The 60948-nt window shown below is 41.7% G+C and overlaps 1 non-coding gene and 1 pseudogene across 1 annotated transcript; one reads left to right on the top strand and one right to left on the bottom strand.

Moving 5' to 3' along the window:
• On the bottom strand, window positions 7148–53868 carry LOC102186755 (annotated as a pseudogene).
• Window positions 22463–22534, top strand: TRNAC-GCA. Its single transcript has one exon. It is a non-coding gene; the product is annotated as a tRNA-Cys (tRNA).

Genomic DNA, 60948 nt, shown 5'->3' on the forward strand with positions numbered 1-60948 from the left:
AGTTTGCTTGAAGGACAGAGACCCCCAGGGTGTCATACATGTCCATGCACGTATCCTTGGAGCTGTCTGGACTGTTTTCTGGCCTTTAGGGTTCAGACCTTTTCAAAAGCATTTGAAATAAAGCAGCACTGTAAGAGAAGGTCAAAATTATTTCAGCTGAGTCAAGAATTCCTAGTTTAAGCAAGTCAGTCAGGGGTCCTCAATTGGATATCAGTAAGGGAACTTCCCTGGTGATTCAGACCATAAGGTATCTGCCTGCAATGCAGGAGACCTGGGTTTGATCCCTGGGTCAGGAAAATTCCCCTGGAGAAGGGAATGGCAACCCACTCCAATATTCTTGCCTGGAGAACCCCATGGACAGAGGAGCCTGACGGGTTATAGTCCATGGGGTCGCAGAGAGTCAGACAAGACTGAGTGACTAACGGTGCACGACTGCTACTAAGGTGAATTCAGTCAGTGATTAGCTTGGTTTGCAGGGTGATTTAAAAATACATATATTGCAAGCCCTGCACAAAGAAGTAATAATTCCTGCTGAAGTTCAGGATTTCTGTGGAGGCCCACAAGGGGTTCTTGGAGGAAACACATGATGGAGCAGGCTTTCTGGTAGCCTTCTAAGCCTTGTGGCCTTGGAATAAGCTGCAGAACCAAATAGCAATGGGCCCCACCTTTGGAGTGTTTGAGCCTCTCCCCTCCTGACTGTGGCTCAGAGCAAGATTAAGAAAGTCTCCTGTTGGCAGCAGATAAAGGGATCAATGGAGGCAGGAGCAGCTGAGGCCTCACGAAAATTTACATAAGCCTGCTAGAAGTGGGGGCTCAGAGGCCCAGAAGGGAACCAGACCAAAAGAAAACATCTGTAATGAGCTGTGAGGGCAAGTGAGCTGCAGAGGTTGGAGCAGGCGCCTCCCCACCTACAGAACAATCAGGCAGCTGCCAAAGCAAACCTTTCTCCAGTTGGGATTTCTTTTATTGTCAGGCCTCCCTTCCCAGGGCTGCCAGCCTTTGAAGTAGTCCTCAGTGTGAAAAACTAAGGGGGGTGCACACATAAGAGGGCCTTTGAAAAAGGCTTGGGGAAGTAGCTGAGCTTGGCAGAGAGCAATTGCAAGGTGAGGAGGATAAGGAAGACTTGGAGGGAGACCAGATTGGGTTGGATGGCTGAACAACTTAGAGGTGGCGAGGCTTATTAAAGCAACAAGCCCTACAGCTCCACCAGGGCGGCCACAGAGAGCACCGTGCACATGCGTCCTACTTCAGTGTGGCCTGGGGACCTCGATCCTATGCCTGCCACAATGAAAGAATAGTTAAAATGACATCAATGACTGCACTCCGAACCACTAAGGATCGTTTTCCTTTCGAAAAAAAATCCTTTGTTGATCTATGTTCATGAGTAAAAAGTAATTATTTGAACATTTAACAGTGCTACTTACTGACTAGCAAAGTCTAGTGAGTAAGGTATAGGTGGCAGAATAATAATGAGAAATTCATTCCTGGACTACTCTCCTATCTGACTCAGAAACGTGGGGCTTGTCCTGGCTCCTCTGGAGACTTGCAAGAAACAGAGTAGAGAGGCAAAGAGAAAAGCAACTTTACCCTTTTAGGGCAAACTGGGAGGACTCTGGTGTACGCCTGGAAAGGCTTACCAAGAGGGTATAAGTAAAGCAGGTACCTCATCAGCCCTGCCACTAACCCTGATAAACAGCTCTGAGCCTAAGAGAGGCAGAAGGGTTCACAGTTGAGGAGAAGTATAAAATGTAGCATAAAGTCCTTGTGCGCGAGTGCCAACTTGCTCAGTCATGTTGGGCTCTTTGCGACCCCAGGGACTGTAGCCCACCAGGCTCCTCTGTCCATGGATTTCTCCAGGCAAGAATACTGGAGTGAGTTGCCGTGCCCTCCTTCAGGGCATCTTCTCAACCTAGGGACTGAATCCATGTCGCCCCTGGCTTCTGAGATACAGGTGGATTCTTCACCGCTGAGCCTTCAAGGAAGACCATGCCCCTATATGGTGAAATGAGCCCTGTGAGGAGGATGATGTGACCAAATGTTTCCTGATGATTGAGGGATCCAAGACTAGAGACAACTCCTGCCCTGTTTTGAGGTGTGTGTGGGGAAGGCCAGCAGGACAATGGCATGGAAGAGCTAAGTGGGAGGAGACTAGAGACCCCATCTGACGTGGGGATGGAAGGGGATCCAGAAGATTTTTCAGGTAAGGAAGTTAATTCAGAAGAAAGAGAAGGAGCAGGTCTGCTCCAGTCCAAGGGAAGGACCAGGCAGCAGGAGGGGGTGGTAGGCCCCTGCCCGTGAAGGGAGGAGGTCACTGCTGCAGTCTTAGAGGCATCACCAGCCCCACGTGCTGAGCGGCAGCAGGATACAAACCCATATGTAGGGGGGCTTTTAGCGTTTCCAGAAGTGAGACCCATGGGTAGTGTACCAAGAACTAAACTAACTCAGGTTGCCTAGCGTGGGGCTGCTATAGAAAGATCCCAGAGAGGACCTACTTTCCTCCCCTAAGGATCCCACTCAGTATTTTATATAACCCCTGGGAGTTTAGGAGAGCCACATTGGAGAAGGAAATGGCAACCCACTCCAGTGTTCTTGTCTGGAGAATCCCAGGGATGGGCGAGGCTGGTGGGCTGCCATCTATGGGGTCGTACAGAGTCAGACACGACTGAAGCAACTTAGCAGCAGCAGCAGCAGCATCCTGAGGAAGGGGGAACTCCAGAATAGACCTAAATTGCAAGTTAGAAGATACTGGCCAGGGTTGAGAAGAGCCAGAGTAGCACTCAGAATGTGGCAGAGAGCTGGTTCAGCTTTAGGAACTAACACTCTTCAGGGCCTGAGGGCAAATGGAGGAAGTGCTTAAGTAAGAGAAAAGACAATTGAGCTTGTCAGTCTTCCTGTCAGATAGCGCTAATACAATAAATAGATCCTTGCAGAGTGAGGAATCATTTAGTAGTGATGGCAAGTGCCCATTTTTTTTGCTTCTCTTTAGATTCCAATTTACGGAGGGAGAGGTGTTCACCTCTTAGATGATTCACCTTACTCTTAAATTTATACTATGTAGTTATAGATCAGTGGTTCTGGGGACCCCCGAAGTCCCAGACACCTTTTCAGGGTCTAGAGATCATGTTATTTTTTTCTTAATACTGCTACCGCTACTGCTAAGTCACTTGAGTTGTGTCCGACTCTGTGTGACCCCATAGACGGCAGCCCACCAGGCTCCCCCGTCCCTGGGCTTCTCCAGGCAAGAATACTGGAGTGGGTTGCCATTTCCTTCTCCATGCATGAAAGTGAAAAGTGAAAGTGAAGTCGCTCAGTCGTGTCCGACCCTCAGCGACCCCATGGACTGCAGCCTACTAGGCTCCTCCGTCCATGGGATTTTCCAGGCAAGAGCACTGGAGTGGGTTGCCATTGCCTTCTCCATTTGTCAATACTACTAAGACTTTATTTGCCCTTTTCATTCTCATGCTTTCTAGAGTATATAGTGGAGTTTTCTAGAGGTTGCAAGACATGTAATGTCATCTGTGCTCTGGGAGCTAATGGAATTTGTGCTTATATATTCTTGTGTTTTACAAACTTCCTAGTGTTAATTCTAACAAAAAGGCTTTTTGGAGTCCTCAACAACTTTCAGTAGCTTAAGGAGTCTTAAGACCAAAAATTTAAGAACCTGAGGTCTAGGTATAACATGAATGAAAGTAAGATATTAATTCTTACATTGGAAACTTGATGTACATTTAGTGTTAGAACTGCAAATGGCTTTATTTTTATAAAAAGTATTAAATGTGACTGAATTAATTTATAAAATATTTTTCAAAATCCAGATATATTTAAATGCTTTTTAAAAATTGTTAGCTATTTGTTATAATTTGTATCTCCCTTTCAATTTAATATCTGCTTTTAAGTATCTTAGAAGAAAAGCAATTTTTAAAAATATAAATAAACGTTCAGTTCAGTTCAGTCGCTCAGTCATGTCTGAATGTTTGTGGACCCCATGAGGCACGGCAGGCCTCCCTGTCCATCACCAACTCCCAGAGTTCACTCAGACTCACATCCATCGAGTCAGTGATGCCATCCAGCCATCTCATCCTCTTTCGTCCCCTTCTCCTCCTGCCCCCAATCCCTCCCAGCATCAGAGTCTTTTCCAATGAGTCAACTCTTCGCATGAGGTGGCCAAAGTACTGGAGTTTCAGCTTTAGCATCATTCCTTCCAAAGAAATCCCAGGCCTGATCTCCTTCAGAATGGACTGGTTGGATCTCCTTGCAGTCCAAGGGACTCTCAAGAGTCTTCTCCAGCACCATAGTTCAAAAGCATCAATTCTTCGGTGCTCAGCCTTCTTCACAGTCCAACTCTCACATCCATACATGACTACTGGAAAAACCATAGCCTTGACTAGACGGACCTTAGTCGGCAAAGTAATGTCTCTGCTTTTGAATATGCAGTCTAGGTTGGTCATAACTTTTCTTCCAAGGAGTAAGCGTCTTTTAATTTCATGGCTGGAGTCACCATCTGCAGTGATTTTGGAGCCCAAAAAAATAAAGTCTGACACTGTTTCCACTGTTTCCCCATAAATAAAAGTACATAAGAAATTTTTTTATTTCCACTAATGTACTTTTAAAATGAAAAATGTATACAAATTGTGCACCCTTTGAATGAAATTACATTTTAATTTTAATACATCAAGTATTTGCTGTCAATAGAATTCAAGTTAAGTAAGAATCTTCATTATAACAACAGATGAGGTGGTCACCATTGTAGAAATAAGCATGAAACAAAGGCAAGAAAAATACATTTTATGGAATAATGTATAATTAATTAAAGGCAACCCCTTACCCATGGGCCTTTCAGGTCTGTGCCTCTCTTGCCTTCTGAAGTGGCCTACACTCTGTCTGTGGAGTGTGTTTCTCCCTGAATAAACCTTTTTTCACTTTATCGTGGCTTGCTCTTGAATTCTTTCCTGCACAGAGACAAGAACCCACACTTGGCGGCTGTCCCAGGGACTTGGACGTGACCTGGGATGTGACCATCCTCTTGCACCCCACTCTCTGTCCCGCAGCAACACTCGAACTGCTTCCGACCTTGTCCCCTCAAACCCTTACCAGCTCTGAGCATTCTTTTTCTCTTTAATCTTTGTCAATTTCACAGACCACTATGAGATCTCAGGATTATTTTAATATATATCTTTGATTACTAGTGAAATTAAACATATTTTATTATGTCTGTTGGCCATTTTTATACCCTTTATGAACTGTTTTTTATAGTACTGTCCTTTGCCTATTTTTCAATTGGGATAACTGGCTTTTTAAAATTGATTTTTAAGAGTATTTCTTTTTTAGAGTTATACTTTAGCCTTTAGCCTGCTTTAAAGTTTTAGCATTCCTTGGAAAAGATTTTTTTTTCTGATGAACAGATTAGAAGTGTGTGTTTATCATAGAAAAATTAAAACCCAGAAGATACAGAGAAAGAGTAAAAATGATCCATTGTTCTACCATGTTTTCTTCTTTTTTAAAATGTACAAATTGAAAATTCTCCCATTTCTCCCCCTATAACTCTGTCAACCTTCAGAATGCATTCTTTTAGCAGAACACTTATTTGCATATTAAACATATGATTTTAATTCTTTTTTCATCTTTATCATTGTCATCATCATTATGATCATGAAGAACCTTTGTAATCATTTCTATTAATTTTTTTTTCTATTATGTTCTCTAGCTTGTCTAAGAAAGGCCACTTGCACTCCCAAGGATATATACATAACCAACTCTATATTCTTTAGAAAATGGCTTCATTAAAAAAAAATTAACTCTTTAATTCATCTGGAATTTATTCTGGCATATGATGTAAAGTAAACATTTAACTTTATATTGGTTACATGGTTATTCACATCCTATATTGAACTGTCTATCCCTTTTGAACTGATTTCAAAAGTCAGATTCATCATTTAATGTTTTTTTATATGCTTTTGGACTTTGCATTTTGGCCCCAGTTTTGCACATTTAAAGATCTGGCAAGACAGATATAATTGATTAATCATGTTTTTGGAAGTTTTCTGGCTATTCTTACTAGTTCACTTTTCAGATGAATTAGTATTGGTAATTATGTTAAGCATCCATAGGTTGATTTGGGGTTCAGTTCAGTCGCTCAGTTGTGTCAGACTCTTTGCAACCCCATGGACTGCAGCATGCCAGGCTTTCCTGCCCATCACCAACTCCCAGAGATTGCTCAAACTCGTGTCCGTTGAGTCGAAGATGCCATCCAACTATCACATCCTCTGTTGTCCCCTTCTCCTCCCACCTTCAATCTTTCCCAGTATAAGGATCTTTTCCAATTAGTCAGTTCTTTGCATCAGGTGGCCAAAGTATTAGAGCTTCAGCTTCAGCATCAGTCCTTCCAATGAATATTCAGGACTGATTTCCTTTAGGATGGACTGGTTGGATCTCCTTGCAGTCCAAGGAACTCTCAAGAGTCTTCTCCAACATCACAGTTCAAAATCATCAATTATTCATGGCTCACTGAGCAACTTTACTTTGACTTTTCACTTTCAGGCATTGGAGAAGGAAATGGCAACCCACTCCAGTATTCTTGCCTGGAGGATCCCAGGGACAGAGGAGCCTAGTGGGCTGCCGTCCATGGGGTCGCACAGAGTTGGACACTACTGAAGCGACTTAGCAGCAGCACCACCACCAGCTTGCTTTATAGTCCAACTCTCACATCCATACATGACTACTGGAAAACCATAGCTTTGATTAGACAGACTTTTGTTGGCAAAGTAATGTTTCTGCTTTTTTTTTTTTTTTAACATATTCAGTGTTTTTATTTAATATTTTTAGCAGACAATTTACATACCTCCCCACCCCTTCCTTTAAGTTAGTGTTGACAATGTTCCATAATAAACTACTTAAAGAGAAGCTTTGGCCCAGAGTGGAATGAAATTGCAAAACAAAACAAAACAACCCCCAAAACAAAACCAAAATCACTGTTGCTTTTAAAAAACCAACACTTTCACCAATTATATTCAAACAAAACACACGACGAGGTTTGCACCATGTGCTTCTTCAGTGTTTCCTGGCGGCTGGCTCCACTCCCATGCAAATGGCGGAGCTTCTCCGCTGCTGCCTGTCCGTCCTCATGCTGGGTCTGGAGGCTCGTTCAGCTTCACATCATTTGAAAACCCTGGATGGAAGATTCTAAGGTCTTAAAATCCCGAATGGTCATGGCTCCGTCGATGCCGGTAGTGCAAAATTTGCGACAGTCTTGCTTGTCTACCTCATAAATAGACACTTGAGTAATGCTGTTCTGGTGCAGCGTCTCCAGGGCCGTGTTGCAGTCCTCTGTCGTGGCCCGCCTGTCCATATTGCGGAAGCGCTCCACGGCCAACACGTTGTGCTGGATGCTCTGTTTGGGAATGTCCAGCTTGAGATGAAGGTTAAGCAGCCCCGGTCATCGTAGTTAAGCATGGGCAGCAATTGTGGCCAGCAGCCACGACACTGTTCTCTAAGATGAACGACACATTCAGGAGGGGCAGGAACTCCGTCTTCAGAGCTGAGACCTGCACGCTTTTTGAGGCGTCAGCAACGGACACCGTGCTGTCGTGGCTGACTCAGACCACGCGGCTGCTGCTTGCGGAGAAGCTGACCCTCTGCACCCAGCCGCCTGTGCCACTGCCACTGAACGCTGACATCAGCTGACCGAAAGGCATCTTGCTGCTCCAGGGCGTGCTGGTTGGCTTCTCATCCACTTCTTTAATGTAGGCAGAAAACACTCTGCATTTGAAGTCACAGGATCCTGCTGCCAGCAAGACGTTGTTGGGATGCCAACCTAAGCTGAGGGCCGTGGAGCGGATGGGCTTTTTAATGTGCTTGCTCACCCACCAGGCATTTTCAGACTCAAAGTAATAAATGGAGATGAGCTGTGCTCCGCCACCCACAGCAAATTTGTTCTCTAGAGGGGACCACTTGAGGAAAGTGGCCACCCGGTTAATTCTCAGGATCACCAGGGTTGGCTTTGAGACACCATCCTTCTGACTCCAGACGTAGGTGTTTCGGTTGGCCCCACAAGTGACAATGCGGTCACTCTTCGGAGCCCAGTACATACCTGTGATGTGTCTGTTGTGTTCCTTGAGTTCATGAGCTTTCACCCACTGGCCCCCATTCTTCTTACAGATGTGGACCTCATGATCACTGGGGCTAAGTGCGATCTGGGTATGATCCCTGTTCCAGGCAGGACAGGTGATTGGCTCCAGTAAAAACTGATACAGGGACGTTATTCTTAGTGTTTTCAAAGGATAGAAAGCTGGAATCAGGGCAGTTCAGATGGCTCAGAGCGTTGAATTTGCAGACTCTGGTCAGTCAGTGCAAACAGACCCCAGTGGGCATGGTCAGAGAACAGAGGCTCAGCTGTCTCTGCTTTTGAATATGCTGTCTAAGTTAGTCATAGCTTTTCTTCCAAGGAGCAAGCGTCATACTTTCATAGCTGCAGTCACCATCTGCAATGGTTTTGGAGTTCCCCCCCGCCCTGCCCAATAAAGTCTATCAATGTTTCCATTGTTTCCCCATCTATTTGCCATGAAGTGATGGGACCAAATGCCATGATCTTAGTTTTCTGAATGTTGAGTTTTAAGCCAACTTTTTCACTCTCCTCTTTCACTTTCATCAAAAGACTCTTTAGTTCTTTTTTGCTTTCTGCCATTAGGGTGGTGTCATCTTACTTTTTTGGTGATCCAAGGGATGTTGGATGTCATGTATGGATGTGAGAGTTGGACTGTGAAGAAGGCTGAGCGCTGAAGAATTGACGCTTTTGAACTGTGGTGTTGGAGAAGACTCTTGAGAGGCCCTTGGACTGCAAGAAGATCCAACTGGTCCATCCTAAAGGAGATCAGTCCTGGGTGTTCACTGGAAGGACTGATGCTGAAGCTGAAGATCCAATACTTTGGCCACCTCATACAAAGAGTTGACTCATTGGAAAAGACCCTGATCCTGGGAGGGATTGGGGGCAGGAGGAGAAGGGGATGACAGAGGATGAGATGGCTGGATGGCATCACCAACTCGATGGACATGAGTTTGGGTAGACTCTGGGAGTTGGTGATGGACAGGGAGGCCTGGCGTGCTGTGATTCATGGGATCGCAGAGAGTTGGACACAACTGAGCAACTGAACTGAACTGAAGGGATGTTGGCAATTTGATCTCTGCTTCCTCTGCCTTTTCTACTTTTGTAAATCCAACTTAAACATCTGGAAGTTCACAGTTCAGGTACTGTTAAAGCCTGGCTTAGAGAATTTTGAGCATTACTTTGCAAGCATGTGAGATGAGTGCAATTGTGCCATAGTGTGAGTATTCTTTGGCATTGCCTTTCTTTGGGATGGGAATGGAAACTGACCTTTTCCAGTCCCGTGGCCACTGCTGAGTTTTCCAAATTTGCTGGCATCTTGAGTGCAGCACTTTCACAGCATCATCTTTCAGGATTTGAAATAGCTCAGCTGGGATTCCATCACCTCCACTGGCTTTGTTTTAGTGATACTTCCTAAGGTCCGCTTGACCTCACATTCCAGGATGTCTGGCTCTAGGTGAGTGATCACAGCATTGTGGTTATCTAAGTCATGAAGATCTGTTTTATATAGTTCTTCTGTGTATTCTTGTTACCTCTTCTTAATATCTTCTTCTGTTAGGTCCATACCATTTCTGTCCTTTATTGTGCCCATCTTTGCATGAAATGTTCCCTTGGTATCATTAATTTTCTTGAAGAGATCTCTAGTCTTTCCCATTCTACTGTTTTCCTCTATTTCTTTGCATTGATCACTGAGGAAGGCTTACTTATCTCTCCTTGCTATTCTTTGGAACTCTTTTGGGGTTAACTGATGTTTTGGGGTTAACTGATTTGGGGTTGCCTGATGTTTTTTTTAATAATGACTGTCCTCATACAGAAACACAGTATTTCTCTCTAATAAATAAAATCTTGTATATGCCTCAGTAAAGTACATCTGGATGTTTCTTGCTAAATCTGTCCCTGAGAATTTTGTCATTTTTATTATTTAGGCCTTTTATTTTCCTGTCAAGATATCTAACTGATAATTGTTGGAAAGAGATGGAAAGTGTTTTAGAAGAGTGAATTCAGGGATGTTAGTCAAAGGAAGTGAAACCAAGCCAGGGCACTGTCACAAGTGAATGCAAACACACCTTCCCTATGGCACATCCTGTTATTGAGGAAAGGTAAGAGTCGGACATGATTGAAGTGACTTAGCACGCAGGAACACACGCAAGTGCAAGCTTGCTGGAAAATGAAGCTTGTGTCCTAATCTGGGCCACAAACTTCCAAAAAACAACTTTTTTCCCCATGTTCTCTAGGTCATAATACAATTTGGAAAAACAGTTTCAGGTATTCTTCAATGTCCGAGGGTGTATTTTTCAGCAATTTTTTCAGGCTGGTGAGAAAGAACTTTAGATCCCCAGGTATTCAAGCCCACTAGGCCTTTCTCCGAGGCTGCTGTGTGTAGCTGGTCCTGGAGGCAGGTTTATTTCCTTTTCCCCATTTAATGGGTCATCCTGAACTTTAATTATTCTCTCAAAAGTTATGAAATTAATGAAAGGAGGATTCAGTTCAGTTCAGTTGCTCAGTTGTGTCCAACTCTTTGCGACCCCATGAATTGCAGCACATCAGGCCTGCCTGTCCATCACCAACTCCCGGAGTTCACTCAGACTCATGTCCATCGAGTCAGTGATGCCATCCAGCCATCTCATCCTCTTTCGTCCCCTTCTCTTCCTGCCCCCAATCCCTCCCAGCATCAGAGTCTTTTCCAATGAGTCAACTCTTCGCATGAGGTGGCCAAAGTACTGGAGTTTCAGCTTTAGCATCATTCCTTCCAAAGAAATCCCAGGGCTGATCTCCTTCGGAATGGACTGGTTGGATCTCCTTGCAGTCCAAGGGACTCTCAAGAGTCTTCTCCAACACCACACTTCAAAAGCATCAATTCTTCGGCACTCAGCCCTCTTCACAGTCCAATTCTCATATCCATACATGACCACAGGAATAACCATAGCCTTGACTAGACGGACCTTAGTCGGCAAAGTAATGTCTCTGCTTTTGAATATGCTATCTAGGTTGGTCATAACTTTTCTTCCAAGGAGTAAGCGTCTTTTAATTTTATGGCTGCAATCACCATCTGCAGTGATTTTGGAGCCCAAAAAAATAAAGTCTGGCAGTTTCCACTGTTTCCCCATCTATTTCCCATGAAGTGAAAGGAGGATAACGTTTATCTAATAAAAGATAGGAAATATGGATCATTTTGAAAATAAGTCACAGACAGAATGTATTTAAAACTTATATAATCCAAATGTAGATTATAAGAAGACCACATATGGTGCTCATGCAAATCAGTAGGGGAAAGAAGTGACCAGTTGTGAAAATGGGTGAAGGATTTGTTAAACCAGCTCACAGAAAAGCATACCTGAATGGCCAAAAAGCATTTGAAAAGATAAAATTCTTTACCAGTAATCCTGGAAATCAAAACAATGAGCTACTATTTCACACATCATATTTATTAGGAAAAAATGTATGGCAATATCATGTATTAGGAACTCTTATATTCTGCTGGTGGTGATATAAATCAGTTCAGTCAATTCAGAGAGCAAGTTGACACTGTCTAATAAAGACATTTATAACTCATGGTCTAGCAATTCCATTTCTAAGTATACTGCCAAGAGAAAACTTGCAAGGATGCTCAAGGAGACATGTATAAGGATGTTCAGTGCAGCATTATTTATAATAATAAAAAATTGGAAGCAGCTCATATGTGTAATAACTGGGAATCAAGATTATATACTTGTTTTGTTTTTTTTTTCCCCGCAGTAGAATATTGAATGAACTACATCTCTATTTAGAAGTTGATGACTAAATTTCAAACACATAATAATGGATGAAAATGTTGCAGGATAATTCCTACAGCTTGATACCAATCAATACCATATATTGTTCATTGTACATACCTTTGTAGTAAGACTCGAAAGATGCAGATGGAAAGGATACATATCAACTTCATGATACTGGTTGACTAGGAAGATGGGAGCCAACTGGGTTCAGAAGGGATAAAAAAGAGGCTTTAAATCTCTCTGAAGTTTTATTTCTTAAAAAATTCAAATATGAAAATATAGAAATACTTGCTAGATATTGGTAGCAGAAATATGGATATTTATTAGTTTCTGTACTTTTCTATATTTTAAAATAGCTCATATTTTTAAAATTTATTTATTTTAATTGGAGGCTAAACACTTTACAATATTGTGCTGGTTTTTGCCATACATCCACATGAATCAACCATGTGTGCACATGTGTCCCACCATCCTGAATCCCCCTTCCACCTCCCTCCCCACCCCATCCCTCTGGATTGTCCCAGAGTACCGGCTTTAAGTGTCCTGCTTCATGCATCAAACCTACACTGGTCATCTACTTCACATATGATAATATACATGTTTCAACGCTATTCTCTCAGATCGTCCCACCCTTGCCTTCTCCCACAGAGTCCAAAAGTCTGTTCTTTACATCTGTGTCTCTTTTTCTGTCTTGCATATAGGGTTGTTGTTACATCTTTCTTAATTCCATATATATGCATTAATATACTGTACTGGTATACAGTATATTTTATACAGTATACTTTCTGACTTACTTCACTCTGTGTAATAGGCTCCAGCTTCATCCACCTCATTAGAACTAACTCAAATGCCTTCTTTTTTTATAGCTGAGTAATACTCCATTGTGTATATGTACCACAGCTTTCTTATCCATTTGTCTGCTGATGGACATCTAGGTTGCTTCCATGTCCTGGCTATTGTAAACAGTGCTGCGATGAACATTGGGGTACACTTGTCTCTTTCAATTCTGGTTTCCTCAGTGTGTATGCCCAGCAGTGGGATTGCTGGGTTGTATGGCAGTTCTATTTCCAGTTTTTTAAGGAATCTTCACACTATTCTCCATAGTGGCTGTACTAGTTTGCATTCCCACCAACAGTGTAAAAGTGTTCCCCTTCCCCCACACCCTCTCCAGCATTTACTGTTTGTAGACATTTTGATGGCAGCCATTCTGACCAGTGGGAGGTGGTATCTCATTGTGGGTTTGATTTGCATTTCTCTGATAATGAGTGATGTTGAGCATCTTTTCATGTGTTTATTAGCCATCTGTATCTTCTTTGGAGAAATATCAGTTTAGTTCTGGCCCACTTTTTGATTGGGTTGTTCATTTTTCTGGTATTGAGCTGCAGGAGCTGCTTGTGTATTTTGGAGATTAATTCTTTGTCAGTTGTTTCATTTGCTATTATTTTCTCCCATTCTGAATGGTGCCCTTTAACCTTGTAAAATAGCTCATATTTTAAAATTAAGTTGAAATAACCCACTTTTCTATAAAAATGGAAATCTAGTCAGAATATTTCTGTGGTGAGAACCCTTTCTGGACTTCGTCTTTTGTGAAATATAAAACATATCCTTCCCATTGCTAGTCTACCTTCGGCATCTTTCTGTGTATGACAAACACCCATGATGCTTCTCGTCAAGGCTTTGAGTGTGTAAATTCAGAAAATATTCTCTAGCAATTCAGAGGAATTATAAGACTGTGAGGGATTGTTCATGCCAAGAAGTCATTAGAATGACTATATGAAGTCTGATTTTTCATCATTTAAAACCTGCTCTTCACTCAAAAGATATGTGAATTTTCTATTAGACTCCAGGAAGAAAAGGCTTGACTTACCTAAAAAGCTAATAAAATTTCTTTCATTAGGCCTTAAGAACTGCACAATTCAGATTCCCTTTATGCCTGGGCTTTTAGGAAGTTAGAGCTAATGTAATGATCAGTTGAATTTACCATTTTATTCTAGATCCTGATTGTTGATAATTGCCTTTCTATTTCCCCCATATAGTTTTTGATGTTCATTTCTGATTTATTTACTGTTGTATTGCACATGTTTATAAGTGTTCTTAGATCCATCTTGAAGGAAATGCATTTTAAAGTAATAAGCATGTCAATAGATGAATACATGAGTGGACTGATTTATGAACCATAGATTGTATTAATTTACCCTGAGAAATATGACAGCCAAATAAACAGGCATATTTTGTCAGCTGGTCAGTGTACTTGCTTACCAGCATGAGAATCTCCTTAAGAAAAAAATTTTCAGCAAGAAGTTTTCTCAGCAACAATTTATACTAGTGACTACCAGATGACTTTCCCCCCAGATAGAACACTAGTCTTATTATATCCCTGCTCAAAAACCTTCAGAAGTTCTGTACTCTCCTTAGGTAGACATGTGTCAGCTGGGCATCTTATATAATAGTCTCCAACCATTCTAGCTTCTGTGTCTTTTGTCCCTGTCAGGTACCCTCCGTCTTAACCAAACTGGAAAACTTCCAGCTTTCTAAGCACCAGCCACTTTCCCATCTACATCCTTTTTAAACACTGCTTCCACCACTCACATGCCTCCCCGACCACAGAATCTTACTCATACATGAATGTCCATCTCAAAAGTCATCTGGTAACAATAATAACACATATTCTTATGTTAACTCATTTGATCCTCATACAACCCTATATGTGATAAGCAGTATTAATCTCACTTTACAGATGAGAAAAAGTGAGACACAAAGAGGTCATCACTTTCCCAAAAGAATGTAACTAATGAAAGCGATGAAACTGGATTCAAATCCAGCCAGCCTGGCTCTGGAGTCCACATTCCTATCGATGAGTTTCAATATTCCCAAAAATGGAACCTTGGCATATGGAATATTTCAAGCTAGGAATTTGAGAAATGGCTGGTGCAGGAAGGACTTTCTGATTTTCCCCCAAATTAGGTCATAAGACTCTCATGTGAGAGGTACCCTCCCTATACCTGGAGGAAAGGAGCATATTTATCTATGAAAGATGATTGTTGTTCAGTCACTAAGCTGTGTCTGACTCTTTCTGGCCCCATGTGCTGCAGCACGCCAGGCTTCCCTGCGCCTCACTAGCTCCTGGACTTTGCTCAAATTCATGCCCATTGAGTCAGTGATGACATCCAACTATTTCATCCTCTGTTGTCCCTTTCTCCTCCTGCCCTCAATCTTTCCCAGCATTAGACTCTTTTCCAGTAAGTTGGCTCTTTGCATCAGGTGGACAAAGTATTGGAGCTTCAATTTCAGCATCAAGTCCTTCCAATGAATATTCAGGGTTGATTTCCTTTAGGATTGACTGGTTTGATCTCCTTGCAGTCCAAGGGACTCTCAAGAGTCTTCTCCAGCACCACAATTTGAAAGCATCAATTCGTCAGTGCTCAGCTTTCTTTATGGTCCAACTCTCACATCCATTCATGACTACTGGAAAAACCATAGCTTTGACTAGACAGACCTTTGTTGGCAAAGTGATGTCTGCTTTTTAATTGCTGTCTGGGCTTGTCATAAATCTAAACAAACCTTTCAAACCTGGCCCTCTTTCACCGTTTCTTCGGGTGTGAAGGCATGAAGGAAGGTGTGAGTCCTCGGTTGTGTCTGACTATTTGTGACCCTGTAGACTGTAGTTCACCAGGCTCCTCTGTCCTTTGGATTTCCCAGGCAGAAATACTGGAGTGGGTTGCCATTTCCTACTCCAGGGGAATCTTCCTGATCTAAGGATCGAACCCATGTCTCTGACGTCTCCTGCATTGGCTTGTGGACTCCCACTATGCCGCCTGGGAAGCCCCTCTTGCTTCAGGGACTGTTGCCAAGTTCTAACATGGCTACTTACCCCTCTCTGGCGCTAGCCTCCCCCTCACCATCAGTGCTCTGGCAGTTTTTCATCTTGCAGTTTGTCAAAGCCCTGCTCGACTCTGTCCTCACTGCCTTTGCACACACTGTTGCCTCTATTGGAGTAAACCTCCCCCTCAACCCCCATACTTATCACCCAGGTAGCCAGAACTCAACTTCCAGATTCAGCTCCAATACGACTTCTCACAGAGCTTCCTTGACCCTGTAGGCCAGACCAGGGACCCTTGCCTGCACTCTTAGCGTTCCCTGCAGTTTTTCTTTCTACCAAATAGCACAGTTTGCAATCATATGTTGTGTGTCCAAGATTAAAACTGAGAACCCACATGGTCCAGTCCCCACACAATCTCTCTCAAAGAAACATCTACTCAAAGTAAATAATTAAAAGCAATCCATTCTTTACTACAATCAGTTATAGAACACTAAGGGGGCCCAGTCAATAACTCACAACTATGCTCATTAATTTGGAAATTTGGAAGACTCGGCAGTGGCCACAGGAATGGAAAAGGTCAGTTTTCATTCCAATCCCAAAAAAGGCAATGCCAAAGAATGCTCAAACAACTGCACAATTGCACTCATCTCACACGCTAGTGAAGTAATGCTCAAAGTTCTCCAAGCCAGGCTTCAGCAATACGTGAACCGTGAACTTCTATACGTTCAAGCTGGTTTTAGAAAAGGCAGAGGAACCAGAGATCAAATTGCCAACATTCGCTGGATCATCGAAAAAGCAAGAGAGTTCCAGGAAAACTTCTATTTCTGCTTTATTGACTATGCCAAAGCCTTTGACTGTGTGGATCACAATAAACTGTGGAAAATTCTGAAAGACACAGGAATACCAGACCAGCTGACCTGCCTCTTGAGAAATCTGTATGCAGGTCAGGAAGCAACAGTTAGAACTGAACATGGAACAACAGACTGGTTCCAAATAGGAAAAGGAGTACGTCAAGGCTGTATACTGTCACCCTGCTTATTTAACTTATATGCAGAGTACATCATGAGAAATGCTGGGCTGGAAGAAGCACAGACTGGAATCAAGAGTGCTGGGAAAAATATCAATAACCTCAGATATGCAGATGACAGCACCCTTATGGCAGAAAGTGAAGAACGAAATAGCCTCTTAATAAAAGTGAAAGAGGAGAGTGAAAAAGTTGGCTTAAAGCTCAACATTCAGAAAACTAAGATCATGGCATTCAGTCCCATCACTTAATGGCAAATAGACAGAGAAACAGTGGAACCAGTAGCTGACTTTATTTTTCTGGGCTCTAAAATCACTGCAGATGGCGATTGCAGCCATGAAATTAAAAGATGCTTACTCCTTGGAAGGAAAGTTATGACCAACCTAGACAGCATATTAAAAAGCGGAGACATTACTTTGTTAACAAAGGTCCATCTAGTCAAGGCTATGGTTTTTCCAGTGGTCATGTATGGATGTGAGAGTTGGACTATAAAGAAAGCTGAGCGCTGAAGAATTGATGCTTTTGAAGTGTCGTGTTGGAGAAGACTCTTGAGAGTCCCTTGGACTGCAAGGAGATCCAAACAGTCCATTCTAAAGGAGATCAGTCCTGGGTATTCCTTGGAAGGACTGATGTTGAAGCTGAAATTCCAATACTTTAGTCACCTGATGCAAAGAGCTGACTCATTGGAAAAGACCCTGATGCCAGGAAAGATTGAGTGCAGGAGGAGAAGGGGACAAAAGAGGATGAGATGGTTGGATGGCATCACTGACTCAATGGACACTGGTTTGTATGGACTCCGGGAGTTGATGATTGACAGGGAGACCTGGCATGCTGCGGTTCATGGGGTCACACAGAGTTGGACACTACTGAGCGACTGAACTGAACTGAACTGATACTTAATAACATCTATTTTGCCATTTCTCTAACTCTGTATCACACTTTGCATTACTGTCCTAAGAATCATCTCTTGCAGCTGGTACAGGCTCTGGGGTCATACTACCTGGTTTTAAATCCTGGCTGTACTGCTTATTCAGTATGTAAACTTGTACAAGTTACTTCTTTATGCCTCTGTTTCCATATCTGAAAAATGGGGTTAAATTCAGTACTTGTTTCATTGTTTTGGGGAGAACTATGAGAGAGAATGGGGCTTCCCAGGTGGTGCAGTGGCAAAGAATCTGCCTACCAGCGCAGGAGATGCGGTGTGATCCCTGAGTTGGAAAGATCCTCTGGAGTAGGAAATGGCTACCCACTCCAGTATTCCTGCCTGGAAAATTCTGCGGAAAAGGAGCCTAGCAGGTTATAGTCCATGGGGTCTCCGAGTCAGACACAACTAAGCGCAGCACGATGAGAGAGAATCCTAGGTAAAGTGCATTGACCAGTTCCTGTAATAAAATGAGGTATTCAATAAAAATTATAAAAAGCAGTAGTTTACAGTGCACCAGATTTGAGCTCCCTGTGTCATACGGCAAATTCCCACTGGTTATCTGTTTTGCATATGGTAATATATATGTTTCAATGCTACTCTTTCAATTCGTCCCAGCTTCTCCTTCCCCCACTGCGTCTGTAAGTCTGGTCTCTTTGTCTGCCTCTCCACTGCAGCCCTGCAGATGGGATCATCAGTACCGTCTTTCTAGTTTCCATGCTGCTGTTGCTGCTAAGTCGCTTCAGTCGTGTCCGACTCTGTGCGACCCCACAGACGGCAGCCCACCAGGCTCCCCCGTCCCTGGGATTCTCCAGGCAAGAACACTGGAGTGGGTTGCCATTTCCTTCTCCAATGCATGAAAGTGAAAAGTGAAAGTGAAGCCGCTCAGTCGTGTCCGACTCTTAGCGACTCCATGGACTGCAGCCTATCAGGCTCCTCTGTCCATGGGATTTTCCAGGCAAGAGTACTGGAGTGGGGTGCCATTGCCTTCTCCGTCTAGATTCCATAATATGCACTAATATGTGATATATTTTTCTCTTTCTGGCTCACTTAATTCAATACACAAATGCCTCATTCATTACTTCATTTAAAAAGCAATGGTTTGAACAGGTTATTTATTTATTCTTAAAAATTATTTTTTTCAATTTAAGAATAATTGCTTTACAGAATTTTGTGGTTTTTCTGTCATACATCAACAAGAATCAGCCATAGGTACACCCATGTCCCCTCCCTCCCAAATCTCCCTCCCGTCTCCCTCCCCAACATTTTATTTTTTAATAAATTATTTCTACCTGCCTCTGTTCTTTCTTTTCTTGAACCAATAGCTCACCTTTACTTCTGAAGTCTAGTCTCTTTTCTCCCATTAATTGGATCTGGCATTCCAACAAGTTAGAAACCCAGCTGACAGAATATTTCTTGAAATGAGGAAGGGGAGGAAGTGAGATGGGAGATGCTTAGAAGACAAAAGCAAAATTCTCTTTGTTGAAAGAGTGAAGGAAATTTGCTAATATTATAATTAACAACTTTTCCCCTTTTCCCTTCATCACACCTTTATGATTATTTGACTATTGTATAGCATCGCCCACTGGGCTAAGCGCTGGAAGAATAGAATCTGTGTTCGTTTAAGTCACCATTGTACCCATACTTCCTGGAACACAGCCATCGCTTAAGTCTGATGCCTGAATAAATGAGGGAGGTGATGATGATTCAATGAAATCATGCTGATTATACGCTTGATACAGTGCCTGGCACATTGCACTGAACACACATTCATTTTGGGTATTCTTTCCTTTACACCCACCTTCTCCATAAGAAATCCTTTCTGTGCCAATTTTACACCTAATTTATTTCCAGGGCTCCTCTTCAGGGCCCCTTTCCCAAGAAACCTTCCCAAATATCCCTCCTGGACTAGGGGTTTTACTCATTTGTCCCCATGGCCGGGTGGCCATAGGATTAGTCAGTAACATGTGTCTCTCCTCACCAGATTGGAACCCCCCTCCCCAGGGGTCACTGACCGTGTCCCATTTGACAAGGAATCTCCAGTGCTTGGCACACTGTTTGAGACACAGTAGGTGTTCAATAGATGCATAATGAATATTAGTAAATCACAGTTTCTCTTAGATATGTTTCAACACAGTTTTCACTAATTTCTATATGAAATTTGGAAAATACTGCTTGGTGTGCTCCAGTCCATGGGGTCGCAAAGAGTCAGATGCAAACGACTGATGGAACAATAAAAAAAAAACAACTTTCAGTATATTTTTCATTTAAAAAGTGAAACCTCAGAAACATACTATGGTGTACCAAAGTTGAAATTTCAGAAATAAAGCTTTCATTAAAAAAAAAAATTGTTCATACAGACTCATGTTCACCTCAGTAAGTTTCCCACAGAGAAATACCAATAGTTTATTTTCAAGTTCTAAGACTACCACGGTGGAAATATAATTTCTTGAAGGTGACAAACATGGGATGCCCTGCGCTCAACTATGAACCTTAGCTGCCTGCAAGTTTAGCGAGCTCGAGGTAATTAGAATTAGGCAGAAAAAGGCTGTCTCTTGTCTTATGGCAAAAATAATATACCTTCATTAATTGGCCTTAAGAAAATACTTACTAACTGGAAGTACTGAGGCTTAGCTCATTTTTTTCTTCTTAGTAATATTTGCAAACCAGCTTTTAGAGTTGTATTCCTTTACCATATGGTTAATATCATTCATTTTATGTTAAATCTTTCAGAATTTAACGGAAGGAATGATGATGTATTCTGATGACCTTGTTCCCAAGTGAGGGAAACCTGGTCTCCCCTCTCCACTGGCTAAATCTTTTAACCTGGCTTTTGAGAATGCAAATTCATGGAAGCATAGAGCTGAAAGGGATTTCCTTCTCCAGTGAGTAGCCTAAACTACACAGAGCTAATGGTTATTCAACATATTTTCAAAGCTCTCCAGTGACGGTAATGACAGAGTTTAATCACCTTTGCAGTTGAGTTCTGCCTTAGGTCAAAGAGACCTCTCTTGTTCATTCTAATCCAGTTTTGTCTGGTTTTCATCTTTATGGAGATGGAGAAAAGTCAGCTAGTATCCTCCTCCAAATAAACCTTCCTGTTCTCTAAGAAAGCTATTAAATCAGTCCTTGGCCTGCAGTTTTCAAGTGAGGCCAGTCCAGTGTCTTCAACCTTTCCTCAGAGGTCTTTTCCTCCATCCTTTTAATGATTTTTTGTTGTTTCTCCTTGGATCTTTTCCAAGTTCTCTACGGCTCTCTAGAAACTGAGAAACAGGAACTCGACTCAAAGATAATAGGGGCCTGACCACTATCAAATACAGAAGAAAATGATAGGTTCTCTGTTTTTTTGTGTCATACCCCATCAGTACACGTCAGGGCCAGTAAAACTCATCAGTGTACACATCACTAAAGCATCATTTGTGAATATTCTAAAATAAGATTGAATAAAGACTTTGCACTTTAAAAATACCTTTTTATTCACAGAAAATATAAAGGGATGCATAGGAAGATATTTTTGACAAAATACTGTTTGAAGCATTCATTAGCTGAAAAATAACCAATATCACACATCATAAGTCATTTTTAATTCTTTGTTGTTATTTAGTCACTATGTCATGTCTGACTCTTTTTTGACCCCAGGGACTATTGCTCACCAGGCTCCTTCTGTCCATAGGATTTCCCAGGCTAGAATACTGGAGTGGGTTGCCCTTTGTCCAGGAACTCTTTAAAACACTAGTTTAGTAAATCAGATTTTATTTCTGTGAATATTTGAAGATAATATTGCATTTTGACACTCAAATATATATTTGTAACTTAGAGTTTTTATTGATCCAACTGAATTCCAAATTTCTTAAATTTAGTGATTTTTCTAAATCAAAAATATAGTCATATTTGTAAATTTTTCAAAATCACTTATTAAAAAAATTTCCCCATCTTATTTTAGATCTTATTTGCCAAAGATTGTCCCTCAGAATAGATTTTCACATTGTAGTTGCCTAGTTTATCAGAGAAGGCAATGGCAACCCACTCCAGTACTCTTGCCTGGAAAATCCCATGGATGGAGGAGCCTGGTGGGCTGCAGTCCATGGGGTCACCAAGAGTTGGACATGACTAAGTGACTTCACTTTCACTTTTCACTTTCATGCATTGGGGAAGGAAATGGCAACCCACTCCAGTGTTCTTGCCTGGAGAATCCCAGGGACGGGGGGAGCCTGCTGGGCTGCCGTCTATGGGGTCACACAAGGTCGGACATGACTGAAGCGACTTAGCAGCAGCAGCAGCAGTTTTATCTAGAGATATGATCTGGTGTAAAAAGTAACTGCCTTTGTTGGCATTTCTCTGGAGAGATGGTTGGGTTTTAAGGGTATCCCTGGTGTGTGTTCCCACTGTTCTCTGGTGCCACCCCCCACTTTTTGACTTTTTCATCTTCCAGATGGATAAGAAATGTATTCAGGAACAACTAACCTCTCTTCTATAAGATTATTAAACTTTGCTATTGATTTCTAAGTTTCTACCTCCGTTTCTTTTGTTCTTCCAAGGATAACTCCACCAAGTATTTGTTATCAGGTCCCTTCCTATCCTTTTATTTTTTAAATATTTTTAAAAATATCTATTTATTTGCCAATGCTGAGTCTTAGTTGTGGCATGTGGGATCTAGCTACCTGACTAGGGATTGATTCTGGGTACCCTGCATTGAGAGCAGAGAGTCTTAGCCCCTGGACCACCAGGGATGTACCCCTTCCTAGCCTTTTAAAGACATTGTATACAGGCATATCATGTTGTGAAGGTTTTCTTTGGGTTCATGAAATAATTTATTTAGGTGTGTTTTTTGTTAAGTTGGGCTTCCCTGGTGGCTCAGATGGTAAAGCGTCTGCCTGCAATGCAGGAGACCTGGGTTCGATCCCCGGGTTGGGAAGATCCCCTGGAGAAGGAAATGGCAACCCACTCCAGTATTCTTGCCTGGAAAATCCCACGGATGGAGCCTGGTAGGCTACAGTCCATGGGGTCGCAAAGAGTTGGATCCGACTGAGCAACTTCACTTCATTTTGTTAAGTCAATTAGATTGTGCTTAGTTTAGATTCTCTTTTAGTTCCCCTAAAAGCAGAGACCCACCTAAGGGCTTGAGCATAGGTGTTTTGTTGGGAGGTTATCCCAAGGAACGAGAAGGAGAGCAAAGAGAGTGTGGGACAAGGGAGAAAGGAAAGTCAGTGTAAGGATGTGTTATCAAGTTCCAGCTGCAGGCAGTGGAGGTTCAATTTCTGAGATTCAAGGACAGTTGAGAACATAAGAAATTCCTCCTGCAATTGTCCCCTGAAGGACAGGAGGCTGGAGTATGCTTCTGTTAGCATCCATCCCTTCTTAGAGGGTTGTTTCCAGGCGTGTTAAGTCCCCATTCTGGCCTGGCAGGCACACAGGGGGGTGTCCTATGACAGGTATTGGGGTGGGCTCTGAGGGGGTCCAAGCCTGCACGGCACTGTCCCTTGTTCCTGTACTGAATTTAGAGATGGGGCGAGGGAATGCAACCCAGAGCCCAGGCCTCTTACCACAACAAACCTTCCGTATTATGAACAGGTAGGACTTACAAGAGCCCTCAGAAAAAGTGGGGTCCCTTGCTGGGACTATGCTCATGACGAACCATTTGTGCATGTGTGTGCTGGGTCATGTCCCACTCTTTATGACCCTATGGACATATTGTGGCCAGCCAGCCTCCTCTTCCATGGGATTCCCTAGGCAAGAACACTGGAGTGGGTTGCCGTTTCCTTCTTCAGGGGTCTTCCCGACCCAGGGATCAAACCTGCGTCTCCTGCATCTTCTCCAGGCTGATTCTTTTACCACTGAGCCACCGGGGCCTAATGATCAATTAATTGCACTGGAAGTTGAAATTTGGGAAGTGGCTTCTAGTCTCTGCGGAATTAAAAGTAAAATCAGCTTAGTATGACTCTACATCAAGATGAGGATACTTTTACCAACAATGACACAGAAATAAACCTCTTTAGTGACATGGCAGTCAGATTGCAGATTGGAAAAGAATTTCCAGACACGGCGTTTCAGAAAGGAGTGAGTGTATTAAGAACAAGGAGCAGAGATATTGAAGTTGCTACAAATGCAGTGGGTCAGGGAGAGCTGTTAAAACAGCAGGCTGGCTCAAGGGAGAGCCAGAGCTTTTCATGGGTTGTATGTTCAGTCCTTCAGTCGTGTCTGACTCTTCAGAACCCTGTGGACTGCAGCCCCCAAGGATCCTCTCTCTATGAGATTCTGCAGGCAAGAATACTGGAGTGGTTGCCATTCCCTTCTCCAAGTGATCGTCCCGACCCAGATCGAACCTGCGTCTCTTGCATCTTCTTCACTGGCAGGCAGATTCTTTACCACTGTGCCATCATGGGTTAGTAGGCAATTTTTATAGTCTCAAGACAAAGAAAACTCCTGCTAAAAGGTGGCATTAGGTGATTGTTCAGGGTGCTATAGGGTAACTTCTGGGTGGGCATTTTTGCCTAATTTGGGGTCAGGAAAATTGCTGGTAGTGATCCAGGGGTTTTTGGCAACAATTACAAAGGGACTCACTCAGTTCTGGAGATGACCTTGTTTCTGCACTCTGCTGCAGTGGTCTTGGTGCAAGGCCTTGCACGTGTGACCTTGGTGTGACACTCCACATTTATCCTCCTCCCCTTGTGTCAGCATAAGAAATAAGAATCACGTAGAAACCAAAGATGTTCAGAGAGACTTCTGGAAGAGAATGCAAGAATGAGTTCCATGAAGGGACTCAGCCTGAGACCCAAGGAGCTCGCAGGGGCTCACCAGGTGTCCGGGATCCTAGTTCATTACAGTCACATGAGAATATTTTCAATTAGAAATGATGTTAGATTTATTTGTATAACTAAAGCACATCAGCCAGTCAGTGTGGATGGTTCATAGAGCTGTGTATAAAGAGGGATGGACAGAGCCTCTCTCTATTCTTAGGCACTATTTATCAAACCTTTTTGGCCATGATCCATGATAAGGCATACATTTTACATGACGATTCGGTAGACACGTATGTAAGTATAAAACTGAAACCAAAGTTCCATAAGGTAATAATCCTTACTATGTTCTCTGATGTTTTCTGTTTTATCCTTTTCTAGTCTATCCTATTCTGTTTGTTCTGTTTCATTTTTTAAATGCTCGTCTGGACTCACTAAATTATTCGTATGACTGATGACGAACAGGTCACAAACTGCTGTTGGAAAAACACTGCTCTAGGGCACAGGAGCTTTGCACTCACAATTCCTCAACTGACTGTTTCCTTTCATGTCATAAATCAATGTACATATAATTTGTTGCCTGCTATAACTGTGGAATTGGTTTCCTATCCAGGCTTTTTCCTCCTATCAAATCTTTTTCTTCCAGCCAAGCGTATAATAATATAGGATATATTGTTTTAGACACACTGGAAACATGTCTAAATTGTTTGGTACTTCATTCTAAAAAGAAAACCTATAAAACTGTAAAACCTACAAATGAGGATCCTGGATCAGAATACTTTAGGTTGTAAGTAATAGAAATCCTGCCCTAAGCTGCCTTAAATGATATACAATTATGCCATCTCAAAGTGAGGAAGTTCAGAGCTAGACTTGGTTGACTCAGGGGCCTCCTGATGTCACCCAGGACACTGGTTCTGTCCACCTCTCTGCTCATCTCCAGGTTGGCTTCATCCTCAGGCTGAAGATGGGCCCAATGTTCCAGGTAGCACACCCAGGCACAACTCATCCAGAGGAGAAAGGTGATTCTCTTCCTGTATTTCCTTTATGGAGACACTCCCTACAGATGTCCTGCTGTACCCTGTTAGCACTCATGAGGGTCACAAGTCTTTTTTTATATCAATAACTGGCAAGGAAGATGTGATGACTCTTAAATCAATTTACAGAGTCAAAAGAATCACCTGCACAATTAAATTAAACTTCCTAAATTTATCTTCGATTTCTCCGTTTTTCTCATCTCCACATCTAATTCGATACTAAATCCTGATGATTATTCCTCTAACTGTCCGGTATCAGAAGACTTCTCACTGTCTCCTTGGCTTCCACCCTAGTCCAAGTCACCATCGTCTCCTGCCTGGTTATTGCCATAGCCTCCAAGTTGGTTTCCTTTCTTCTTGACTTTACCTTCTTTAATCTCTTCTCAATACAGAGCAACCTTGTTGAAACAGTAAATCAGGCTGTGTCACTGGTCATGCTCCTCTAATTTGAGACTTTGTACCAAGAGCCAGACGTGGAGGGGTAAATGAAATAGACATGGGACATGCCTTCTATTGAGGGATGTGTGCAAGCCAATGAAATAAGTAAGCTATGTAGTGGAGTAGATGGTGATAAGCGCTGTGGATAAAAATAGACAAGTCCCTCTCATAAAGTGGTTTATATTCTAATGTACTTGAAGGACCTGGCACAGAGCAAGTCTCTGATATATGATAGCTACATTAGTTCCCTTTTCATTGGAAAGTAACAGGAAGCTAATTCATACTAAATTAGGCAAATCAAGCGAAACACAACAGCAGGCCCAGCTCCAGGACTCAGAGTTTCCAACATCATCGGAAGCCGGTTTCTGTCCACCATCCCTTCATGCTTTTCCCCACCCTGGTTTTATTCTCACATATATTCTCACCAAACAGAGCGATGAGGGACACCATGGCTCCAACTAACATTTACTTTCCTAGCGACCTGGTAGGAAGAGACCTTACCACAAAGTTCTAGCCACATGTTGAAAAATATAGCCCCAAATAAATGATTAACCTGAATGCCAGTTTATTTTTCTGTGAATTAAGAGCACTAGCAATAATAGCTATTTCACAGATCACCGTCAGGAAATTTTGCCTAATGTACCTAAAGGCAACTTGCATAGGACTTAGCCAAAAGTGCACACAATAAATATTGACTCATTAATTTGTTTTCTGGTATGCAGGCGTTGATCATAATTTCTGCCAGAAATCAACAAGTTTTATCAGTGCTTAAAATGAGTACTTTGTCATGCATTATCCTGCCCTGTGACTGTTTTATGAGACCGGTTTTCCCAGTTGTATTACAGTGTTCCCTGTGAGATGAGATACATAAGAGACGAATTGGTTATATGAAAACCTAGGTTCAGATCCTGTTCTGCCACTTAAACTTGTGGGCTTTTGTGCAACTGATTACCTTCCATGAGACTTACTTTGCTTATTTATAAAGTGAGATGGAGATACCTGCTTCGCTGGGGTTGCTGGGCAGGTAAAAGGAGATGGTATTTATTATTTCCCTGGCACCATGGTGAGTTCAATACACAGTAGCTTGAAGCTCTGAGCTTAGGATAATGTCCCCCACACAGTAACTATTCAGTGAATCCATGGTTGGAATTAAACACACATTCTACACCCTCAGCTTTGGTGACTCACACATGAACTCTTGGGGCAGCTCCGCTTCAACAGATATTTTTGCAAACACATTCTGAAGAATTTCCTTAGGCATGAGTTCTGAACAGTTCAAGACACTTCTTTGGATTAATAACTGTCCCCAAAGATGTTACTTTATGCTAGTTTTTCTTAAACTGTATCCCACATCAATAATTAACCTTTCCTGCCGTTTGTCTCATATATCGCATGCTATTTTCTTTTTTCTCAAGTAAGCTAAGAGGTTTCTAAAGGACCCCAGGGTGAGGAGGAAATGTATTCATGGTCTGGCTTCTGAAATCGTGAAAGGGTGGCTTTGAAAGGGGGGAGAAAGCGATATGATGACATTAAAGGATGTAAGCTGTGTGTGGAAGGGGCTGGTGTCGTCTGGTAGGAAAGCAGCACTGATATTTTGGCATCAACTGGTGATACAGTTATCCTCTCCTTCACTAGGTTTCTCTTTCTGTCTATTTTGCTTGATTCAGAACAAAACAAGTATTTGTTGAGCCTGTATTCTATACCAGGCTGTGTGCTGGATGTGGGGAAACCGGAGCATAAGGCACAGCCCCTTCCTGAAGAAACGTGCAGTTCTCAGAGTGAGGGTTGCTGGTGGATGTGGAGGGAAGAGGGTTCTTGTGGGAGAAAGACCTGGAGTATGCTGGGCACATGTCGGGGTCAGAGAACACAGCTGTGTTCTGGCTGGAGTCCACAGACTGCAGGAAGGGGCATGTAAGAGATTAGATCAGGCAGGAGGGTGGAACCATATCACGTGTTAGGAGTTGGGGCTTTCACAATGAGGATCCTACGGCAGGGGTGTCAGAAACCATCCGTTGCCCACTGCACCACCCCAGCTGTTGCCGTGATGAAGCTGGGCAGAGGAGGAGCCATGCCTGCCACAGCTCTTTGAGGACAGCTGATCTAACTTGGGATGTAAGAGGCCTGCAGATCCTGAGATGCCTGAACCAACCGTTGCGAGCCTACACTGGTGGTAAAGGACAGTTTGGTCATTTGGATGTGGAAGCAGTCAATAAATAGAACCTGGAAGGTGTGTGCTCTGACTGGGATAAGAAATGGTACATCGTGCAGATGTTCACCACTTGGATGGCCCAGCGATCTTACTTCACAGACGTGGCAGGGTAGAACCTCTGCTGACTTCTTTATGAAGAAGTCTATCAAACAAATGTTGACAATGAAAAACCCTGTTAAAAAACCCCATCTACCCAGTCTCCCTGCCTTTAGGCTAATAAGGAATTGTCTCTATTTGACTAATGCAGGCAATGAGGCTAAAGTGAAGTCGCTCAGTCGTGTCCAACTTTTTGCGACCCCATGGACTGTAGCCTACCAGGCTCCTCTGTCCATGGGATTTTCCAGGCAATAGTCCTGGAGTGGATTGCCATTTCCTTCTCCAGGGGATCTTCCCAACCCAGGGATCGAACCCAGGTCTCCTGCATTGTAGACAGACGCTTTACCGTCTGAGCCACCAGGGAAGGCAATGAGGCTAAGAGATGTTAAATGACTGTCCTGAAGTCACACAGCTTCCACGGGCCTTGTTGGAAGCATGAAGCATCTCCCAAAAGCACATCTTTGATATGGCTTTGTTCTAAAAGAAAGGGTCAATATGAGTTACAGCAGGATTTTTCTAACCTAGTTGACCAATACATTTCATAAATAAGGACAATCACAAATATTTTAGTATTTCTTTTAATATATTTGCACCTACATCAAAGGATAATAATCTAAACAGAGAATGTTTAGATTTCATTCATTCATAAGCACACATTACATAGAAAGCATGGGGCTAGGATTCTTCAGTGAAGAATATATAGTACACGCTTTCTCTTCTACTTGTATGCACACTAATATAATCCTAAATTGAGTTCTGTATTCCATCAATGTAATCAAATCTATCCATTTTGACATTGGGCTGCTCATTATCCAATTTAAAGCAAAGGTTTTTTTTTTTTTTTCGAATTAAGAGTTTTTTTAAAGTAGTTTTAGATTCACAGAAAAATTAAGGGTAACGAACAGAGATTATACCCTGTTCCTATATGGACATAACTTCTGTACCCCACCAGAATGATATATTTGTTATAACTGATGAACCTACATCACTATTGTTACCTGAAAACTGGGTTTTCCTCTTGGTGAGTTTTGAGCCAAAAGGTGCAACCAAGCCAAAGATCAGGAAAAAGACTTGCAGCAAGTAAGAACACTGAGGCTCTTTCTCAAAGCAGTGTCTCTCTGAACAGCAAAATTGGGGAAGTTTTAAGCTAAGGTGCATCCACATACATGACGCACCTTGGGAGGTCCACAGAGTCCAAGGTTTAGTTGATTGAAGTCACAAGGGTCAGAAAAGGTCAACATCGTCATCCCTTAGGTTCAGGATGATCTGGTCGAGCCTCGAAGCTAACCTTTACCATTGGAATAGAACTGGGAATCTTTACAACTGATTTATTATCTTTGCTGCTGTTACTTCTCTTTCCTGATTGCATTAATTACCAAGGCCTATTCAACGGCAAGTGTTGAGGCTTAGCTCACAAAATGACTTAGGCCCCAAATGACTTCTCTTACATCAAGAAAGCTATATGCCTAGCTCTCTTGCTCTGGGAACCCCCTATCATATCTGCTTACATTATCACTCAAAGTTCATAGTAAACATAAAGCTTGACTCTTGGTTTTGTCCAGTCTATCGGTTTGAATCAATGCATAATGACACATACCCATCATTATGGTATCATATAGAATATTTTTACTGCCCTAAAAGTCCTTTGTGCTTCACCTATTCATACATCCCCAGTCGCAGTTCTTGGCAATCAAAGGTCTTGTTACTGTTTCAATAATTTTGCTTTTTCCAGAATACTATATGGTTGGAATGATATGGTATGTAGCTGTGATATTGTGATTGGTAATAAGTAATATATATTTGTCTTCATTGAATTTCTATCACTGGGCTCCTAAAACACTTGGAATTTGCTAAGTCAGAAGAGCAACAAACGGGTCTTTTGTCAGTGAGATGACCTGTGGACTGCATCTAAGACTGATTGCCAGGAGAACCAACCATGGGCTTAGAGAGTTGGAGCTTTTAGTGCTACCCCTGACCTCCAGGGAGGGGAGAGGGGCTGGAAATTGAGTTCAGTCACCAATGATTTAACCAGAGGTTCGGTGGCAGATGATTTGATCATTCATACCCATATAGTGAAGCAAAGAAGTGAAGCGAAGTGAAGTGAAGTCGCTCAGCTGTGCCCAACTCTTTGCGACCCCATGGACAGCCCATGGACAGTAGCCTACCAGGCTCCATCCATGGGATTTTCCAGGCAAGAATACTGGAGTGGGTTGCCATTTCCTACTCCAGGGGATCTTCCTGACCCGGAGATCGAACCCAGGTCTCCCGCATTGTAGGCAAACGCTTTCAGTTCAGTTCAGTTCAGTTCAGTTCAGTTCAGTCGCTCAGCTGTGTCCGACTCTTTGCGACCCCATGAATCGCAGCACACCAGGCCTTCCTGTCCATCACCAACTCCCGGAGTTCACTCAGACTCACATCCATCGAGTCCATGATGCCATCCAGCCATCTCATCCTCTGTCGTCCCCTTCTCCTCCTGCCCCCAATCCCTCCCAGCATCAGAGTCTTTTCCAATGAGTCAACTCTTTGCATGAGGTGGCCAAAGTACTGGAGTTTCAGCTTTAGCATCATTCCTTCCAAAGAAATCCCAGGGCTGATCTCCTTCAGAATGGACTGGTTGGATCTCCTTGCAGTCCAAGGGACTCTCAAGAGTCTTCTCCAACACGACACTTCAAAAGCATCAATTCTTCAGCACTCAGCCTTCTTCACAGTCCAACTCTCACATCCATACATGACCACAGGAAAAACCATAGCCTTGACTAGACGGACCTTAGTCGGCAAAGTAATGTCTCTGCTTTTGAATATGCTGTCTAGATTGGTCATAGCTTTTCTCCCAAGGAGTAAGCATCTTTTAATTTCATGGCTGAAATCACCATCTGCAGTGATTTTGGAGCCCCCAAAAATAGTCTGACACTGTTTCCCCATCTACCGTCTGAGCAATTCCTATTGCTCCATGTAATTACCAACATTTGCTGTTGTTAGTGTTTGATCATTCTGAAAAGTGTACAAAATTTTATCTGTATCTATATGTTTATTTATCAATTTATTTCCAATGGTTTAGTGGCAAAAAGATAAACCTAGGAATCTAATGAGGATCCCAGCCCCATTACTTCCTAGCCATATGGCCTTGGGTAAACTACTTAAAGTCTCCATTTCCTAAGTGAAAGAGGAGTGAAAAAGTTGGCTCCAAGCTCAACATTCAGAAAATGAAGATTGTGGCATCCGGTCCCATCACTTCATGACAAATAAATGGGGAAACAGTGGAAACAGTGGCTGACTTTCACTGCAGATGGTGATTGCAGCCATGAAATTAAAAGACGCTTACTCCTTGGAAGGAAAGTTATGACCAACCTAGACAGCATGTTAAAAAGCAGAGACATGACTTTGCCAACAAAGGTCCGTCTAGTCAAGGCTATGGTTTTTCCTGTGGTCATGTATGGATGTGAGAGTTGGACTATAAAGAAAGCTGAGCATCGAAGAATTGATGCTTTTGAACTGTGGTGTTGGAGAAGACTCTTGAGAGTCCCTTGGACTGCAAGGAGATCCAACCAGTCTATCCTAAAGGAGATTAGTCCTGCGTATTCATTGGAAGGACTGATGTTGAAGCTGAAACTCTAATACTTTGGCCACCTGATGCGAAGAGCTGACTCATTTGAAAAGACCCTGATGCTGGGAAAGATTGAGGGCAGGAGGAGAAGAGGACAACAGAGGTTGAGATGGTTGGATGGCATCACCGACTCAGTGGACATGGGTTTGGGTAAACTCCTGGAGTTGGTGATAGACAGGGAGGCCTGGCATGTTGCGGTTCATAGGGTTGCAAAGAGTCAGACATGACTGAGCGACTGAACTGACTGAAACAGGCCATGGTAATGGAAACCTCATTTTGAAAATATTGAATAAAGCAACATGTGTAAAGCACACCACATAGCAAGCACTTAATGAATGCACATCCTTGCCTTCTCCCCTTGTAAAACATATGGTTCTGGTCACAGTCATCTCACTCTCACTGCCTCTCTCTCTCTCTCTCTTTTTTTTTTTTTTGGTAAAGCACCTTATATTATTATTATTTTAAATTGATTAATATTTATTTTTGGCTGCGCTGGATCTTTGTTGCTGCTTGCAGGCTTTCTCTAGTTGCTGTGAGTGGGAGCTACTGTCTAGTTGCTATGCTCAGGCTTATTGCTGAGGCTTTGCTTGCTGGAGAGCACAAGTTCTAGGGTGTGTGGGCTTCAGAGTTGTGCTCATGGGCTCAGTTGCCTTGTTGAATATGGACTCTTCCCCGACCAGGGATCCAACCCATGTCCCCTGCATTGGCAGGCAGATTCCCAACCGCTGGACCACCAGGAAAGCTCCTGGTCACCTCTCTTTATTATGACAACACTTCTCTATTATCTTACCATTATCTCCTGTTAATTACTAACATGACTAGACTTAACCTTCTGATTTTTAAGGATACAGTTTTAACTTTATTTACAGAATAATGATGAACTTAAAGCTCTTGCCTTTTGTTTTACTAGGGGCTACACAGCCCATAGAATATAACTTAAAGCAGTATAGAAACTAGTATTACCGGCTCGTTTCATGTAGTGTTCTTTTAAATGAATTAATGATCAAATTCTCTAATCTGAAGAAACTTGTAGATTATTAAAAACCCACCAGGTAATAATATATTGTCCTGAAGGTTTACAGATTCCGTGCTTAGATCACCTATCCAGAAACATTAGCACTGAGACTCTTACGTTTCTGTTTCTAAATGTGATATCCTTCAAAGGGAGATTATTAAGCTGTTTTGCATTAGGAATGTAGCACATAAATAAGTTATGCCCACATGCAGAATACCTCCCATACAAGAACTGCAAGAGACCTACCAGAAACATTGCAAAACTTCCATAATTATAACAAAGCACTGGGACAAGCAATGTTGGTGGTATGGGAAGGGGGAGCAAGGAAGGAAACAGAACTTAAGAGAACTGGTCAAACCTCAGTTAAAAGAATTAGGAAACTGGAAACCTGATGGTCCAAGCAAGATTTGCCTCTGTTTATTTCTCAAATAAAAGCAAAGGAAACCATAAACAGTGGGAAAATTCCTTCCACCTCCGCAAAGGGAGATAGAAGGGGCCTAGAAAGGCTGTCACCCAGATTTTTAAATAAGAAACTGAAACAGAGCCAGTTTTCCTGCCATCAAAATGTGAGCTCTTTCAGATGTAGCTAATGATGGGCGCATTGAGCTAGGACAACTTAAGTTTAATTCCAGAGCACACACATCAAATGCTTGGTTATCTTTATCCTGCTCTTCTGTTATTGCCATAAATGATGTAAATAGTACATTCTCTCCTTTGGGAAGAATAACAGGAGTGACTGTGGTTTGTTTTCTTAACTCTTCTGTTTGTGTTGATACACTTGACCAAGGAGAAATCTGCCAGACATGTAATGTGTAAGCGATTCAATGTGCAGCTTGAGGCTGCAAGTTGCTTGAGGAGGAGGACCATTCTGGTGCTCTCGTTTTTACATCCTTTGGTTTCTAGCTTGTGGATGTGGGGGAAGGGTCCACAGAACCTGGCTTTCAAAAGAGAATTAGGGAAGGGTTCCTAGAGGCCTGAGACTGACCTCCTCCCAAGGACCAGAGAGAGCTGTTCCCATCGACTGAAGGAGGCAAATTTAGACGTGGAGTCAGAGGAAGGGCCCTCCCTCACTGTACACCTCTCAAGCAAATTGCAGAGATAAGGTAGTAATGAATCCTTCAAGGAAATCCTTTTGTGCATCCTAGGTATGATAATATCCTGCATGCATTAAACACTTAGACTGTCTTCCACTGGCATTTCTGCCTTGTTCCAGCATGTGACTAGCTGTGGATCCCGGGACCACCATGGCAGATGGACACCCTCCCTTCCCTTCCTCACCCCTCAAAACGTCTATCTTTTGGGCTTGTCTCCTTCCATCTCTACTCTTCTTTTTCTTCCTCCTTTCCCTCCTTTTCTTACTCACTCATCAAATCAGCATTGTCATCCACTGTTTTTCACTTAAGATGCATCTTCATAATTATAGACCATCATTACCCAATTGGACTTTAGAGTGCTCTTAACACATCAATAGGTCAATGGCAATCAAAGCAACTGTGATAAATTAGTCATTTAGTTCAGTCATAGTACCACTTCTAGTGGCAAAAAGAATAAATTGTGCCATAATACTACTAGTATTACCTACTAGGATTTTTTGAGACCCAAGTGCCAGAGAGGCAATGTGCTAGGTATCTATATATATCCAGGCCTCACACCACCCGACTGACTAGCTACAGTTTTTCCTATATCGCATGTGGGAAAACTGTGGTTTAGAAAGAAAAGTGAAGTCACTTACCAAAGTTGCAGCTGCCCAGCTAGTAAGTGATGGACTCAGATTTGAACCCAAGAATTTTGATTCTCCAACTTAGGCTCTTAATTATTATGCTCCCCTGCATTGCTTCCTCTAAGGAGAATAAAGGGCACCATTCTTGTCTTATTCCCTTGAAGTTTCAGTTATTTTGTGTTCAAAGATCTTGTCACATCAGTTTTTTTAAGTAAGGTCTTGTGGACTTCTAGGAGTCTGAAAAGTTACCTCAAAGTCCTTTAATTATGAAAAAAATCCTTGTTTGGGGATGTAATTCCATGAATCTTTTCAAAGATTTTCTTTGACTTAGCAATCTTATTTTATTCAACTCAACATCTATAATTTAATACTCTGCTCCAGCTTCTTCTAAATGTTCCATACACTGTAATGAATGTTAGGACAAAAACAGGAAGAAAACTCAGGATCTTAAAACTGTTTTCTTTATAAAAGGCGATGAGTCAGACTTGCAAAGTCCGCAGCACAAAAGCTCTTAATAATGCTAATTCTGTGGAAGCAGTGCATACCACTCTCTTTTATGAAACAAAACTTCCTTTAGATGTTTGTTCTATTTGCGGCAGATTTTCCAAATTTAGAGTAATGTTCTCATTCCTTACTGATGTGTGGGTAGAAGCTTTATTGAGTCAAAAAAACATGACAGTCCCATATCTATCACTGGGAGACCTTGAGTAAGTCATTGAATTCTTTTAGAACAAAGGCTGATATAGTGAAGGCACCTCTGGACCATCCACCTTTCCCCCTCTACCCTGTGTCCTGGGGTCTTTATGGACCATCCCAATGGTTCCCTTGCCTACTGACTTCCTGTTGGATTCAACCAATGGGAGGCACCAGGGTCTTCCCAACCCAGGGATTGAACCCCGGGTCACCTGCATTGCAGGCAGATTCTTTATTGTCTAAATCACCAGGGAAGCTGGTAGAAGATCAGAGGAAGGCATATTTATTTGACTGGCTCCCTTCTTGCTAGCAGTGTGTGGCAACTGCCACATTCCTCTCTCAAAGGTCATTGCCTCTCCTACAACCACAGCTTTTAAGTTCCAGGGACCACACCCTCCCTTTACCCTTCCTCTCCCAGATCAGCAATGGCTTCTGGTCTATGTTAACCCTATCTGCACCCTGATACAAAAGATACGGATTTAGGTAGACCCTAAAGTTTCTTCTAAGTAGTATCCCTTTTCAATAGGTTCTAGAAAGACCTTTTCTTTTGGGAAAGGAGGTGATTGTAATGCTTAATTGACAGAATGTGTCCTAATAGGAGTTAGCATATGTAAATAAGAGGATATGGGACTGGGAGTCAGAGGATCAGCATGCTACCGAACAGGATACAACCATCTTCCTCTTTTTAAAAAAACTGGTAAAATACACATAACATAAAAATTACCATCTTAACTCTTTTAAATTGACAGTGACATTAAGTACATTCACATTATTGTACTACCATCACTACCATCTGTTCACAGAACTCTTCATCTTGCAAAACTGAAGCTCTGCGGTCTTTAAACAATTAATATTTTTCCTGCCCTCAGCTCCTGGGAACAACTGTTCTATTTTCTGTCTCTTTGAACTTGATGAATCTAGATACTTTATATAAGTGAAATCATACAGTGTCTTTTTTTGTGACTAATCTGTTTCACTTGGTATAGTGTTCTGAGTTCATCCATGCTGAGCATGTTTCAGAATTCCCTTCCTTTTAAAGGCTGAATAATATTCCATTTTGTGTATCTGCCACTTCGTTTTAATCCATTCATCCATCTATACACACTTGGGGTAGTTCTACTTTTTGGCTACTGCAAATAATAATGCCATGAACATAGGTATTATGGATACCCAACATTGGATACCCAAATGCCATGAACATTTGGGTATCCAATACCCAAATATCATCTTCAAGTCCCTGTTTCCAGTACTTTTGGATATATACCCAGAAGTGCAAGTGCTGGATCATATGGTAATTCTGCTTGTAATTTTTTAAGGAACCAACATCTTGTTTCCCATAGTGGCTGCACCCATCAACAGGGCACAAGAGTTCTGATTTACTCTGCATCCTCACAAATCATTTGCTATTTTCTGTGTTTTTTTTTTTTTAACAATAATCATCCTCTAGGTATACAACTTTGAACCAATATTTGTTTAGTGCCTATTCATCCATCCACTGTGTTAGGTACTAGGAATATCACAAACAGACTCTGCTCTAATGGACCTTATAATTCTAGAGGAAAGAGCGACAAAAACAAAAAAGTGAAATAAAATAATTACAAATCTTGAAAAACACTGTAAAAGAAACATAGAGATGAGACAGAAAATGATGGAAACTTACTTATGGGGGAAAAAAAACCTTCTCTGAAGAAGTAACATTTAAACAGAGATATGAAAGAGGAAAGAAAGAATATAGAAAAGAGCAGACCAAGCAGGTGATATGAATGTGCAAAGGGCTGGAAAGAGCTTGGAGTTGTAGAGGGAGCAGCAGTGTGGTAGGGGTGGGGGTGGGGGGCTGGGCCCGGCACAGACATGGAGAGGACACAGTAAGGGCCTTGTTGTTCAGGTCCTTATAAAGCCACATTTTAGATCTGAGATTTTCCTCAGTGTTCAGTATGAGGCCATTGAAGTTTTCCATGGGAGAATTGCATGCTCTGAACTTTGGACTAAACACTGACCTAAGCTTCTGCTCACCAGGTGTCTTCCCAGGAGCCCTTGTGGCTTTGGGGCTGTGGGTCTCTGGCTGCTGGAAGCTGCATTGTGCAAGGTTAAGGACTCAAGCTCTGAAGTCAGAGATAGCTGGATTCAAATTCCAGTTCTACCACCTACTCACAGTGTGACTTTAAAAACTTTACTTAAGTCCTCAGAGCCTCAGGTAAATAGTAGTTTCTTCATCAAATTGTTTAAAAGTAAAATGAGAAAATATATGTGAATCCCTTAATGCAATGCCCAGCATACATTAAACATTAATACACATTAGCCATTATAGTCATTCATTTAACAAGTTTTTATTGAGAGCCCATCATGTCCCTGGCTCTGAGCTAGGTGAGAGGGGTAAAAAGGTGAGACCATTGTCCTGGTTTTTAGAAGCAGCAGCACATCTAATTATAAAACAGAATGCTAAATGCAATGGGAGATGTATGGGTAGGATATTATAAATGCACAGAGAAAGTGCGTTCAACCTAGACTGGAGATGCGGGGACAGAGGAGTTGCCCAGAACAAGTGATAACTGAGCCATGTCTTAGAGGATGAATTGAGGGGAGTGAAGGGCATCTGGACAGAGAGGGCCACATGAGCAAAAGCAGAGAGACAAGCAGCAGCATAGAGTGCAAGAGGGAAGCATGCTGCAGTTTAGGGGCTGCCAGGATGTTAAGTGTTGGGATAGGAGGCTCAGGAGAGCCAGATCGGGGCCAGATCAAAGAAATTCTTGCATAATAGAACTTGGAGCTGATCCTGTAGAAATAGTGAACCATTAGAGGATTTCTAGCAGTTTAATGCTCTGTCCAGCTTTGCATTTTAGATAATTCATTTTTGGCATGTATGGAAGATGGATGTAATTGGGAAAAGAATGAAGGAAAGGAGAACAAGTAGGAGGCAATTCAGTAAACAGAGAAAGAGACAGTGTGAATGTGAATAAGGTCATTTAACATAAGGATGGAGAAGATGAGGCAGATTTTCTAAACATGAACCCCTTATTGCCAAATTCAGACTTAAATTGAAGAAAGTAGGGAAAACCACTAGACCATTCAGGTATGACCTAAATCAAATTCCTTATGATTATACAGTGGAAGTGAGAAATAGATTTAAGGGACTAGATCTGATAGAATGCCTGATGAACTATGGAATGAGGTTTGTGACATTGTATAGGAGACAGGGATCAAGACCATCCCCATGGAAGAGTAATGCAAAGAAGCAAAATGGCTGTCTAAGGAGGGCTTACAAATAACCGTGAAAAGAAGAGAAGTGAAAAGCAAAGGAGAAAAGGAAAAATACAAGTATCTGAATGCAGAGTTCCAAAGAATAGCAAGGAGAGATAAGAAAGCCTTCCTCAGAGATCAATGCAAAGAAATAGAGGAAAACAACAGAATGGGAAAGACTAGAGATCTCTTCAAGAAAATTAGAGATACCGAGGGAACATTTCATGCAAAGATGGGCTCGATAAAGGACAGAAATGGTCTGGACCTCACAGAAACAGAAGATATTAAGAAGAGGTGGCAAGAATACACAGAAGAACTACACAAAAAATATCTTCACGACCCAGATAATCACGATGGTGAGATCACTCACCTAGAGCCAGACATCCTGGAATGTGAAGTCAAGTGGGCCTTAGAAAGCATCACTACAAACAAAGCTAGTGGAGGTGATGGAATTCCAGTTGAGCTATTTCAAATCCTGAAAGATGATGCTATGAAAGTGCTACACTCAGTATGCCAGCAAATTTGGAAAACTCAGCAGTGGCCACAGGACTGGAAAAGGTCAGTTTCCATTCCCATCCCAAAGAAAGGCAATGCCAAAGAATGCTCAAACTACCACACAATTGCACTCATCTCACACGCTAGTAAATTAATGCTCAAAACTCTCCAAGCCAGGCTTTAGCAATACACGAACTGTGAACTTCCAGATGTTCAAGCTGGTTTTAGAAAAGGCAGAGGAACCAGTGATCAAATTGCCAACATCTGCTGGATCATGGAAAAAGCAAGAGAGTTCCAGAAAAACATCTATTTCTGCTTTATTGACTATGCCAAAGCCTTTGACTGTGTGGATCACAATAAACTGTGGAAAATTCTGAAAGAGATGGACTCTTTCTAGCTTAATGACCCCTACCTATGCTCCTTGGGCAGAGTGATTCTAGTGTTATGTGACCCACATTTGCCAAACACACCTAATTAGACCAGGGGTTACCATATCTAACCCTCAAAGAACCATAATCCATAATCTAGCCAAAATACAGTCGTCATCTCTCTAGATTTTGACTGGGAAGTACAGTGCCTATAGTGACAGGGTCATGGAAATTAGGCATTTGAGGCCCAGTTTTTCCAGTAGTCATGTATGGCTGTGAAAGCTGGACCATAAAGAAGGCTGAGTCCTGAAGAATTGATGCTTTTGGAACTGCAGTGTTGGAAAAGACTCTTGAGAATCTCTTGGACTGCAAGGAGATTAAACCAGTCAATCCTAAAGGAAATCAACCCTGAATATTCATTGGAAGGGCTGATGCTGACACTGAAGTTCCAATACCTGATGTAAAGAGCCGACTCATTGGAAAAGACCCTGATGCTTGGAAAGATTGAAGGCAGGTGGAGAAGGGGATGACTGAGGATGAGACGGTTGGATGCTATCACCAACTCAATGGACATAGTTTGAGCAAGTTCTGGGAGATGGTGAAGGACAGGGAAGCCTAGAATGCTGCAGTCCATGGGGTCGCAAAGGGAGGCCTGGCATGCGGCAGTCCATGGGGTCACAAAGAGTCAGGCATGACTGAACAACTGAACAACAGCAAAGCGTCAGGATGGGAGATGGCCCACGAAACGCCACATACAAGTTGAAGTTCTGTGGAGGGCAGAAGCCATGAGAGTGAGAGGATGCTGAGCTGCTGTGTGAAGAATGGGCAAATGCAAAGAGAAGCAATGGTGGAAACCCTCTGTATGTGGTTGTGTAGGGAGAGAAAGACAGTTACCATGAGGTCTGACTACACTTCCTTGAGATCCTATCATATTTCTTCATGATTCTTTTTACCTTACCTTGTTTGCGGGGCTCCTGTTCTTTGTAACCAGTAGACTCTTATCTAAACAAGTTCATATTCCAAGACCCAGAAGCTAAAATAACACCAATGCTGATATTAATGTTGGCTTAGCCCTTTGGGGCTGCTATAAGAAAAAATACTGTAGACTGAGTGACTTAAACAACAAAAGTATATTTCTTACAGTTCTGGAGGCTGGAAGTCCAAGACTAAGGTGTTAGCGAATTGCCTGGTGTTTGGTGAGGACCTGTTTCCTGGTTCCTAGACAGCTGTCTTCTCCCTGTGTCCTTGTGTGCTTGGATGAGTGGGAGAGCTCTCTGGGGTCTCTTTTACTAGGCTACTCAACCCGTTCATGAGGGTTCTGCTCTTATGATGTAGTCACCTCCCAAATGCCCCACTTCCTAAGACCACCACAGTCAGGGTTAGGATTTCAACATTTGAATTTTGGTGGAGGCACACAGATAGCCCATGATAAAGATAACACTAATGACTTAACAAAGAAATATGAGTCATATTCCCAGTTCATATATGACAGCTGAGACAGGTGTTTGGAAAGGCCTGTGGTTCCGTTGCTGGCCAGTGCAGGGCAGGATTCACGAGTGGGCAGTCTGGCTCTGGAGCACTTAGCCTCTATGCCCTTCCATCCCATGTGATTCCATATACCCAGACACCCATGCTTGAGGTGCTGAGGCTGCGGCTGTTTGTTGAGAGCTCATTACAGGATGCCGAGGAGGTAAAGAGTCAAGGCTCCCAAAACCACACAGCAGGTTGTAGGCTGCCTTAAGATACAACGTGTGCGTTGTATGAGCGTTAGCAAAAACAGCACAAATGGCATTTCACTCTCCCTCTCACGCTTCTACTTTGCAGTGTCTTTATTCATTTTCTACCCATCCTCTGACCTGCAAACCCATGATCTCTCAAGAATACTGAGAATGACTGTGTGTGCATGCTCAGTGGTTAGCTGTGTATGACTCTTTGCAATGCCATGGACTGTAGCAAGCCAGGCTCCTCTGTCCATGGGATTTTCTTGGCAAGAATAAACTGGGTGGCTGTTTCCTACTCCAGGGGATCTTCCCAACCCAGAGATCCAATCTGACCCTAACAGTATTAAAACTCAGGTAGATAGTTTTCAACATGAACCGCAAGTTGGGCCATATAGTGACAAACTGCCTCACCCACTGATACACAAATCTGGCAAGATCTCTTTCTTACAGAGGCACTTATTTTTTGAACTTGTTGTTCTTTCACTAAGTCGTGCCCAATTCTTTGTGACCCCATGGACTGCAGCATGCCAGGCTTCCCTGTTCTTCACCATCTCCCAGAGTTTGCTCAAACTCACATCCATTGAGTCAATGATGCCATCCAATCATCTCATCCTCTGTCACCCCCTTCTCTTCCTGCCTTCAGTCTTTCCCAGCATCAGGGTCTTTTCCAATGAATCGATTCTTCACATCAGGTGGCCAAAGTATTAGAGCTTCACTTCACCAACAGTCCTTCCAGTGAATATTCAGAGTTGATTTTCTTTAGGATTGGCTAGTCTGATACCCTTGCTGTCCAAAGGACTCTGAACTTAGTAGCCACCAGTTTTTAGATTTATAAATTGAGAGCTACAGTTAACCAGCTCAGATGTTAGCAGGGTTTTTGTATCCATTATTAGCCTCACAGATAGACAGACAGACAGACACAAACACACATGCGCACTAATCAAATAAGGACAAACTAGGTGAGGGGAATGATCAACTCCTATCTGATAGCACTAGTTCCAAGCTCATTTTTTCCTGAGGTATCCATAACACTTTCTCCTGTTGCTATTTTTTTTGTTGTTTTTGTTTTTTTTACAAGAAACAGAAATAGAATCTCAAAAACTGTAACATTAAAGAGTGAAGATGGAAATTTCTTTCCAAGATTTATAATGAAGAGATAGGTTCTCCATGTAAATAACGAGCCCAGCATTTCTATGAAGTGAAATGAGGTCAGTCATTTGTAAAAGGTATGTTGTTTCATACTGCAGCAGCTCCCTAGGCCATTGAAAATGCGGCGCACAACCATGAGTTAACGCTTGTACAGGACTGTATATCTTTTAATCCAGCCTGAAAGTCAGCCCTGAAAGCAACGCATTTAACAGGGGACATCAGTGGCTCACGAACGTTCAGGAAAAGGAGAGACCTGCTGACATGAATGTTCAGGAAAAGGAGAGAATGCGAAAAGAGGCTTTCTGACTTTAAAAAAAAAATGTTTTACAAACAGTGGCAATGAAGCGAAAAGACCATCCTGAGAGACAAAGAGGGAAGGAAGTCCTCAGCTTCTCCCAGTGTGGTTTCCACACTTCTCTGGCCCCAGTTGGCTTTAAGACAGAACTTCTGAGGTGCTGTGAGGTCCACAGCCTGCGTCCTCATCTGTGAAGCTCACCAGGCATTATTTATCTAGCACGCATTGGTGACTCAGATGGTAAGTGCGCCTGCATTGCAGGAGACCCAGGCTCAGCCCCTGGCTTGGGAGATGCCTTAGGGAAGGACATGGCAACCCACTGCGGTGTTCTTGCCTGGAGAATCCCATGGACAGAGGAGCCTGGTGGGCTATAGTTCATGGGGTCACAAAGAGTCAGATGCCACTGGGCGACTTACGCTTTTCGTTTTTCACTCTGCGTTGTTCCTGGAGCCAGGGTATAGCATCGCCCTCAGAAAGTGTGCCCTTGTGATCTCAGGCTCTGACAGGAAAGCTTCCTGGAGAAACTATGAGGATTTGAGTTTAGAGAGGGGAGGTTCCTGAACACTACAGGAGGGTTCACTAGACATCAGCTCTTTTGCTATGAGCAGCTGATACAACGGCTGTTCCTGGCTATCACATGATGGCCTGTGTCAGAGCAGGCCCCAGGTGTCCTTGCCCAGATGTGGAACTTGGGGAGGAGGCTGCAGCCTACCCCAACCCCCTGTGTTATCAACCTTTAAAAACCTGGCCTCATCATGAAACGTGGCCAGTTCCGGCTAGCTCTCTGAGGTGGGTCACTGAGAGGTGCATCCCTTGACCCAGGGGGTCATGTGCAAAGCCCAGCCAGTCATGGGCCCCACCACAAAGTCCTGAGCCATCTGTTTTCAGGAGCCAGAGTCGGCTTGGTGTTGGGGAAGCGCAAACAAGGAAGGCCCGACCTCTTAGAGCCTACTGCCTAATGGCTTGTTTTCATGTGTGGTGGGGTTTGGGGCTGAGAGGTGGGTGCTGATAAACAGGCATTAAAGAAGCTGTTAGGCATGCAGACCCCAAGTCAGACTGCTTGGGTTCAAATGCCTCCATTTCAGTCCGGATGGCTCCGACTGATTGCTGTGAGGATTAAATGAATGAAAATATACACAAATCACTTAGAACAGTGCCTGGGATGCGTTAAACACCATGTAAGTATTTACAACAGTGTTGAGTCTTACTGAGAGGGATGTCAGTGTGGTCTAAGGATTAGCGTGTGTTCTCTGAGGGGGAGCCATTCAAGCAAGTCATTCAAGGATGAGTAGAGGAGGGAAGTTGGGTGGCGCCTGCTCCAGAATATAGGGCTGTCCAAGGGGTGGCATTAAGGGCACTCGGCAGAATCGTTTCGGTTGTTGTCGTTTTGTAGAAACAGTGTTGTGAGATGAGTACCCTCCTAGTGCGGGACACGGTGTTGGAGGGATGGCTGTCTGAGTATCAGTGTCCTCATCTATAAAGAAGCTCACTACTCGGGAAGAGAAGATGAAAGATGAGGAAGCAAGTGCATGACTGAAGGCTGTAAGGACAGCAAGGAAGAAGCGGTCACTCACTTGGGGTCTGATTTAATAATGGCTTCAAAGAGGAGGTGATGGTGATGGAGGTTGCCAAGTGGGGAAGAGATGTTTCATTTTGAGCCAAGAGCACAGACCTGTGACTTGAAAAGTGAAAGTGAAAGTCACTCAGTCATGTCCGACTCTTTGCAACCCCATAGACTATACAGTCCATGGAATTCTCCAGGCCAGAATACTGGAGTGGGTAGCCTTTCCCTTCTCCAGGGGACCTTCCCAGCTCAGGGATCAAACCCAGGTCTCCCGCATTGCAGGCAGATTCTTTACTGTCTGAGCCACAAGGGAAGCCTGACCTGTGACTTAGGCAGCACATTCAAGGATTAGTGAGCAGTTTCGGGTGACTGCAGCAGGGAGGGGGTAGGGAATGTGCAGGTGGAGGGTGGGGCAGGGTTGGTTAGAGAGGGACCTGGAAGGCAAGCCCAGATGTCTGGATTTTATCCTGGAGAGAGTTTAGAAAGAGCACTCTGGCAGAGGTGTCGGGAGATGAACTGATGGTGAGGGAGACAGGAAGCAGAGGAAAGAGTCAGGAGACTGTTGCCATTGCCCAGGCAAGACATAGTGAGGGACTGAACCCTGGGCAGAGAGGGCAGAGTGAAGATGGAAGAATGAAAACCAGAGGTTGATCCTACAGGCTTGGTGACTGGTTGACTGTGGGATGCCTCCTGATGGGGTGACTCAGGGAGTGGTGTCTCAGTCACCCTGGGGAAGGCTGGCCCAGCACTGACCAGAGAGAATGGACGCCTTCCAAAGGGCATAGCTGTGCTCACTGAATTAGTTATCTATTACTGTGTAACAAATTACCCCCAAGCTTACTCTCTTAAAACAAATAATCTATTTTCTGGATATGCTGTGCTGTGTTTAGTTGCTCAGTTGTGCCTCTTTGTGACCCCATGGACTGCAGCCCTCCAAGCTCCTCTGTCCATGGAGATTCTTCAGGCAAGAATACTGGAGTAGGTTGCCATGCTCTCCTCCAGGGAATCTTCCCACCCAGGGATTGAACCCAGGTCTCCCCCATTGCAGGTGAATTCTTGGGAGCTTGTATACCGGGCAAGCGGGATCACTGGGGACCATCAGAGGCTACCCTGTGTTATTTGCCCTGTGGGAACACTACTCAGTATTGCTAGTGCTTGATTTTTCAAGAAAAGTTGAAAAGTTAAAATTTTATATGAAGTCTTCCCATTTTAAAATACTGGCCTCTAATTTAAAAATTTAAAAAAAAATACTATTGACTAAAGCAGATCTCTCAAACATGGCCTGTGCAATGCTATTATGAAACCACCATTACAGAGACCGCAGTAGAAAGAGCCGGATTGGAAGGGAGGGGACAGAGGTTTCCTTTGTCCTTTTATTTGGAAAGCCAAGTCATTGTTAAAATGGTGGGCGCTTGAGAAGTACAAATGCCAATCATTTGATCCAGATAACTGTATTTATATAAATTCTCCAGTCATATTGGTAAAAGTGACTAGTTTTCATTAAAAGCAAGCCTTTGATCCCTGATCTGACAGCTGCACATCTATATAAAATGAGACACTTTGACATCCTCAGCTCTGAGCTCAATTGGACAGGTGGTTTCCTGCACACTAATGGAACAGAAAGACAATTGAGTGCTATTAGATAGGAGAGAACGCTCTCACACACAGGAAAACAGCTTTTTCCTTTGAAGAGAAAAAAAGAAAAACATGATAAAGAACAGAAAATGACTGACAGAATCGGAGCTTCCCAAATGTCAGAAGAGCTGTTTCAGCTGCACTCTGGCCTCTGTTAGGGAAGATTAGGAGAGTTTTTAGACAAGTATTGAGCATACCTTAGCATTAGCTGACTCAGGGAGCAATTTGCTGGTAAAATAAGCCTGCTCTTGGAGGATGTCAAAAAGCTAAGATGCAGCTTGGGTTTTTTGTATTTAAACACAGCAAACAGTTTGATAAAGCTTAACTTATACACACTCACTGAAAACATTCATAGGCAGGAAAACTTTAGTGTAAAGCCACCCTTGCTCCGTCATTCAACAAATACCTACGGAGTACATACAGGTGCTGGACGTGGGAGGTATTGGAGGGAAGACAACCAAGGCCACTTTGCCCCATTGCTGTACAGACTGGAGGACAAAGTAGATATTAATCTAATAAGGAAAATATACTCTGTTTCATATGGAGGAAGAAGGGGCCCAAAGGGAGCTTTGCCCCCTGGTGACTTGGGAAGACTCCCATAGGACCAAAAATTGAGTTACAGGTCACCAGTTCAAGGTGGTGGGGTGAGAGCAAACTTTGGGTTGTTAATCATGTAAATGGTAATTAGGAGCTATCTTTTACATAGTTTCAACTCAACTTTGGGTTTCCTTTTCACTATCTAAGTGATTATAGCACAGGTTGAAAAAAAGACAGCTCATAGTTGTAGTAGAGCCATAAAGTAGAAAAAAAAAAAGGTCCTACTGTGTAGTATAGGGAACTCTATTTCATATCCAATGATAGACCATAATGGAAAAGAACATGAAAAAAGAATGTATGTATATGTGTAACTGAATCATTCTGCTGTACAGCAGAAATTAACACAACATTGTAAGTCAGCTGTAAGTAAAGTATGTAGGTAAGTGTTAGATACTCAGTTCATGTCCAACTCTCTGTGACCTCATGGACTGTAGCCTGCCAGGCTCCTCTGTCCATGGAGTTCTCCAGGCAAGAATACTGGAGGGGGTAGTCCTTCCCTTCTCCAGGGGCTCTTCCTAACCCAGGAATTGAACCCGGGCCTCCTGCAATGCAGGCAGATTCTTCACTGTCTGAGCCACCTGGGAAGTCCCTCATCAAATACATTTTTTTTTAAAGTTGAAGATTACTATTTTCTTTTGTTCTTCCCCCATAAACACCAGGAATGACAATTGTGTCATTTCTTTTAATGTTCTTTTAAAAAATCTTTATCTATCAGCCTTTGGTAATGTATTTTAAGTGCAATGTATTTAATTTGGTTTGGAATTCTGTTGCCTTCCCTTTTGTATTATAACCTGAGACCCTCATTTTCAAATTTCATCATTGCTAGTAACTACCCTCACATATTTACATTTCAGGATTTTCCTCATGGCTTGAACCTTGCTCCTTCTTCATTTGCCTATGGGATTCAACTCCACAGAATGGCTGATAACTCACCAGCCAACCACAATGATCAGTCTCTCACCCCAGGGGCCTGGAGAAGGGACTGAGGTCAGACTTGACTGATCTGCTGATCCCATGGAGCCAGTGACAACAAACATTTTAGATGTCACAAAAGATAATTGATGAGAATTAATATTGGTGTTTATACATAGACATAAGCTAAGAGTTTTAAGTTTAAAAAATTAGAGATTTACAAAACCACACAATATTTGGCCACTCTAGCTCCCCATTTAACACAATGAAATTTAAATTTTTACATCTGGGTTGTTCAGCAGTCTTGGCAAGTAACTGCCAGTCAGAGAATCCAAATGTCATAAATGTTGCTTTTATAATGTATCCCATTTGTGACCACAGCTTTACCTTTCTATTCTTGCAATACATATCTTATTATTAAATTGTGTGCATTTTATAAACACATGTGAGACGGGTGGTGGGAAGTCAGCCAAGAGAAAATGAGGAGTTCATAGGAAAATCTACTTACTTTCAAAATTTTGCTGGGTCTAATTTGCAAAGAGAATAACCCGCACATGGATTATTGAGGGTTAGCTGTGTAATCCCTGAATAGTACAACACTAGGTAATGATTGCTGTTGAGAGAGATTTTCTTTCAGTTTCTGTATTTCGAGGATTTTACATATATTACCTCAAATTCTTACAATAAATGTATGAGGTGGTTATGATCACACACATTTTCTAGATGGGGAAACTGAGGCCCGCAGAGGCTAATCTGCCCAAGGTCATAGAAATGTTATGGGTGGAGCCAAGACCCGACATACCTGGGTTTATCTACTGCACAGCATTGTCCCCTTTGTCCATCCATTCATCCGTTCCATCATGATTGTAGTGTATGCAGACCTGCCTTGATTGTGGGATAGTATCCGTAGGTGACAATTAACAAAACCATTCAAAAGAAGAACAAATAAGAGGTTAACATCTTGACTGTCAACAGTTTAAACGGCAAAACATAAGAGGAAAGGATTACTTAGCAGAGGCCAATGTCTATATAAGAAGCAATCATTCTCTAGAATCAAAGATCTCTAGTCAATAGATGACAGTCTGCCAGAACATCCCAGCTGGGTCTCTAAGTCGCAGCTGTGACATCTCTCTCTCCATGTGTGCTGAGCTGCTTTAGATGTTAGTCTAAAAAAGTGACTTTTCTTTGATATGTAAAGTTCAAAGGAACTTTGTTATACTGGAGTTTACTTACAAGTTGAATAATAGCATACAGGTAAAAAGAATTCTGGGTTGACTGGTATGCTGTGGCTCCACCCAAATAGCAAATATTTGGGCTTATTCAGGAAAGCGCAAAATGACAAAGTAGCAATGAAGGGAAATGGACCACCCAGGAATCTGGAAATGGACTTTGATGCCCTTTGGTTTTATTGTATAGTCAGCCAAGACAAATAATAACCAAAGTAGTAATATTTTATCTCCCGGGCTTATGTGCAGGCTGGATAGGAACTCCACTCATAAAAAATACAGCCCTCAGAATTCTTCTGAAGAGAAGAGATCCCACCAATTACTTTTTATTGTTGTTATTATCATTACAGGCATACCTCATTTTATTGCAATTCACTTTACTGTGCTTCACAGATGGAGAATGGAATGGCAACCCACTCCAGTATTCTTGCCTGGAGAATCCCCTGGATGGAGGAGCCTGGTGAGCTACAGTCCATGGGGTCACAAAGAGTCGCACACGACTGAAGCGCCTGAACAAGCACGCACATGCTTCACAGATATTGTGTTTTTTATGGATTAAAAGTTTGTGGCAACCCTGGATCAAACAAGTCTACAGGTATAATTTTTCCAACAGCATTTGCTATGTGACTGTCACATTTTGGTAATTCTTACAATATTTCAAACTTTTTATCATCATTATTATTATTTGTTATGATGATCTGTGACTGGTGATCTTTGATGTTCCTACTGTGATTTACTGAAGACTCAGATGATAACATTTCTAGCAACAAAATGTTTTTACATTAAGGTATGTGCAAACAATTTTTTTAGGCCTAGTGCCATTAGGTACTTGATAAACTACAGTGTAGCATAAACATAATTTTATGTGTGCTGGGAAACCAAAAAATGTGTGTGATTTGCTTTATTAGTATTTGCTTTACTGCGGGGGTCTGTAACTGAACCCTCAATATCTCTCAGATACTCCAGCATTACTATTATCATCATCATTATTAATTTTAAAAGAGAAAAGCTGTTCACATCTATCTTACACCACTGCTGTAGGAAACCTTTCCCTTCAATAGATTAAGAATGGAGATGTTCCATGAGATGTTTCTTGCAGAAGAGTGGGAAGGCTGTTGACCCCACGCCCCATTCCACATTCTAGGCTAGGGAAGCATGGAGAGAAGAATAAACTCCCCCCACCACCAAAGATGTCCATATTTTAATCCTCTGAACTTGTGAATAAGTTATTTTACATGGCAAAGGACTTTGCAGATGTGATTGAGGACAGATACAGGAGACTCAGGTTCAATCCCTGGGTCAGGAAGATCCCTTGAGAAGGGAATGACAGCCCCCTGCAGTATTCTTGCCTGGGAAATCCTATGGACAGAGGAGCCTGGCGGGCTACAGTCCAGGAGGTCGCAAAGAGTGGGACACAACTGAGTGACTGAGCAAGCTAGTACATTTGTGGTGATTTGTTCCCAAAGCAGGAGAAAATAAATACAGGACAGAACAAATCAAGGCAGTTGGAGGTTCTGACCCCTTTATCAACATATTTCTCTGCCTAGCAGTACCAGCAGCTTGGTGGGGAAGACATCCAGTGATCTATAGCTGTTTAAACTGACTGAAGTCAAAACCTGTTAAAGTCCTTGTTACTTTTATTGATCTAGTCTTTGTTTTCATACTAACTAAAAATAGATTGCATGTTAATGCCTTTGAAATTTATTTATTTGCCTTTCCCCTATCTGAAGATCTAATTTGTTGTTCAGTTGCTCAGCTGTGTCCGACTCTTTGCGACCCCATGGACTGCAGCACACCAGGCCTCCCTGTCCTTCACCATCTCCTGGAGCTTGCTCAGACTCACGTCCATTGAGCCAGTGATGCCAGCCAACCATATCATCCTCTGTCATCCCCCTCTCCTCCTGCCTCAGTCTTTCCCAGCATCAGGGTCTTTTCCAATGAGTTAGTTCTTCCCACCAGATGGCCAAATATTGGAGACTGAGCTTCAGCATCAGTCCTTCCAATGAATATTCAGGGTTGATCTCCTTTAGGATGGACTAGTTTGATCATCTTGCAGTCCAAGGGACTCTCAAGAGTCTTCTCCAACACCACAGTTCTAGAGCATCAGTCCTTTGGTGTTTAGCCTTCTTTGTAGTCCAACTCTCATATCCATATGAGAAAAAACATAGCTTTGACCATACAGATCTTTGTTGGCAAAGTAATGTCTCTGCTTTTCAATATTTGTCAATTTGGTCATAGCTTTTCTTCCAAAGAGCAAGGTCTTTTAATTTCATAGCTGCAGTCACCATCTGCAGTGATTTTTGGAGCCCAAGAAAATAAAGTCTGACACTGTTTCCATTGTTTCCGCATCTATTTGCCATGAAGTGATGGAACCAGATGCCGTGATCTTCGTTTTTTGAAGGTTGAGTTTTAAGCCAGCTTTTTCACTCTCCTCTTTCACTTTCCTCAACAGGCTCTTTAGCTCCTCTTCACTTTCTGTCATAAGGGTGGTGTTATCTGCATATCTGAGGTTATCGATATTTCTCCCAGAAATCTTGATTCCAGCTTGTGCTTCATCCAGCCCAGCATTTTGCATGATTTACTCTGCATTTAAGTTAAATAAGCAAGGTAACAATATACAGCTTTGATGTACTCCTTTCCCAATTTTTAACCAGTCCGTTGTTCCATGTCCATTTCTAATTGTTGCTTCTTGACCTGCATACAGATTTTTCAGGAGGCAGGTAAGGTGCTCTGGAATTCCCATCTCTCAAAGAATTTTCCACAGTTTGTTTTGATCCACACAGTCAAAGGCTTTAGCATAGTCAATGAAGCAGAAGTAGATGTTTTTCTGGAATTCTTTTGCTTTTTCTATGATCCAGCAGATGTTGGCAATTGATCTCTGATTCCTCTGCCTTTTCTAAATCCATTTTTGACATCTGGAAGTTCTTGGTTCACCTATTGTTGAAGCCTAGCTTGAAGAATCTGAAGACCTAATAGTGTAATTTAATTATTAACCAGAAGAATGCTCCTGTTATTATAAAGAAACCTACCCAATAGCTAAGGTCTCTTCTTACTTAATACTGATGCCTTCAGTTAAACCAAGGAATACAAAACCAAACAGAATTTAGTGGCCTACAAACCAACATTATCATTACTGCTACTTTAACAGATACAGACTTCGGCATTTTCTAATTTACTGTCACCAAGCCTAAAAACAAACCTTGTGTACTTTCCATTTATAGACATGGTTAAGAAAATCGTTTGGTCTGAGGCCTGAATGAAAATAAGATACCAAGGAACAGCTCAAATTAACCTTTAGTAGATAGGTTCTTTAGTTGCAGACCTTTCTGGATTGAACGAAAGCAAGTCCTCTGACTCCCTTGGTTAAACAAATCAGGTAGACATCTTGTCTTTGAGGATCATTTTCTATCCTTTGTGTTAGATATAAAGGACAGAGGAAATGCTTATATTTTTCCCTCATGACTCATAATTTCCATCCACATGACCACTTTCCAATTCTTCTAATAATTCCTCTCTCATTTACCGACTCTCTTTCCATTCCTCACAGTCAAACATTGCCCCAGAAGGGTTGTCTAAACTTTATTTCCTGCTGCCAAAGTGCAAATGATCAAAAATTAACTATGCAAAGAACATGGGTGTGAGGAAGCCTTTGATCATTCATTTAGCATCGTGAAAGCTAGGCTTACCATGAGGTGAGTGAAATTTAAGCTTCCCGGTTTCTCTTGTAGAGGTATCCTTGCACATGTGGGCTCCTTCAAAGGTCCTGGGAGGGATCGTGACACATTCACATAGTTATAGAATTTTGTGCACTTTGCAAAAAAGTAAAATACTTTCATGTGTCACAGTGTAGTCAAGTGGTGCTACTAAGGACACAAGTGTTTTGGGGATCTGGTTACAGGAAAGTTGAGTTGGGGGCACAGTAAGTTTTGGCTCAGGGCATATATATTTATGAGGTCCCAGTCACTCATACAGTTAAGCTATTCCTGGCTGACCTGGTATAGAATGACTTTCGGATGTTCTTCCTGCCCTTGAGTCAACTTACCAGGCATTGTGGCTTGAAGGACCTGGGTCAGAGGTCATGTCAGGATAAGAATGTGTCCTATAGCACCTAGCACTGGAAGTATGTGGGGAATAGAAAGAAACAAGGTTTGCAATGATTAGAGCCAGAAGCAATTCTGTGGAAAATTGCTCCAAGTGTCAGATGTGTGAAATTATAAGCAGAAGATTCAGTTATCATCAATGCCATATCAAAGCAGAAATTCTCTCTTGTCAGGAGTATACTTGATTATACATTATATATAAACTCCAAATACATTTTTCTAGAAATCATCTAAAATAGATTTTATTAGAATTCCTGTCTTTCTGGCTCACCATCCTGTAGCAGTGAGTACATCTGTGTGTGAAGTTGCATGTTTTATGCATTGCATCTATCAATAATGAAACACAAATTTTGACCAGACATGCTAGAGGAAGACACTTTTCTCTCTTTTGAAAACCATACAGACTTGGTGCCACATGAAGAGGTGATCAAAAAGCATGCAGCCAAAATATGTAGGAAAAAAGCATTATGAAAGGATGTGATGTAATTGAAAAACAAGAATGTTGCCGTTTTCTAGATTTAGGGATATTTGTAGTATATCATCTTTCTAATATTTGTGATTTGTTTAAATTCCTTTTTATTCTAAGTAAATATTGACTTTTGTACCTAAGTTTTATTTATAATTTAATACTTTTAGAGTAGACTGACTTCAAGACTCACCAAATCTAGATCCACTCCTGCATTCCTTTCTATTTGTTGCATGCATGCATGCTAAATCGCTTCAGTCATGTCTGAAGTGACTTTATGGACTGTAGCCCACCAGGCTCCTCTGTCCATGGGATTGTCCAGGCAAGAATACTGCAGTGGGTTGCCATGACCTCCTCCAGGGGGATCTTCCTGAGCCAGGGCCCGAACCCGTGCCTCATATGTCCCCTGCGTTGACAGGTGGATTCTTTATTACTAGCACCATCTGAGAAGTCCTCTAATTGTTGAGCACTGCCCAAATTTGGCAATTTGTGGTGGAGACCTTTATTGTTCACTGAACGCCTTTGGTTTGTTTGGTCATCTTTTAGGTCTAAACCCTACTGGGAAAATAAGAGAAAACTAACTAAACATTGCTATACCTCTGAGAGCAAGTTTACATCCTGTGCACGGCTGTCAAACAAACATCAACACTTCCCAGTCCTTTTCTCCGTCTTTGCTTTTAGGGGAACTCAAAGTAAATATGCCTGGACTTGTTTGCTCAGGCTGCCGTAATGAAGTACCACAGACCGGGCAGCTTCAGCATGGTGTCTAAGGTGCTGTCTCTCGGTTCTGGAGAATGGACGTCTGAGATTGATGGGTTGGGCCCCTCTGAGTGCTGCGGGGGAGAACCTGCTCCATTCCCCTCTCCTAGCGTCTGGTGTTTGCCGCGGTCACTGGTGTTCCTTGCTTGTAGTTGCACAGCCCCGATCTCTGTCTTCATCTTCACTGGGCATTTTCCCTGTGTGTATGTCTCTGCGTCCAAAAGTTATCCTATACAAAGGCCCACCCTAATGACTTCATCGTAACTAATTACATCTGTTAAAAAAAACCTGCTTCCAAGTAAGGTCACATTCTGAGGTAATGGAGTAAGGACTTGTATTTTTCATGTACATAATTCAACCCATAACAATGCCTTAATTTTTTTGTACCTTTCTTCATTTTAAAAGCAAGAACAATAAAAGCCCAATCCAATAAAGTGGTCATCCCTCTGTATTGCTTTTGGGAATGTGAATTAGAACATTAGAAGAATAGAATTTAAGTTCGTACTACAATGTGAACTCCATAAAATCAGGGGCCTCATCTATCTTCCTCTTCACTCTAACATCAGGTGCAAAAGATAGAGCTTAGCACACAATAGGAGCTTGACACACACTTGTTTTAAACAAAAGAATGATCTTAATATGCCTACACTAAATTGTTAAGGTTTACTAATGCTTAGAAACCCAGAGAGAAGTGTTGCTAAATACCGGAATCTTGACTAAATAGATGGAGTCACACAGCCTGAAAATCTATCCAGATGAATACCGAATACTTTTGGTCTTTATAAAAATAATAGATTTTGTTGAATATGATGGAGTTAATCTCACTGTATGGAAATATATGTGCTATATGTCTTCCTTAAACCACAAATAAGATTCCTAATTCCTTCTCCACTAAGGAACTGGTAAAATCCTTAGGTAAATCTTTTTCAGCTTTCAAATTCCACTTGAAATTCCAAATCTCATAGAAACTCAAAGAAGGACTCGATCCTCTGTGTTTGATTAGGTTCTCCTGGTACTTATTCTCACAAATTTCAAAATTTGTTTTTTTGTTAGTTCTTACCACTTTTGAACTTCAGTGATAATTTCTGTTATTTTTGTTTCAATCTTAGCTTTGCTACTATCTGTCCTATGAAAGACATTCTTTGTCTTTTTCACTAAGATAACCTCCAGTACTCGCTTATTGCCTGTTAAATATTTACTGCTCAATAAATAACTGATGAATCAACTAATAAATTCATGAAAGACTGAATAAGGGAATAGGCATGGAAGTGAGACTAAGTGAGCCGTCTCTAGTCTAGATTCCTCTGCTTTGAACTTCACCTGAGTTCTGTTGCTGATCTTCATCATCTTTCCTATGCTGGTTTTGCAAGAATGTCGTTTTCTTTCATTGTAGTCCCTATTTCTCTGCAGAAAATCTCTTTGCCTTGAGTTTGCTCAAAATAATAGCCTTTATGAATCTTATCTCTAAGGAAACTGTTTTCCTTCGGTAAGCTCTGAAAAATGCCTACTGCTGCTTATTTGTTATCAGAGGAACTTCCCATTCTATTGCAAGGCCCTGAAGCTTTCTAGTCCTTTAATCTGGGTTCTCTGTTTCTGGTCAGTAGCCTCTATGTTCTGCCTGCGTTGTGTGGATGAAAGCTAAATTCTTCTTTTGGTGGATGAAGTAACTTACTGATTAGGGTCAGAGCTACAAAGAGATCCCCAGTGGAGAGAAATATGCACGCAGTGAACCTTCTTTTGTAACATTAAGAATTATTACTAATAATATTTCTGGCTGTAACAGGGAAGACTGTTTCCTAATTTAACCATTTCATCCACTTTATCTGCGAAACTTCTATTGTTTCCATTTTGAAGCTATTATAAGTAATCACACTTTGGGGGGAGTGGTAAAAAGTTCTCTCCTATAAGAATTAATTTTTTAAGAAAGTCTGTAAGTGGAGTTATGGGGCCACCCATTAAGCATGGACCTTTTTTTAAGGATCTTGATACAAATTCAAGTTGTTTGTCTGAATGTGTATCATCAGAACAAAAGAAGGGCTTCTTAAAGACATATTGTCTGAAATCACTGGTAAGTGGAATCCAGAAAATAAGACAAACTAGTGAATATACAAAAAGAGAACCAACTCAGAGATACAGAGAACAAACCAGTGGTTATAGGTTGGGGGAGGAGGGGCAAAACAGGGAGGAAATTGAGAAGTACAGACCACTATGTATAAAGTAAATAAACTGCAAGAATATACTGTATAGCACAGGGAATATAGCCAATATTTTTCAGTTACTATAAATGGAATATAACTTTTAAAATTTGTGAATTCCTAAGTTATACACCAGAAACTTTTATTGAACAACACCTCAATAAAAAAGATAGTAAAGAAAAAGTTTAAAAAAAAATTCAGTAAAGTTCCTCTTTACTGAACTCTTAAGACTGTATATTATGATTTTAAAAAACTAATCTTTAGTAGTAGTATTGATGAAAAATACAATTTATTATCTTATTTGTTTGATAATTATCAAGAATCAACATGCTTGACTAACTGGATTTTCTCTTTTGTGAATATTCTATTGACCATTCATCACTGGGCTCCTATTGCTTTTCTTATCAGTTTGTATAAACTCTTTATATAGAAAACATATCAACTTTGACATTTTATTGAATATATTTTCCTATTTTAATGTTACCACATGGTTTTTTGTGCATAGCACTTTTTATTTTTATAGATTCAAATCTTCTGGTCTTTTGTTTTATAATCTTCTGTTCGTAAGCTTAGGAAATCTTCCCCCTTTTATAAATAGATGCTATATTTTCTTTCTAAAAATGTTTCTGTTTTTGAAACTGATGTTTTAATTGAAGTATAGTTGCTTGACAATATCACATTAGGTCTTTATTGTTATTTTGTATTTTCTGCAAATATTCCTACTGTTAGAATTTTAAATATTTAACTTTCTAATCAACCTAGAATTTACTTTGGTGTGTAGAATGAAGTGAGGAATCAATTTAGTTTTCATATTTCTTGACACTTGTCCCAACATCATTTATTGAGTAATTTAATGCTTAATTAGGTTTAATATGCTTTCTAATGATATAAAAAATTCCTATATAAAACAGGGTCCATTTACGAGTATCAAAAGCAAAATTTCTTTGACAGATTTTTCTCAAACAGCTGATACATTTTGTTAACTTGTTCCAGGGATACCAGCAAGGTGACTGAAACAAATGTGCCAGTACAAAATGAAGGGGTTGTATAGTGGGAGACAGAATACTTACATAAGCAAATAGCTTATTTTTAAGTAAGAAAGATTTCCATTTCATTTCACAATGTCATAAAAAACATCACGTCCATATCAGCTGTTATAAGAGAAATATGTGGTGAGATGGTCCCTTTTCCCAGACGGGCATTAAGCTTTGCTGTTAGGTTTTAGAATGATGTTGTCAGTTAATAAAAATAAATCATTGATATTTTTTATGGGAGTTATATTAAACTACTTATTTGGCTTCTAAGACTCCAAACTCTCAGGTTCTTTGCTATTCTAGTAGTTGCTTCCCTTCAGTTTTCTCTGCAGGGTTTTCTTTGTTGTCTCAAGCTCTTAATGTTGGCAGGCCCGGGGCATCTCTCCGGGCATTCTCTGCATCGATGACCTCACCCAGTCCTCTGCCTTTATGTTCCAGTCTCCTGCTGATGGCCTGAGAAGTTCCCCTGAGTTTCAAATGCATGGAAACTGTCTGCTCAGTATCTCCACTAGAAGTCTGAAAGAAGTTTCAAATTTGGAATGTTCAAAATACAGCTCTTGTTTTAAACCCACAAGTCCTGTTCATTTTCCAGTCTTCCTCACCTCATTAAGTAACTCTAGCATCTAAGCCACTTGCTTTCACACAAAAACCAAGCAGCCGACTTTGATCCCTCTCTTTCTCTCACCTATCTTACTCAGTTCAGTTCAGTTGCTCAGTCGTGTCCAACTCTTTGTGACGCCATGGACTGCAGCACGCCAGGCTTCCCTATCCATCACCAACTCCCGGAGTTTACAAACTCATGTCCGTCAAGTCGGTGATACTATACAACCATCTCATCCTCTGTCGTCCCCTTCTCCTCCCACCTTCAATCTTTCCCAGAATCAGGGTTTTTTCAAATGAGTCAGTTCTTCACATCAGGTGACCAAAGTATTGGAGTTTCAGCTTCAGCATCAACTTTCCAATGAATATTCAGGACTGATTTCTTTTAGGATGGACTGTTTGGATCTCCTTGCAGTTCAAGGGACTCTCTAGAGTCTTGTCCAACACCACAGTTCAAAAGCATCAACTCTTTGGTGCTCAGCCTTCTTTATAGTCCGACTCTCACATCCATACATGACTACTGTGAAAACCATAGCTTTGACTAGATGGACCTTTGTTGGCAAAGTAATGTCTCTGCTTTTCAAAACGCTGTCTAGGCTGGTCATAACTTTCCTTCCAAGGAGCAAGCATCTTTTAATTTCATGGCTTCAGTAACCATCTGCAGTGATTTGAGAGCCCAAGAAAATAAAGTCTGTCACTGTTTCCCCATCTATTTGCCTTGAAGTGATGGGACTGGATGCCATGATCTTAGTTTTCTGAATGTTGAATTTTAAACCAAATTTTTCACTCTCCTCTTTCACTTTCATCAAGAGGCTTTTTAGTTCTTTTTCACTTTCTGCCCTAAGGGTGGTGTCATCTGCATATCTGAGGTGACTGATATTTCTCCCAGCAATCTTGATTCCAGCTTGTGCTTCTTCCAGCCCAGCGTTTCTCATGATGTACTCTGCATAGTAGTTAAATAAGCAGGGTGACAATATACAGCCTTGACGGCTTCCTGACCTGCATACAGGTTTCTCAAGAGGCAGGTCAGGTGGTCTGGTATTCCCATCTCTTTCAGAACTTTCCACAGTTTGTTGCGATCCACAAAGTCAAAGGCTTTGGCATAGTCAATAAAGCAGAAGTAGGTGTTTTCCTGGAACGCTCTTGCTTTTTCAATGATCTACTAGATGTTGGCAGTTTGATCTCTGGTTCCCTTGCCTTATCTAATCCAGCTTGAACATTTGGAAGTTCACAGTTTATATACTACTGAAGCCTGGCTGGGAGAATTTTGACTCAACCCATCAGCAAATATTTTATGTCTATCTCCAACCTCTATCTGGATTCCACTTTTGATTTATCTACCCCATTATTCAATATGGACCTATTTTTTCTAGCCTAAGTTATTGAAATAGTCTCCTAATTGATCTCACTATTCCATCTCACTTTGACCTTTTCTATTCTCAGCAGGGAGACCAGACAAATCTTTTTTTAAATGTAGTTAGACCACATTCTCACTTGATTGAAATCTTCTAATGGCTACCATCAAACTTAGGACAAAACCCAAAATACCTGTGTGGTCTACAGGCCCACATATGCTCTGTCCCTCATTACCTGTGTCTTTGTCTTCTGTGATGCCCATCTCACTTTTTCCGCTTCAGCGACACTGGATTACTCATTATTCCTGGAAGACATGGTTCTATGTCTGGTCTTTGCTGTTCCCTCTGCAAGAAACACTGTTTCTATAGACACCCACGTGGCTTTCTGCTGCACTTTCTTCAAAATATCTGTTCATATGTTACTTCTTTAGAGGCCTTTCCTGACCCTTCTATTCTAAACAGTATCTCCTACCTTTCATTCTCTCTTAAAACCTATTTTACTTTTATTCAGTACATGTATCATTACTAGACAGTTTAGTAAAGTAAGTCTTTGTTTGTTTGGTGTGTCAACTCCATAAGTGTCTACAAACCATGCGGGCAGAGTGTCTGTGTTCTTCTCTGCTCACCTGGCTATCCTCAATACCTAGAATTTTGTTAAGCATATAGTAGGTGCTCAATAAATACTTGTTGAGGATCTTGATTAAACCTGTAATATTTTGAAAATGTTTATAACAATGTCTTCCTGCACAGGAACACAGTGTGTTTTTCCATTTTCTCAAGCTTTAATACATATATCTCAAAATTTTGCTCTTTTTTTTGAATAGGTGAAAGACATTATGCATTAAGGCCACTTCTAGGATGTCTTATTTTTTATTGTTACTGTGTATGGGCTCTCTGTATTAATTTTTCTCATAACCATCTCAAATCTTTTTAGTACTACATATAAATATATATTTTAAAAGTGTGTGCATGCTCAGTCATGTCTGATTCTTTGTGACCCCATACACTGTAGCCCACCGAACTCCTTTGTCCATGGGATTCTCTAGAGAAGAATACTGGAGTGGGTTACCATTTCCTTCTCCAGGGGATCATCCCAACCAAGGGATCAAACCGCATCTCCCGCATTTCCCACATCTCCTGCATTGCAGGTGGATTCTTTACCACTGAGCCACTGGAGAAGCCGCATACTTTACAAGTGTCTAGCTAATAATTTCAGTTATATTGGAATGCTTTTTATTTCTGCCTGCTCATCTTACATTCATACTCTTGTGTTTAGTCAACTTTTAAAATTATTTCTTTGGACTAATATAGTGATTTCACCCCAAAATACACATCATTTTATCTCTTCATTAATAATATATACTTTTCATTTTGTATTATGTCGTATTGCATTGGCTATAACTTTCAGAACAATATTAAGTAATATTCCTTCTTTTCTACATATTTTTAATGGTGATATCACTAATGGTTTACTAGTAAATATAATGTTTTACTATTAAATAAATATAATATTGGTTTTAATCTTACACTGTTTTCTTATATTAAAGAAATATTTTTTTATTTATACTCAAATATTATTAGGGGTTCGTGTTGAATCTTATCAAATACATTTTAAGCATCTATAAAAGCATGTTTTCTATTTTATGTAATTATCTGATGTATTATATTAATAACTCTCCTATTATTTAATGATTTCTACCTCCCTGATTATGGTGAATGATTCCTTTACATACTGCATAGTGTAACTTGATAGTATTTGCTTAGCAAATTTGTAGACATTGCATGTCTCTCAATATGTGCTGCTGGGTATTTTAATCCAGACTTTTCTTGCTGCTCTTTCTTCCCTTTTCTTTCTACCTGCCATTTCACTAAGTATTACTGCCAACCCTTAAATTGTTACTGGCCAACAGGTTATAGGAAAGAAGGCAAGACTCTGCTTCAGAATCTTGTCTCAAAATTTGAAATAGCCCTGTCTTCATCTCAATGAGTAAAGAGAACTGAGTGGTGAATATCTATAGAGGAAGGTTTCCATCAGTCTGGGTGAGCAGAACATTACCTTGCATGGTAGACAACAG

This window comes from Capra hircus, chromosome 6 (assembly GCF_001704415.2).
Source record: "Capra hircus breed San Clemente chromosome 6, ASM170441v1, whole genome shotgun sequence".
NCBI classification, from domain to species: Eukaryota; Metazoa; Chordata; class Mammalia; order Artiodactyla; family Bovidae; genus Capra; species Capra hircus.